This window comes from Mixophyes fleayi, chromosome 12 (assembly GCF_038048845.1).
Source record: "Mixophyes fleayi isolate aMixFle1 chromosome 12, aMixFle1.hap1, whole genome shotgun sequence".
In the NCBI taxonomy this organism is placed as follows: domain Eukaryota; kingdom Metazoa; phylum Chordata; class Amphibia; order Anura; family Limnodynastidae; genus Mixophyes; species Mixophyes fleayi.
The window spans coordinates 62,515,972-62,588,060 of record NC_134413.1 but is presented as its reverse complement, the minus strand read 5'-3'; the positions used below and the strand labels follow the sequence as shown (position 1 = coordinate 62,588,060).

Genomic DNA, 72,089 nt, shown 5'->3' with positions numbered 1-72,089 from the left:
GCTGAAGTCTAACCCAACAGACACCATTCATGCTCTATGAATGTGAAGGTGTTCTGTGATGCAAACATGACAATTATTGTTGTTGCAGGTTATTTTGGCTCTTGCCATGATGCCTATATCCTGCACCAGTCAATCCTCTTGCACATATTTCAGAGTGGTAAGGTGCAGGAGGGATAGCTACTGGGAATATGATATAAAAATCATGCAGTTTCAGGTATTATATATATGTATTTGGTGTGTTTTTTGTTTTGTTTTATGAAATTGTTTGCATTTATGTGTCATTCTTGATAGAGATGAGCGCACTCGGATTTTGTGAATCCGAGCCCACCCGAACCTTTCCGATCCGAGTCGGATCCGAGACAGATCCGGGTATTGGCGCCAAATGAAAACTTGAAACCGAGGCTCTGAGTCATAATCCCGCTGTCGGATCTCGCGATACTCGGTTCCTATAAATTCCCCGCTAGTTGCCGCCATCTTCACTCGGGCATTGAACAGGGTAGAGGGAGGGTGTGTTAGGTGGTCCTCTGTCCTGGTAGATCTCGTGCTGTGCTGTTTAGTTCTGTGCTGTGCTCTTTAGTTCTGTGCTGTGCTGTGTTCTGTCGTATCAGTCCAGTGGTGCTGTGTGCTGTGCTCTGTCAATTTTGAGTTCAATGGTGCTGCTGGGCCTGTGCTGTGTCCTGTTCAGTCCAGTGGTGCTGTGTCCTGTGCTCTGTGCTTCTAAGGGCATAGTTCTTTCCCCATTATTCCCAAGTGTTTTAAAAAATAAAAAAAAGTTATAAAAAAAAATAATTACAAAAAAAATTAATTACAACAAAATTTGCAAAACCAATCCTGCAGTATAAGCCCATTGGTACTGCAATATTACCAAGTTCACACATTCAACAGTAAAAGTCCAGTGGTGCTGTGTGCTGTGCTCTGTCAATTTTGAGTTCAGTGGTGCTGTTGGGTCCTGTGCTGTGTCCTGTTCAGTCCAGTGGTGCTGTGTCCTGTGCTCTGTGCTTCTAAGGGCATAGTTCTTTCCCCATTATTCCCAAGTGTTTTAAAAAATAAAAAAAAGTTATAAAAAAAAATAAAAAAAAATAATTACAAAAAAAATTAATTACAACAAAATTTGCAAAACCAATCCTGCAGTATAAGCCCATTGGTACTGCAATATTACCAAGTTCACACATTCAACAGTAAAAGTCCAGTGGTGCTGTGTGCTGTGCTCTGTCAATTTTGAGTTCAGTGGTGCTGTTGGGTCCTGTGCTGTGTCCTGTTCAGTCCAGTGGTGCTGTGTCCTGTGCTCTGTGCTTCTAAGGGCATAGTTCTTTCCCCATTATTCCCAAGTGTTTTAAAAAATAAAAAAAAGTTATAAAAAAAAAATACAAAAAAATAATTACAAAATAAATTAATTACAACAAAATTTGCAAAACCAATCCTGCAGTATAAGCCCATTGGTACTGCAATATTATATTACCAAGTTCACTGATTCAGCAGTATAAGTCCAGTGGTACTGCTATTAAAAAGTTCACTAATTCAGCAGTATAAGTCCAGTGGTACTGATATTACAAAGTTCACTGATTCAGCAGTATAAGTCCAGTGGTACTGCTATTACAAAGTTTACTGATTCAGCAGTATAAGTCCAGTGGTACTGTTATTACAAAGTTCACTGATTCAGCAGTGTCTAAGTCCAGTGGTACTGCTATTACAAAGTTCACTGATTCAGCAGTATAAGTCCAATGGTACTGCTATTACAAAGTTCAATGATTCAGCAGTATAAGTCCAGTGCTACTCTCCTGTGCCGTATATAATTTTTAAAGGCTTTGCCGAGTGTGTGTGGCTTAGGGGTACGCTCTCTTGTGCTACATGTAATGGAAAACCAAAATTTGGAGGATAAAGTAGGGAAAGATCAAGACCCACTTCCTCCTAATGCTGAAGCTGCTGCCACTAGTCATGTCAACATAGACGATGAAATGCCATCAACGTCGTCTGGCAAGCCCGATGCCCAATCTCCTAGTACAGGGCATGTAAAATCCAAAAAGCCCAAGTTCTCAAAAAATAGCAAAAAGAGAAACTTAAAATCATCTGAGGAGAAACGTAAAGTTGGCAATATGCCATTTACGACACGTAGTGGCAAGGAACGGCTTAGGCCCTGGCCCGTGTTCATGACTAGTGGTCCAGCTTCACCCAAGGATCTAAGCCCTCCTCCTCCCCCCCCTACAAAAAATTTAAGAGAGTTATGCTGTCAGCAACAACAACAAAACAACAAAGAACTCTGCTTTCTAAACAGATGACATCACAAATCCCCAAGGCGAGTCTAAGGGTGTTGTTGGTTGTGAACCCTGACCTTCCCATCACTGTATGGGAAGAGGTGACTCCATCCAGCATTTGCAGCACGCCCTCTGCATATGCTGGAAGGATCACCCACAGTCCAGTTACAGATTTGGCTAATGAAGGTGTGAATGTTGTACACCGGGAGGAGGATATTGATGTAGCTGGCGCTGAGGAGGATGTTGATGATTATGATGCAGACAGATACCAAATTGCCTTTCTCAATTTCTATTTATATTCTAGATTATATAACGGCTGAATAGTTTTCTATTTTACTCCTAGTGGAGAGGGGATCTGATGCAGACAGATACCAAACTGCCTTTGTCCATTTCTTTGTATATTTGAATTTTTAGTTCTACAGTCTATGCAGGCTGCTTTATTTATATTCAACTACAAGTGTAGGGTGGGGGGGGGGGGCATAGATAGCCACCAAAGTAACGTGGTCCATTTAATTTCACTTTCTAGCTCCACAGCCTGTGCAGCCTGCTTTTTTATCTTCAAAGTATTTATATTTACAAGCCTTGCAATCTAAATTAACTAGAGGTAGTGACGTGGTAGAACTCCAAAAGGCAGTTTGTAAGCCCCTGTACAAACTGGCTCTATTTTTTAACTGAGTTGTCCCCCCTCCAGTGTGTATTTGGAAAGAGTTTTTAGTGCAGCGGGGAACCTGGTCAGTGAGCGGCGAAGGAGGTTGCTTCCTCACAACGTTGAAAAAATGATGTTTATAAAAATGAATAATCAATTCCTCAATGAAGTACAGCACTGCCCTCCAGACAGTACAGAGGGACCTGTGGTTGTGGAGTCTAGCGGGGACGAATTGATAATGTGTAAGGAGGAGGAAGTACACACTGTAGGGGGAGAGGAATCAGAGGTTGAGGATGAGGACGACATCTTTCCTCAGTAGAGCCTGTTTAGTTTGTACAGGGAGAGATGAATTGTTTTATTGGTGTGGGGGCCCAAACAAACCAATCATTTCAGCCACAGTTGTTTGGTAGGCCCTGTCGCTGAAATGATTGGTTTGTTAAAGTGTGCATGTCCTATTTCAACAATATAAGGGTGGGTGGGAGGGCCCAAGGACAATTCCATCTTGCAACTATTTTTTGGGCATTATGTGACCATTCAACAGTCGTTTGCCATGTTCAAAAAGTAAAAGAAAATGGCAACAAATTCAATAAATTAAATCAAAAGTTAAATGCCCTGTCATTATTTAAAACAAGAGGTTTTGACGTGCTAGAATTAGTGTAGTGTTAAAATGTTATAAACACTACACTTGGAACTTGGAGGAGGTATTGTGGCCCCAGTATCAAATTGGGTACCGGGGCCACCCCAATACGCAGTCCAGATACTTGTTTGGTGGAATTCTGACCAGTTGAGGGTGTATTTATTTTATTGTGGCCCCGGTATCAAATTGGGTACCGGGGCCACCCCAATACGCAGTCCAGATACTTGTTTGGTGGAATTCTGACCAGTTGAGGGTTTTATTATTATATTGTGGGGACCACTCTATTCCACACTACCACTCTATACCACTCTATTTAATACTTTAATTCTATTACTAATTCCCATAAAGAGGAACTGCCGCTTCTATTTAATACTTTAATTCTATTAGTAGTTACCATAAGGAGGAACAAATTAAACAAATTTTGCCAAAAGTATAATATGACTTACAAACACTACACTTGAAAGATGGTGCCTCTAAATAAAAAAGTCAGTCTTCATTGCACGACTATGTGCAACAGGGACAGTTTTTTGGTTTACAAAGTCAACCAATAACACTTCGACCCTGTCTGTCTTTAACATACTTGATGGGATCTCAATGATGAATGGTCTGTACCATGGTTGAAGGAGGTATTGTGGCCCCGATACCAAATTGGGTACCGGGGCCACTCCACTATGCAGTCCAGATAGAGGTGTATCAGATATTAAACAACGTTGACTGTTGCTGCAAAATTTTTAAATAATATTGTGGGGAACACTACACTACGCAGTCCATAAACTTTTTGGGTGGAATTCAGACCCGTGTAGGGTTTTTAATAATATTGTGGCCCCGGTAAAAAATTGTGTACCGGGGCCACCCCACTACGCAGTCCAGAACCTTTTTTTTGGGAATTCAGACCCGTGGAGGGTTTTTTAATTATATTGTGGTGACCACTCCTCTACACAGTCCAGATACATTTATTGGTGCGAATCATACACGTTCAGGGTTTTTAATTTATATTGTGGTGACCCACTCCTCTACGCAGTCCAGGTACATTATTCGGTGCGATTCATACCAGTTGATGGTTTTCTTATTATATATATTGTGGTGACCCACTCCTCTACGCAGTCCAGGTACATTATTGGTGCGAATCATACAAGTTCAGGGTTTTTAATTTATATTGTGGTGACCCACTCCTCTACGTAGTCCAGGTACATTTTTTGGTGTGATTAAGACCAGTTGATGGTTTTCTTATTATATTGTGGGGACCACTCCACTATGCAGTCCAGAAAGATACCTCGTTGCAACGTTTTGGACTAATAACTATATTGTGAGGTGTTCAGAATACACGGTAAATTCGTGGAAATGCTTGTTATTGAATGTTATTGAGGTTAATAATAGCGTAGGAGTGAAAATAAGCCCAAAAACTTGATTTTTGAACTTTTTATGCTTTTTTCCAAAAAAATCCGAATCCAAAACCTTAAATCCGAACCAAAACCTTTCGGCAGGTGTTTTGCGAAACAAATCCGAACCCAAAACATCGCGGATATCCGAATCCAAAACACAAAACACGAGACACCAAAAGTCGCCGGTGCACATCTCTAATTCTTGATGACTGGGGATATGGGTGTCAATCTTGGTTAATGACACTTCTGTTGAATCCACAGACTCCTGTGCACACAGTCACAAGAGGAGCGATAGGATATACCTTTGGCCCATTGAAGACCAGATTCAAGTTCCTTGATAAATCTGGTGGTGGACTTCTCTATGTCCCAGCTAACGTGGCTGATATTGTGTTGTCATATTGTCTGCTGCATAATTTTGCACTTAACCAAAATATACCTCTACAACTGTCAGTAGACAGTGATGAAGTAGGGGAGATCAGCTGATGTGGAGAATAAAGAGTGGGGAAGGCACGACAGAGAAAGGATACTACAGATTTTTTTTTTCTAGTGAGTATTACTGTTTATCCACTGTAATTGTTTATTATTAACCAATACACAATTTATATATATATATATATATATATATATATATATATATATATATATATATATATATATATATACTTGTAGATTCCTCATCAGAAGCACAGGACTGTGTGCCTTAAACCTCTTCCACCAATTAAAAGGTATGTATATGTGTTTTGAAATAAACCTCATTGCATAATGAAAATACAGATATTTGTTTAAACAATTGTACTATAGTTACTCAAATAAGCACCTTAACGTCAATCACAACTGCTAATACCAGTTTTCATATACGTTTTATTTTAAAGAAAATGTATGACAACAGTAAGAAATCAATGTTTAGATGTGCATATTGACACTTGGTTTTTTTGGAATATAATTAAGAAAAATAGGCACTAAGGCTCTCTATAACAGCAATAATGAATATGTATTATTTTGGGTTTTTTTTATGTGAGCTACAGCTCATTGAAACGGCTTGTGGATTGATAGTCATATTCCGCCCCTGATCCGAGCACTAGTTCTTTGCAGAGTTGGTGCCATTGATGTATTATGCAGTGGCGCACGCAGGGGGGGTTTCTGAGTCTCCAGAAACCCCCCCCCCCTGCGCTAACTAAGTGGCCGCTATAGCTGCACTGTCCTATACAGCAGCCACGGCGCTGTCAAAGAAGTGTCCGCGGCGGTGCTGTAGTGTATACAGCACCGCCGCGGACGCTTCTTAGACAGTGTCGCGGCTGCTGTATAGGACAGCGCTGAAGAAACGGAGCTGCTGCGCATGCGCAGCAGCTCTCGCAGGGGGTGGTTTTTTTTGGGGGGTCGGGGGGGAAACCCCCCGACAACCCTCCGTTCGCCCCTGTTATGTATGGTACTATGGCTGCGGTCACCTGATGATGAGGGCGCAGGTCATTAGGATGATTACATTTCCCCGCATGCAGATATGAGATTTCCAGACAGTACTCTCACTGCCAAGTCAGATTATTTATAGCTGTAATCATTTGGATCAAGCTTGAATTATTTCTTTCAAGACATGTACACATCAAAACATATGTATGCAGTGCAATTATTTATGCCTTTTGTCAACTGCCGTTCTATCCCCCTCATCGAATGTAGTTGAAATTGCAGTAAATTTTGCTGCACTTCCTGAAAATGCTCTGTAGAAGCAGCCAAATTAGGAGCAGCTGATGTTTCTGCTTGGTCTGGTGGAGGAAGACTCTGCGGTGCAGCCTCCACAGACACCACAACTTGCCAAAAATTATCCACACATTCAAGAATTATGTGTTCAGCTCCTAGGTCTGGTGCTATTTGTCACGATTCAATATCGGACTCTGCTGATAGATAGGCTTGGGATGTTCTTTGGTAAATTAAACAAAACAAAAAATGAATACACATTACATGTATCAAACCATTTACAGGTGTTTATGTCTACAGGAAAACGTGTAATGACAGTGACATTAATCATGTTTCATCTTCTTTTCTACCCAGGTGGATTAACCCTCCAAGGAGTCCTCCTCATCCAGGAAAGAGATTGCTGGCATGGCGTGCATTGGAGATGAAGCTCTGTATTTAAAATTTGGAGATGTTTGATATTAATATATTTTGCACCCCAAAATGTTGAAGTTGTGATTTAAAAAGATGACATCCCCAAGTCATTAGTGTATTATCTATATGTGTCAGGTGTCTGTATTCAATGTGCAAAAATGTATAACATCTACATGATGCAGGATTATTGATTTTGCACCAAATTGAAATTTAGTTAGTGCTGAGCATTCCTGTGTATCAGCGACATCCCTCTGCCAGTTACTTGCCGTACATAAGACGACTGGACATATGGTCAGATCAGCCTGTGGAGGGGCATTGACCTTTACCCAGATTGGTTGATCTTGGACCTGTAAAATTGGAATAATATGTGTGCCCCTGATTAACATGTGTTTAGCTAGAAACCTGGACCTTGCAAAGTGTTTAGACTGTGCTACGAGTTCTTGTAGCTATCAGACTTCCTTTTTCCTAAACGCTCAGTTTAATGGAAGACAAATCTATAGCCACAGCGGTAGCTGTCACAAACCTAATCAAATGGTTGCCATAATTCTAAGCTAATTAGAATTGGTTAAAGGTGGGGTGATGCTTGATGGAACAAGGGGTAGCTGAGTGAGGGGCAGATAGCAAAAAAGAACTCAGGGGTGTAGAGACAGTGGACAACAAACCCATTTGTATTTAGGCACACGAGACCCTTGGCAAGGTAGGTTGAAGGGGGGTGTCACACTGGGGGCCTAATGAAAATCAATAGTGGGTGGGAGAGTTTGAGCTGCCTCTGTTGCTGGAAGCAATGTGAGACATCAGCAGCGGCAGGCACTAACTGAAACACCCTGACTAGGGAGAGGGCAGGGCAAACAGTGTGAGGGAATGATAATCCCCCCTCCGAGGCGCACAGACAAGATTAATACAGCCACCAAAGCCTGCTCGCTCCAGGGCACGTGACCGCTGACTGTGTGAGACAGCCGACAGTTGCTTAACAAGCACCATGCAATGTAATGTACGGGCTCTGCAGCTGGTCTGGCGAGGTAGGGGAGGGGAATGAACATCGCCCGTAGACAGTCTGGGTATGGTGGGCAGCTTACCGCTTGCGGAGCCACTTGATGCCTGGGGACAGAGGGGCCATCATTAGGTCACCCCAAAAATACCGGGGAGTCATCCAAAAAGCGGGTAGGGTGGGAGGTGTCTGGGGGATAGAAATGGGGAGAGGAACTGAAGAGAGAGGGGCAAATGTGCTAGGGGCAAAAGGGAGAAAATAAATAGGAATAGAAAGAGGCAAGAGGAGGAAGGAAGAGAAGATAAAGAAGCAAGGAAAGGCTTGAAAGAAAATAGAAAAAGGTAAGTACAAATATGAATACAAAGGAGAAATACAATGTGGTAAGATTAAACTTGCAATACTGAGGCTTTGCTTTACAGGTCTGCAAGATTATTTGCAGCAAAAGAGGCAGAATTTACAAGTGACCTATATAGGGAATCTGAAGAACTTTCCACACGGATCCCACATGCTGCTGGATAATGGCCGGACAAAACTTTAAATCTTAATATGCAAGTGCTTTGTAAACACAAACACAAACATATTGGGCCTGATTCATTAAGGAAAGTAAGGCAAAAAAATGAGTAAGCTTTCTCCTGAATAGCAGAAAATACTTATATGGTATTGAGTCTGTAACTGTGAATCAGTGGGATTTTAAATTTGTATCCACTTATTGATATGGAACCAGATTAGGAGGGGGGTCGCAGGCCCGGCGCTCTCATTAGGCAAAGTTAGGCAGTTGCCTAGGGCGCCGGGCTCTGGTGGGCACCACAGAAGTATAATGCATTTACTATTGTATTTTGAAACTGTGCGGCTACCGCTGAGCATACCTTCCACGGCCGCCGCACAGCTTCAGATAGATCCACAGGGAGGCGGGTGGGGCTATGGATCACCACCGCCGCTCTCCTCTCCAACAGCTCATGGGGCGCACCATCCCTCCGTCTCCTGCCCTCCACTCACTGATTGTCGGGCGTGACATCATCATCACGGCCCGACAGTGTCAGTGAGGGACGGGACCTGGCAGAGAGGAGCAGCTTTATGGAGCCAAAACTAAGGTAAGGAAAGACAGGGGGGGGGGAAGCGGATTTTGAAATAGTGCCTGGGGGGGCGGATTTTGAAATTGTGCCCAAGGCGCCGAGGACCCTAGCATTGGCCCTGATGGGGGGGGGGGCAACTGTGTTGTACAAAAGATAATGTTTGCTTGCACATGTGCTTTACAAGCAGAGACAGCATGTGCAAACAGCGAGGGAGCAGGAGTGAGCATGTGAGCATGAGCAAGAGAGCCCTTGCACAAGCTGCAGTGTGCAGCAAGTGGCCAATATGAGAATCCCTCCGGGATTCGTGTGGCCTAAGCTCCAATCCCCACGATGAGATAAACACACAGAGGTGTGCCTCCGGAATTGGAGCTCCTTCACAGTACCAATTTATTAAATGTTTGGAATGTTAGAAGAAACTATAGTTTGTATCCTTTAGAACAACTGAATTCATTATTAATAAAACAACAACAGTTAGCAGTTACAGTCAAGTCAGTTGAATTTGTCAAAAGCATCAGAAAGTCCCATCGTAAATCAACAACTCCAAAGCCTATCTAACCATGTTGAAAATAAGGCAATGATAGTTTAGGTAAATGTGCATGGCTCCTTTTTAATGAAAAACATTCCAAACAAACAACCCATTTAAAGGGGGTCTGGTGTCTGTGAACACTAACATTAAAGAATCTTCAAAAAGTAGTGTGACTGGGTCACTTATAAATAACTTATGGTATAAATTTATTTAAAGGAGATAGCGCAGGTCGCTTAATTATACAATTGCAAGTGTACTGTTTTTTGATATTGTGTGTGTATTGGTAAAAGGAATAACATTATTTCTCAGACCAGTGGAAGAAATTTGTTTCTTGTTTATCCTTACTAGAGGAAATGCATTATTTCTGGAGGTATATATCTGTTACAATAAGCCTTTGTGGATGGAAGTCTTTTGTGCATTGTGATCTGGGGAAATGGCTTGTTTGGGGTTTGCACCTTTCTTTGGGGAATGTATTCTCTGCGACTGTCTGAAGAAAGGATTCATGTTAATTAGACCCTTTGACGTGCCAGTAGATTTCCTGCCTCTGAAATAAGATGCAGGAAATCCCAGCAAGGCTTTAGGATATCACAGATAAGTGTAAAAATGATTAGCTTTGCATTGTAGGTAAATCCATGTTTTTGCAAACAGGTTACATCCTGATTCTAAAAATAGCTCAGACCTCGAGGGGACTGGCTTACCCAGTAAGGCTGGGTTCAAATGTGTATAAAAACAGCACTGTTCTGTATTAAAAGTTGTTCTTCTGATTTCATCTGACCTTAGCAGTGGTGCCTCCAATCAGTGTGACTGCAAATAAACATCACTTCTTTCAATGACCTGCTTGAAAATATCTTCCATGCTGAAAATCCTGTGACCTACAGATTAGACCCAAAATCTACTCCGTTCCCAACTGTTTCTGAGGTTTAGACCCAGCTATTCCGGTACCACCGCTCTGCCTGCTACCCTGCAGTTCTGGTCAGTGTGATAGGCCAGGGGGGATCCATCCACAACAACCCTGATTCATAGTAAGAGGTCAGGAGTTCCAGCCCAGGTGCACCAGTAACGGGGTACACTCGCAGTGTCAGTTACCCAGAAGAAACCCGATACTGGATGCCAGTATGGAGTTCAGTGGAGGAGGCATTTGTATGCCCCTCCTACTGTGGCAAGAGGGCGAATTTGGAATAACAAAAGGGAACGGTGACAAAGTAAGCCCAGCCAGTTCCCAGCAGCAACAGACAGGGTGGCATAGGCGGTCCATCCCGTCACAGATTTCTGGTGGCAAGTACAGTAAAATGTCCAAGGCGGACCTTGAGATACTGTGCCAAACAAAGAAATTAGAAATTCCTTACACAACGACAAGAAGCGACATGAAAAAGGCGCTGAGAGCCTGGGATGTGCAGTATGGATCAGCAGATGAGGAAGCTGACAGTGACCTGGAGGAGACATTAACTTCAAACCAAGAGGTACCTGCAGTAACACCCAGAACATAGCACCTGTCCACACCCACAGAGTGAACCAGTGATGCAAGTTCCACAGGGGTTGCTTATCATCAAGTTGTGGGGAAATCGGTGGGCACCGCCTCCTGCAGTGGCCCGTGAACAATCATCTGCTGCATCCAGATTGGGATCTCTTCACTTTGCCAAATTTGATGACACTGTTGGAGATATTGATGGATATTTGTAGGTGTTTGACATGTCTTGTAGCCTCAATGACTTGCCCAAACTGGAGTGGGTGAAGTATCTGGTTCCCACGCTACAAGGTCATGCAGTGGAAGCTTTTTGCGGACCTGCCTCAGAGGACTGTGCGGACTACGATGTGGTAAAACGGGCCCTTCTTAAGCGCTATATTATTACCCAAAAGACCTACCGGCAGAAGTTTCGGGACTTGGCTAAAAGCACCCATATCAGCCATGAGGAATTTGCCAACCAGTTGCGGCAGCTGGCAATAAGATGGATTAATAGATCTGACGCCAAGTCCTGGGAAGAATTAGTGGACTTAATTTGCAGAGTGCAGTTTCACCACCAGTGTGCATCGGATGTGAAGGATTGGATATTGGACCGTACCCCAGCAACCCTGGAAAAAGCGGTCCATTTGGCGGATCAGTATGTGGCAGTGAGGCCATACTGGCAGAAGTGCCTGGTTAGCAGCCAACCCCAAAGGACTGCACAAAGAGAGGGACTTCTACTTACCCCCAAAAGCAAGTACCTAACCCTTTGGGTACCAGTTGCCAACCACCGCCCCGCCTTTTTCCTGGGAGTTATCAGAGACCACCGGAGCCCAGGCTGGAGAAGAAGTGCCCAGCACTCCAGACTCGGGCCCCTAATCCAAGTCCTGGGGCCTGGCTGACTTGCTTAACTGACGAAGTTGAGCCATTAGAGACTCTTTCCACCCCTGGAGAGTGGTGTGTCTTAAGGTGACTCAGCGGAGAGAGTCACCTGTGTGCCCAAAAGAGCCCTCAAAAACATGTGGAGGAACCTGCAGCCGGTCCGAGTGGGACTCCTGCGGGATGAAGCACTGAGATACTATGGAGCCTCAATTACTGTTGTGAGTCCCCATCTTATTGATCCTGCTGCAGTATTGCAGGATCGCACTGCCAAAGTTACTGTGGCAGATGTACTGGAGATAGAAGTGCCTGTTGCAAGGGTGTATCTGGACTGGGGAGATGGCCGAGAGTTGTGAGATGTTGTCCTTATTGATGGCCTCCCGACTGACGTGATCTTGGGCAACGATGTTGGGGGTGGAATTGGGACCGCATTACTCAAGTTTATTACCCGGAGCCAAGCTGCTAAACTACAGTCTTCAGGATATACACCGGCACAACCAAGCCCAGAGGAAAAGACCACAGCTGCTAGACAACAGCCATCACCAGCAATCACAGTTTCAGCCAGCCCAGAGGAAAAGACCACATCTGCTATTTCTTCAAGAAACAGCCAGCCCTTTGCCTCTGGAAAGACTATGTCCCCTAGCAATGCAGAGGATGTTGTCTCTTGCCAACCTGATCTTGTGGGGTACCAAGTGATGCTCATGTCCCTAGCAGTATTTCAGCTCCGACGGTGAGTTTTGCTGACCACAGTGACCTCCCCTTTAACTGACCCCAATTTGACTGATCCTAGTCATCCCAACATAAACGCCCCTGCAGCACATCCTGACTTAGACGATAGTGAGGGCCGCAGGGAAGAGTTCAGGGTATTGCAGCTCTCTGATCCCTCACTGAAATGCATGAGGCTCCAGGCTTGCAGCAGCCTTCCAGCGATGGAGGTGGGGACTGTGACCTGCCATAAAGGGTTGTTGTACCAGTCCGGGAACAAGTTCAACTGGTGGTACCACAGGGCTTTCGCGCGCAGTTGATGTCAGTTGCCCACAAAATCCCTACAGAGGGACACCAGGGAAGAGACCGAACACTGTGGCATCTGGCAGAGAACTTTTTCTGGCTTGGAATGTCGGATGACGTTTGGGCCTACTGTAAGTCCTGTGATGTGTGTCAGCGTCTCGGGCGCCCCAGTATTAGTGCTCCCCTCAGGTCCTTGCCAATAATTGGGGAACCTTTTCAGCGAGTGGCTGTGGACATAGTAGGTCCCTAGCCTGTGCACAGTAAATCGGGAAAGAGATACATCCTCACCATGATGGACTATGCTACCCAGTATCCAGAGACTGTAGCTCGTTCCTCCATAACTGCGTAAAAGTAAGAGGAACCGCAAGCGAATCAAAAGACTTGGTATGATCAGAGTGCAGGTGCCAGAGAGTGTTTGAGGTAGGGCAGAAGGTCCATGTTCTGATTCCGACGTGCCAGAACAAGCACCAGGCTGCCTGGGCAGGACCATACACGTCTGAATGACATTACTTATGTGGTGTCATTTGAAAGCGATGTTAGGCGACAGTGAACCTACTACGTAAATACATTGAAGGCATGCCACGAGCATGTGAGGTCGGTAGCAGCGGTTTGCTGCTTACCAACTGAGGAACCAGGAAGCGACCCAGTACCTGACCTCCTCGCAGATGTCAGAGATGAGGGTGGTGTAGAGGAAGGGGGCTGGGATGAGCCTTTGTGACTCTGTTCAGTAGAAAGCCTGGTCGGACTTCCATTGTGATGTACCACGTGGACACTGGTGAGCATCGGCCAGTTAGGCAACCCACGTATCGGGTCTCTCCAGAGGCCAAGGAGAGTCTATACTGGGAGATATGGGGGGCTGCTTGAGCTAGGTGTGATCCAGCCATTGCGCAGTCCATCTGCTTCTTCTGGTGTATTGGTTCCCACGAATTATAAGGAAACGCGGTTTTGCATATACTATCGCCAGTTGAATAATGTGCCCATGTCTGATACCAACTCCTTGCCCTGTATTAACGCTTTTGTAGATAAGTTGGACAGAGTTCAGGGTTATCAAGACATTTCCATTTTCAGTCAGATTTGTGAAGATTGTCTGAAGCAAATAGGGCTAGTGTTAGGGAAGATTGGGGGGGGCATGTCTGACTGTTAGGGCAGAGAAGTGCCAGATGGGGATTTCAGAGGTACAGTACCTGGGTCATCATGTGGGGGAGGTAGGGTTAAGCCAGAACCAGCTAAGGTAGAGGCAATCTGAGACTGGCTCCGGCCCACAACCCAAAGACAAGTACTGGTCTTCTTAGGGATCGCGGGGAACTACTATGTTTCATCCCAGACTTTAGCTCTGCAGTGAAGCCCCTGAGAGATCTCACTAAGAAGAAGCTCCCCAAAGTAGTTGACTGGACCACCGCTTGTGAGCTGGCATTTTATCCATTAAAGGAAGCTCTGGATCGTGCGCCAATACTGTTGGTGCCCAATTATGCCAAGGACTATATTGTGCAGACTGATGCATCACACTGTTTACTGGGAGCAGTACTTAGCCAGGTGGGGCCAGATGGGCAGGAGCACCCCGTGCCCTGTTTGAGCAGAAAACTGCTAACCCGGTTGGTGGGGTATGTTGAGAAGGAATGTTTGGCCATTCTTGGGTAGTGAAAAAACGTCAACCTTATTTGTATGGATGAAATTTTACTGTGGTGACTGATCATAATCCTTTAAAGTGGCTACAACACAACTCAGGGGAAATAGCAGACTGTTGCGCTGGAGCCTTGCATTTCAAGTTTTTGACTTTGACATAATTCACAAGCAAGGAAAGGCTCACATCAATGTGGATGGACTGTCTTAGCAGAACTGCGGACCAGGAGCCAAATCATTGGGACATGACACGTTGGTTTCCGCATGGACAAGGGTGGTAGCAGTGTGACTTGATTACTTATAAATAACTTTTGGTATAAATTTATTTAAAGGAAATAGCGCAGGGCACTTAATAACATAATTGCAAATGTACTTATTTTTGATATTGTGGGCATTTTGGTAAAAGGAATATCTTTATTTCTCAGACCAGGGGAATAATTGTTTTTCTTGTTTAACCTTACTAGAGGAAATGCATTATTTCTGGAGGTATATATCAGATACAATAAGCCTTTGTGGATGGAAGTCTGTTGTGTATTGGGATGTGGGGAAATGGCTTGCTAGGGGTTTGCACCTTTCTTTGGGGAATGTGTTTTCTGCGACTGTCTGAAGGATTCATGTTAATTAGACCCATTGATTTGCTAGTAGAGTTCCTGCCTTTGAAATAAGATGCAGGAAATCACAGCAAGGTTTTAGGATATCACAGATAAGTGTAAATATTGTTAACTTTGCATTGCGGGTAAATCCATGTTTTGGTAAACAGGTTACATCCTGAATCTTAAATAAGCTTAGACCTCTATGGGGCTGACTTACCCAGTGAGGCTGTGTTCAAATGTGTATAAAAACAGCACTGTTTTCTAATAATAGTTGTTCTTCTGATTTAATCTGACCTTAGCACTGGTACCTCCAATCAGTGTGACTGCAAATAAACATCACTTGCTTCAATGACCTGCTTGAAAATATCTTTCATGCTGAAAATCCTGTGACCTACAGATTAGATCCAAAATCTAATCCGTTTCCAGCTGCTTCTGAGATTTGAACACAGCTTTTGCTGTACCACCACTCTGCCTGCTACCCTGCAGCTCTTGCCTGTGTGATAGCCCAGGGGCGATCCATCCACAGCAACCCTGATCCATAGTAAGAGTTCAGGAGTACCAACCCAGGTACACCAGTAACGGGGTACACTCGCAGCACCAGTTACCCAGAAGAAACCCGGTACTGGATACCGGTAAGGAGTCCAGTGGTGAAAGCATTTGTAAGCCCCTCCTACTGTGGCAAGAGGGCGCATTTGGAATGACGAAAGAGAATGGTGGCAAAGTAAGCCCAGCCAGTTCCCAGCAGCAACAGACAGGGTGGCATTGGCGGTCCATCCTGTCACAGGTGGCAATTATACAACCTCTATAAGGCCTCTGTATAATATTGTGCCACAATTAAACAAAGCAGCCAGACCCTTACCAATTTTTTTTTTTACTTTTACCAATATTAATATTATCAGTTATTTTAATAATACATATTCAAGAAAGATATAAGAGATTAGGGGTTACCAAACATGTCTCTAACCGTGCGTTGTTTATAATCTTTTCATATCAAACATGCCTAAGTACAGGGCATTCACAGAGCTTCCACTCCTTTTCTTCATTTCTCTGTGGGGCAGAATTCCTATTTAACATATGAGCTGTCCTTAATCATGCTATTGAGGAATATGTGGCGGATCACTACTTTAATTGATCTTAAGTGGCATATTTTAAAACTGAAATCTTTCTGTCTATACAGTATTACATATAGGCTATGTTATCCCCTGGCCTCATTGAGCCAGACCACCTGCTGAGCGGTACCTACAAGTCTATTCAAGTGTCAAAAGCAAACAGTCCTGGAAGCTGCTAACAGTGGCAGGCTTATCTCCTCACACTGGGATGTAAAAACCTCCAAACACCATTACATCAGACTATGCGTCTTTAACTGTTACACTAGCTTATCAATGGATTCACTTGGTACAACCTATTTACCCTGCAGTTATGAATTATCCCTTGTAAATAACTGCAAGCTCTCTAATTTACACCTAGGGGTAAGTTTGTGTTTATACTACCTATTAAAAGGAAGTGGATTAGCTAGGGAAATACATGATCAAATACAATGGATGTCTGTGATCTGCATATCTAAAGCTGGTCTCTGCACAAAGGGTTTACCTAACTCAATTACCTGTTCTTGGGCTCATTTGGTCACACCTTTATCTGAATTGAACATCAGGTTAATTTAGGTATTCATGCAAAGATTTATTTGGGTCCTGACATCCAATATTCTATTTCAGCATATCAGATCTATGCTTTATCCTGACAAAGACAAAGAGGTGTATCTTGTTAGACAGAAGGAGGCTAAGAAGTAAATCAGATGTGCAAAGGCTGAAAAGAATATGGCCCAGTCAGTAGGTAAAAGGGGCAAAAGTTGTTTTAAAGAAATATAAGTGAAAGGAGAAAAACAAAAAGAGGTATAATAAGACTGAAGACAGAGAATGAGAGTTTTGTTGAGGGAGATAAGGTAATAGCAGATCATCTTAATAATTATTTTTGCTCATAGTTCACTACAGAAAGAGAAAGGAAGGGGCCACAGTTAAGTTGCAAGTACAGTCATGGCTAAAAGATTTGAGAATGAAGCAAATATTATTTTTCACAAAGTCTGCTGCCTCATTCTCTATGATAGCAATGTACATATACTTCAGAATGTCATGAAGAGTGATGAGATGAATAGCAATTAATTTCAAAGCCCCTCTTTGCAATGACAAATAACTTTATCCAAAAAACAACATTTCCACTGCATCTCAGCCCTGTGACAAAAGGACAAACAGACATTAGGTCAGCGATTCTCTCGTTAACACAGGTGAGAGTGTTGACGAGGATAAGGCAGGAGATGACTCTGTCATGCTGATTAAGTTAGAATAATAGACTGGAAGCTTTAAAAAAAGGGTGGTGCTTGAAATCATTGTCCTTCCTCTGTTAACCATGGTTATCTGCAAAGAAACATGTGCAGTCATCATTGCTTTGCACAAAAATGGCTTCACAGCCACGAATATTGCTGCTAGTAAGATTGCACCTAAATTAACCATTTATCGGATCATCAAGAACTTCAAGGAGAGTTTCAATATTTGGGAAGAAGGCTTCAGGGCACCCAAGAACGTCCAGCAAGCGCCAGGACCATCTCCTAAAGTTGATTCAGCTGTGGGATCAGGGCACCAGCAGTGCAGAGCTTGCTCAGGAATGGCAGAAGGCACGTGTGAGAGCATCTGCACGCATAGTGAGGCGAAGACTTTAGGAGGATGGCCTAGTGTCAAGAAGGCCAGCAAGGAAGCCACTTCTCTCCAGGAAAAACATCAAGGAAAGACTGATATTCTGCAAAAGGTACAGGAATTGAACTGCTGATACTGGGGTAAAGTCATTTTCTCTGATGAATCCCCTTTCATATTGTTTGGGACATCAAGAAAAAACTCTTGTATGGAGAAGGAAAGGTGAGCGCTTCCATCAGTCCTATGTCATGCCAACAGTAAAGCATCCTGAGTCCATTCATGTGTGCTTCTAAGCCAAGGGATTGGGCTCACTCACAATTTTGCCTAAGAAAACAGCCATGAATAAAGAATGGTATCAAAACATTCTCCAAGATGTTACGAGTTGCGGCGGTGCTCTCTCTTCCGCGTCCCGGCCTTCGCTAAGATGACCGGGACGTCACTTCCAGGTCTCGGGCCACGTCCCGGCATTAGAGGCAGCCGGGCGCGCGCGATAATATTCAGGTGTGCTATCTGGGCAGCCCATAGGGCTAATTATCTGCACACCCATTGGCCAGTTTTGCTTTATAAGGCAGGGAGGGCTTAGCCTCCCTGCCGGTTATAGCTCAGTGCCCCTGTGCCTAGCCTGCTCCTGTGCCTCAGTGGTGTATTTTCTTTGTAATTCTGAATACCCGTGTATGACCCCTTCCCTGTTTACTGGATTTTTGCCGTCTCGCCTGTGTCCCTGATCTTTGGCCTGTACTCCTGATTCTGCTGACCTGCTCGTGACCCTGACCTTTCGGCGTGTTTTTGACTATCTCTTTCTGCAAGTTACCCCTGACCTCGGCTCATCCTCTGGAAATACGGTCTGCCATAACTCTCTGTTCCTAGGTTCTCCGCAAGCCAGTACCCATCTCACGACCCTCCGTTTGTCTGCAGCCAAGCCTGTCCCCATCACTAGGGGCAACAGTGAACACCAGACTTCCGGAGTGGACTCCGGGTTTTGTGGTACTGGCTGCTGGGGTTCCTAACACAAGAGAAACTTCTTCCAGCTATCCTAGAACAGTTTGGGGACGAACAATGCTTTTTCCAGCATGATGGTGTACCTTGTCATAAGGTAAAAGTGATAACTAAGTGACTCGGGGATCCATGGCCAGGAAATTTCCAGGCCTTAATCCCATGAAGAACTTGTGGTCAATCCTCAAGAGGTGGGTGGAGAAAGAAAAACTCACAAATTCTGACAAACTCTAAGCATTGATTATGCAAGAATGAGCGGCCAACAGTCAGTATGTGGCCCAGTAGCTGATTGACAACATATCAGGGCGAATTGCAGAGGTTTTCAAAAAGAAGGGACTCTTTGCGTAAAATTAATGTAATTGTCATTAGAATCCTCTGACACTTATGAAATGCTTGTAATTTTACTTCAGTATACCATAGTAACATCTGACAAAAAGGTCTAAAAAATTTAAGCAGCAAACTTTGTGAAAACCATTACTTGTGTCTTTCTCAAAACTTATGGCCATTATTGCATACTCATAAAATACATAACTCTCAAAACTAAAAGTGGATAAATGAATTGGACCAGATGCTGGTAACAACATTTACAGAATTATTATACCAGTCACTAGCTACAGGAGTAATTCCAGAGGACTGGAAAAGAGCAAATGTAGTCCTACTGCACAAAAGTGCGATCAAGGAAGAGGCAAGCAGCTACTGACCAGTGAGCCTTACATCAGTAGTATGGGAATTGGAAACATTCTTAAAAGAAAGAGTTGCAAAATATCTCAAATCCAGTAACTTACAAGTTCCCAAACAGCAAATAAACAAGCAAATAAACTTGAAATCTTGGCATTGGATTCTAAGATGGTTGAATGGCTAAAATCTTGGTTGCAAGATAGAAAACAAAGAGTTATAGTAAATGGAGTGCATTTACAGGAAGGAAATGTTACCAGTGCAGTCTCCCAAGGATCTATACTTGGACAAGTGCTTTTTAATATCTTTATTGGTGACATTGAAAATGGTATTGAAGGGAAAGTATGCTTTTTTGAACATAACTCAAAGATAGGCAACAGGTTAGACACTCCAGATGGGGTAAAACAAATGACTGATGATCTAGTTAGACTAGAGAAATGGTCAAGAGAGTGGCATCTACAGTGGCTCTACCAATTCCTCTCTGCTTATTTACTCACTTTAACTCTCCGTCACTTCAAAAAAATTTCCAACACACTCATCTTTACTGCTGCTTCAAAACTCCTCACACTCACCTCCTTCTAGATGGATGATCAAGACCTGTGGTATTATTGCAAGAACCTTGTGCCTCATCATCGGTCTCGTTCTCAAAGTATTCGCTTTCCAAGGATCTCAGTGCATCAGTTCACCACCTCTCAGTTGGTATTCTGTGTTACCTGTTCCTCAATCAAGACCTATGTTATTGTTGCAGGAACCTCATGCCTCATAATTAGTCCTGCTCTCAGCTATTCGCTTTCTAAAGATCTCAACGCTTCGGTTCACTGCCGTTCACCTGACCCTTTGCATTTATCGTCCAGCAGTCCTGCTCCACTTCACGATTCCATCTGACCCTGCTCTAATCCCCCTTGTAGGACCGCGACCTGTGGCTAGAGAGCAGCTAAGTCCATATACCCTTGCAGAAAAACACTGGTGAATATCTATCTACTGTTAGACTCCCCACTTCACTGGGGGCAAATCTCTTTTCAGCATGGTTTCGAGTTCTACTGCAAACTCAGGCTCCGTGACATAACTGTATAGGTCACTGGTACAGCCACATCTAGAATACTGTGTTCAATTTTGGAGGCCATATCTCCAGAAGGATATAAATACATTAGATACTGTACAAAGAAGGACAACTAAAATGGTGCATGGCCTACAGCACAAAACATACCTGGAAAAGCTAAAAGATCTTAATACAGTATATATAGTTTGGGGAAGATAAGGGAAAGCGGGAACATGATGGAAACTTTAAATATATCAAGTGTTTTAACAAGGTACAAGAGGGAAACATTCTTCAAAGGAAGAAAAATATTAGAACACAAGGACATGCACTGAAACTGGAGGGATGCAGGTTCAGAGGGAATTTGAGGAAAAACTGCTTCACAGAAAAGGTAGTGGATAAATGAAATAGCCTCTAATCAGTGGTGGTTGAAACTAATACAGTAGAACAATTTAAACATGCTTGGGATAGGCGTAAGGATAACCTTACAAAGAGAAAAGGATCAAACAAGGATTGAGGTTACCATAGGTTAAAAATTGGGCAAACTAGATTGGCCAAATGGTTCTCACCTGCCGTCAAATTCTATGTTTCCATATTTCCTATGATCTCTTGCAATGGTCCTTGTCTCTCATCCAATGCAATAGTCATTATCTTGACCTCATGTACTCCCTCTTTTGCAACATCTTCAACATCCCCAACTCAGTCTTCCATCTCTCTGGCCACAACCTTCTTTTCTTTGTTTTTGCTCTACCCTCTGCCTCTCCACCCTCCCAGAAAGTCACATAAACACAGTGACAACTGAATGGTCTCAACCCTCTTCATTTCTTGACCTTTCTACAATCCCTCTTCACTCCCATTTCCTCCCAGTCCTGTTCCAATGCTGCCTTGTCCTTCTATAGCTCTATACTTTCTGATGGCCTGATGCTGCCACCCCTGCCAGCCCACTTCATCTCCACTAACTCAAAAGCCATCACTCTCCTCTGGCTCACCACATCCAAAAATTCACCCACTAAATGACGAAAGTCCACAAAATATCCACTTTAAATTACATCCTTTTCTCTTACAGCACTGCACTCTCTCTTGCCAAACAATCTACTACAAATCACTCATCTCCACCCTGCCTGTCCAACAGCCACCAGTCCATCGGTTTGCAACTGTACATTAGCTTCTCTATCTTGTCCCTCATATCACGCCGCCTTCCCCCTTAATTCACTGCTGTAGAGACACAGTTTAAATCTCCACAACAAAATCTCCTTTCCCAAGAACCACCTCTCAACCTCATCCACCTTCTCTGCCGATAACCTTGACGCCCTCAGCTCATTCCTGCCTTCAGCTGAGTCCAAGATCTTTCTTCTCCCCCTCTTCAACTTCCACCTCGTCCTTTGACCCTGCTTCTCCACTTTCTCTCCCCAATGATTGTTGACACCTTGCTCACCTCATTACACTTTCTCTCCCCACCAGTGTCTTCTCCTCCATCATCAAACATTCGCTTATTTCACCTGTTTTTAAGAATCTGTGTCTTGACCCTTCCTCTGTCTCCAACTAGTTCCTTATTTCTCTGCTATCATTTGCTTCCAAAATTTTTAAACAGCTTGTCTCCAACTGATTAACCCACTTTTTCTACTCCCACTCTCTTCTCCACCCTCTTTAATATGGCTTCCATCCTCTTCAATTCACCAAAAATGCCCTCACCAAAGTGACCAATGACCTACTCTTGGATCAGCCTAAGGGCTAATTTTTTTATTTTCATACTCCATGATCTCACTGCTCCTTTCAGCACTGTCGATCATCCTCTTCTCCTTCATACCCTTAAGTCTCTTGATCTTCGCTTAGGGACACTGTCCTTCCCTGATTTGCCAACTACCTCTCAGGATGCTCCTTCAGTGTCCATTCTTCTGATTCAACTGCCCTACTCTTTCTTTTTCTATCAGATTTAGCCTTTGTCTTTGATTTTCTCTCTCCTTACTTCCTTTCTCAGCAAACTTATATACTCTTTGGGCCTCCACTGTCACTTTTACCTATCCAGTGCATCCATCTGCCTCTGACATCTCCATCTGAATGTCCAAATGCTTCCTTTAACTTAACGGGCCTGATTCATTACGGAAAGCAAAAAAAGAGTACATTTGCTCCTGGACAAACCATGTTACAATGCAAAGGGTGCAAATTAGTTTATTATTATGCAAGTAAGGAAAATATTGACTGCTTTTGCATGTAGCACACAAATACTTGATAGCTTTATTTTTATACAGAAATGTAAAGTTGATCTAGGACATGCCCTACCCCAAATATAAATCTGTCTTCATATTTTACATTTTGTACATGGTAGTGGCTTTGTGCTCAATTGACTTTTTAAAGCATTATTTCGGTTAATAATGATTAACTAGGCTATTGCATATTTTCTCTTTAAGACGTATGAGTATTATTTTACTGCTGAATGGCTCTATAATTCGGATGTCAGATATTAATGGCTCACCTTGATTTTATAATGTAATTGCAAGAGTCACAACTCAACCTTATCCTGACTCTTTCCTATATATGTTATCCAAGTACAAACCAAATGTGTGTATTCATAATATAACATTTTAATATACATTATCAATCAAAATTCGATAAAATTAGATAAAACATACAATAAAAAATGCAAATCCCCTAAAATGACTATATCATTAATATGCTAAACCATTGTTGAACCTAAACCATAGGTCAAAATTTGAATAAAAACTTGTCAGATTCTAACACAGTTTAAATATTAAATAAATATATTATAAAACCATCACTTAATCATGCTAACACAACAGAACACTATAAGAATATGAAACCATGATAAGAATCATAAAGGATATAAATTTAGTGGACAAAAAACATTAATTATTGAGAGATGGAATTAGTCTATTGTGACCAGATAGCAATAAAACTTGCAGCAGCCAATAATCATAAATGACTAGGTGAAAATCTGTAACCTCTTATGTCCAAAAGTCACCAGATTAGAGTTTCTCCTAATGTCAATCCGATTAATCCTGGAAGTAAGTTTCCAATATCTTATCCCAGTATAATAATTATTCCAATAGATATAATACTTGTTTTAAGTCCTGGTCAACCACGGTCTGGGTACCCAGTAAAGCACATTCCTGCATGCACACTCCGGTGTTTGTGAGGGGATCTAAGATATCGCATGCGCTCCACTATTCTGAGTTTCCTGTGTAGGACGCCAGCATGACTAACACATTTCGTCTGATTCAAACTTTTCCATGGCAATGTGTTGTAAAATCCCGATGATTTGCTTCTACTTATATTTCACTCTTTTCTCAAAGTTTTCCTGATTGGATCTCCTTTGTTTGCAATTCAATCAAGAGTTGGGCAGTCAGTGTTAATATGGATGACTTCGAATGGCAATTGTTTCATTGTCAAAATCACATTAACAACTTATTGTTTACAGATTACACATTGCAGGTAAATAAATATTTGAATCAGTTGATATTCTTTAAGATGCACATTCACAGCGTTAATACTAGTGTGACAATAAGTGCCACGTATTGTTTTAAATTTCTCAGGTGCATGGATTAATCTCCCAAAGAGGTTAAATATGTAGACATGAGATTAAATGTATAAGTCTATGATCATAACCAAATATAAAATATACAGGAAAGTATAGAGGAATGTTACTTAGATCTATAAATCATTCAGAAGCCTAACTCCAAAAGGAATTAAGGGTGTATATGACGGAATAATTTTCATGGTATTCGTAACTTCAAATAAAATAGGAGTATATGTGAGAGATTACATCTAAGTATATATAAGGGATTACATCTCAGTGGTAGATGGTTTGTTTATCTTGTGGCTGAGAGTAAGGCTCCATTAAATGTATAAATATAATTGTACAATCCAAAGCCAATATCAGGTGTTACTTTTAAAGGTACAAATAACTATATTGGAATTGAACTCAGAAACGTAAATCATTTGGAGGCGTAACTTCAAATGGATTTGAGACTGTTTTTAAGAGAGAACATCTTAGTGGTATTTATAAATGATTAATTTATCTTGTGGTATAATGTGCCCCACATTATTAACTAATAAACTATATAAAATGGAATATAGTGACACATCATTAGCTGTTTCGTGAATATTATTCTGGCATTTTTAATAAATACATGTATTATACAATGACAACTAAGAGACCCACATACTGGGCTACAAGTGAAAACATTTCTCATAGTTCTTTCATTCTCATTATTATAATTCATAATTTCCTTACTCACCCGATTCACTGAATCCCTAGGTCTTGGGAACTTTGATCTTATCCCACATTGAACCTGTAGCAAAATACACAGGGATCACTGTACCTACCGTACCAGGTGTTCCCAGGTAGTCTCCCATCCTGCTACTTACCTGACTCCACCCTGCTTGGCTTTCAAGATCGAACGTTATTGGGCATTTCCAGGGTTGTATGAATGTAGTGTGCATTCCCATATTCATGCCCTAAAACAAGGCTAGTATGGATAAGGGATCTTACTGTTCCCACAGTCCACAGAAAGTGTTGGTGAGGTGAATGGTTATAGTTGCACCCCGAGGATTTTGAGGTATTAGGATCTAAAGTGGTAGGTCAAAATATCCACTTTAAATTAATCCCTTTCTCTTACAGCACTGCCCTCTCTCTTGTCTCCCCACTGCCCTCTCTCTTGTCTCCCCATGAAGAGATAGTCATCCAGAAATGGATCTCCTTCACAGCACCAATTTTATTAAATGTTTGGAATGTTAGGAGAAACTATAGTTTGTATCTTTTAGGGAAACTGAATTCTGTATTAATAAAATAACAGTTAGCAGTTACAGTCAAACCAGTTGAACTTGTCAAAATCATCCTAAATTAACAACGCCAAGGTCTATCTAACCATGTGGAAATATCATGCAATGATAGTTTAGGCAAATGGGCTTTGATCCTTTTTAATGATAAACATTCTGGTGTCTGTTTCGACACGAATATTAAAGACTCTTCAAAAGGTGGCAATTTTACAACCTCCATAAGGCCTCTGTATAACACTGGGCCACAATTAAACAAAGCAGCCAAACCATAACCAATTTTTTTTTTAACTTTTACCAATATTAATATTATCAGATATTTTAATCATACATATTCAAGACAGATATAGGAGATTAAGGGTTACCAAACATGTCACTAACCCATGCGTTATTTAAAACAATAAGTGTTTGTGTAGCCTGGTTTATATTGAGAAAACTAGTCAAAAAGGAAAGGGTCTCTTTGGTCAACATAAATTTTCTATGAGTGAAAAACAGAAGGTTAGATACATTGAAGTCTATATAGTAGCTAGATACTATGTGTAAGAACATTAAGTTGCACGTTTAAAGCATATGGTCATTGCCCATTGTGGAAGGAGATGGGTAGCAGGTACTCAATATAGTGGAAAGCTGCTCTGTATTGGTTAGGCGTGGAGAGACCCCACATGAGGTCCCATACCTAACTGTAATGAGCTGCATTATTTCATTGAAAACTCAGGACTATAACAGTATTTTACAGTGTAAAACATTATAATCAGACCAATACTAAAACATTGTTCATTATAGAAAGATGTTAACAATAGAAAAGTCAACCAATGTTGTTACTAGGATCACTTTCAATTAGGGATGAGCGCACTCGGATTTATGAAATCCGAGCCCACCCGAACGTTGCGGATCCGAGTCGGATCCGAGACAGATCCGGGTATTGGCGCCAAATTCAAAAGTGAAACTGAGGCTCTGACTCATAATCCCGTTGTCGGATCTCGCGATACTCGGATCCTATAAATTCCCCGCTAGTCGCCGCCATCTTCACTCGGGCATTGATCAGGGTAGAGGGAGCGTGTGTTAGGTGGTCCTCTGTGCTGTTTAGTTCTGTGCTGTGCTGTGCTGTGCTGTGCTGTGCTGTGTTCTGCAGTATCAGTCCAGTGGTGCTGTGTGCTGTGCTCTGTCCTTCTGAGGTCAGTGGTGCTGCTGGGTCCTGTGCTGTGTCCTGTTCAGTCCAGTGGTGCTGTGTCCTGTGCTCTGTGCTTCTAAGGGCATAGTTATTTCCCCAATATTCCCCTGTGTTTAAAAAAATAAAAAAAAGTTTTTTTAAAAAATACCAAAAACTACTTTAATTTTTTTTAATTACCACAAAATTTGCACAACCAATCCTGCAGTATAAGCCCATTGGTACTGCAATATTACCAAGTTCACACATTCAGCAGTAAAAGTCCAGTGGTACTGCAATATTACAAAGTTTACACATTCTGCAGTATCAGTCCAGTGGTGCTGTGTCCTGTGCTCTGTCCTGCTGAGTTCCGTAGTGCTGCTGGGTCCTGTGCCGTGTCCTGTTCAGTCCAGTGGTGCTGTGTCCTGTGCTCTGTGCTTCTAAGGGCATAGTTATTTCCCCATTATTCCCAAGTTTTTAAAAAATAAAAAAAAAGTAAAAAAAAATAAAAAATTTAAAAAAAAATATATAATAATTATAACCAAATTTGCAAAACCAATCCAGCAGTATAAGTCCATTGGTACTGCAATATTACCAAGTTCACACATTCTGCAGTATCAGTCCAGTGGTGCTGTGTCCTGTGCTCTGTCCTGCTGAGTTCCGTAGTGCTGCTGGGTCCTGTGCCGTGTCCTGTTCAGTCCAGTGGTGCTGTGTCCTGTGCTCTGTGCTTCTAAGGGCATAGTTATTTACCCACTATTCCCAAGTTTTTTAAAAATAAAAAAAAAGTAAAAAAAAATAAAAAATTTAAAAAAAAAAAAATATATAATAATTATAACCAAATTTGCAAAACCAATCCAGCAGTATAAGTCCATTGGTACTGCAATATTACCAAGTTCACACATTCTGCAGTATCTTGTGCTACAAATAATGGAGACCAAAAATTTGGAGGATAAAGTAGGGAAAGATCAAGACCCACTTCCTCCTAATGCTGAAGCTGCTGCCACTAGTCATGACATAGACGATGAAATGCCATCAACGTCGTCTTCCAAGCCCGATGCCCAATCTCGTAGTACCGGGCATGTAAAATCCAAAAAGCCCAAGTTAAGAAAAAGTAGCAAAAAGAGAAACTTTAAATCATCTGAGGAGAAACGTAAAGTTGCCAATATGCCATTTACGACACGGAGTGGCAAGGAACGGCTTAGGCCCTGGCCCGTGTTCATGACTAGTGGTTCAGCTTCACCCACGGATCTTAGCCCTCCTCCTCCTCCCCCGCCCTACAAAAAATTTAAGAGAGTTATGCTGTCAGCAACAAAACAGCAAACAACTCTGCCTTCTAAAGAGAAATTATCACAAATCCACAAGGCGAGTCCAAGGATGTTGGTGGTTGTCAAGCCTGACCTTCCCATCACTGTACGGGAAGAGGTGGCTCGGGAGGAGGCTATTGATGATGTAGCTGGCGCTGTGGAGGAACTTGATGATGAGGATGGTGATGTGGTTATTGTAAATGAGGCACCAGGGGGGGAAACAGCTGATGTCCATGGGATGAAAAAGCCCATCGTCATGCCTGGTCAGAAGACCAAAAAATGCACCTCTTCGGTCTGGAGTTATTTTTATCCAAATCCAGACAACCAATGTATGGCCATATGTAGCTTATGTAAAGCTCAAATAAGCAGGGGTAAGGATCTTGCCCACCTAGGAACATCCTCCCTTATACGTCACCTGAATAACCTTCATAGTTCAGTGGTTAGTTCAGGAACTGGGGCTAGGACCCTCATCGGTACAGGGACACCTAAATCCCGTGGTCCAGTTGGATACACACCAGCAACACCCTCCTCGTCAACTTCCTCCACAATCTCCATCAGATTCAGTCCTGCAGCCCAAGTCAGCAGCCAGACTGAGTCCTCCTCAATACGGGATTCATCCGAGGAATCCTGCAGCGGTACGCCTACTACTGCCACTGCTGCTGTTGCTGCTGTTAGTCGGTCATCTTCCCAGAGGGGAAGTCGTAAGACCGCTAAGTCTTTCACAAAACAATTGACCGTCCAACAGTCGTTTGCCATGACCACAAAATACGATAGTAGTCACCCTATTGCAAAGCGTATAACTGAGGCTGTAACTGCAATGTTGGTGTTAGACGTGCGCCCGGTGTCCGCCATCAGTGGAGTGGGATTTAGAGGGTTGATGGAGGTATTGTGGCCCCGGCACCAAATTTACTACCGGGGCCACTCCACTGTGCAGTCCATATTTAGGTGTATCAGATATTAAACAACGGTGACAGTTGATGCCCAATATTTTAATTATATTGTGGCCTCGGTACCAAATTGTGTACCGGGGCCACCACACTACGCAGTCAAGATAGATAGATGCGTATCATAGATAAAGTACATTCAGTGGTGTGGGGCAAATTGAAAAATATTCAAAATGCACTGACATTATCAAAAACAAGAGGTTGTCACATGCTAAAACTCCAACATGTATATGATGGAGAGGATGGAGGAGCAGCCGTATGTGTAGTGTAATGCAGACCTGTTGAAGGTTTTTTATATATTTTATTGTGGTGCCCAGTGCCCACTCCTCTACGCAGTCCAGGTACATTTATTGGTGCGATTCATAAAAGTTCAGGGTTTTTAAGATATTGTGGTGACCCACTCCTCTACGCAGTCCAGGTACATTTATTGGTGCGATTCATAAAAGTTCAGGGTTTTTAAGATATTGTGGTGACCCACTCCTCTACGCAGTCCAGGTACATTTATTGGTGCGATTCATAAAAGTTCAGGGTTTTTAATATATATTGTGGTGACCCACTCCTCTACGCAGTCCAGGTACATTTATTGGTGCGATTCATAAAAGTTCAGGGTTTTTAATATATATTGTGGTGACCCACTCCTCTACGCAGTCCAGGTACATTTATTGGTGCGATTCATAAAAGTTCTGGGTTTTTAAGATATTGTGGTGACCCACTCCTATACGCAGTCCAGGTACATTTATTGGTGCGAATCATAAAAGTTCAGGGTTTTTAATATATATTGTGGTGACCCACTCCTCTACGCAGTCCAGGTACATTTATTGGTGCGATTCATAAAAGTTCAGGGTTTTTAATATATATTGTGGTGACCCACTCCTCTACGCAGTCCAGGTACATTTATTGGTGCGATTCATAAAAGTTCTGGGTTTTTAAGATATTGTGGTGACCCACTCCTCTACGCAGTCCAGGTACATTTATTGGTGCGAATCATAAAAGTTCAGGGTTTTTAATATATATTGTGGTGACCCACTCCTCTACGCAGTCCAGGTACATTTATTGGTGCGAATCATAAAAGTTCAGGGTTTTTAATATATATTGTGGTGACCCACTCCTCTACGCAGTCCAGGTACATTTATTGGTGCGATTCATAAAAGTTCAGGGTTTTTAATATATATTGTGGTGACCCACTCCTCTACGCAGTCCAGGTACATTTATTGGTGCGATTCATAAAAGTTCAGCATTTTTAATATATATTGTGGTGACCCACTCCTCTACGCAGTCCAGAAAGATACCTTGTTGCAACGTTTTGGACTAATAACTATATTGTGAGGTGTTCAGAATACACTGTAAATTAGTGGAAATGCTTGTTATTGAATGTTATTGAGGTTAATAATAGCCTAGGAGTGAAAATAAGCCCAAAAACTTGATTTTTAAACTTTTTATGTTTTTTTGCAAAAAAATCCGAATCCAAAACCTTAAATCCGAACCGAGACCTTTCGTCAAGTGTTTTGCGAGACAAATCCAAACCTCAAAAATAACGAAAATCCGGATCCAAAACACAAAACACGAGACCTCAAAAGTCGCCAGTGCACATCCCTACTTTCAATGGGTTTTATAAAGCATTATATTTTTCCTGCTTCACCTACGTGCTCGTATGTCCATGTGGTCACTGAGTATCACTGTCGGTGTCTAAATTATCAGTACAAGTCTAGGACAGGTATTGTGTTAACCGTGACAGGTTATCTTTGCACACACCTCTATATGGATTTCTGTGATTAACCAAACTTGGTTTTGGATTCTGCCTGTTTACTATCAGCCCTTTGGCTTTGAATTTTGATTATCTTTTTGGAAGCCTTAGAGACAACTAAGTACCCATAATGGAGGCGGGGGCATCTATTGGTAAACAACATGTTAGCCTGGTCACTGAAGTTCACATACGGTTAGTCATCCCTGAACTGAATGTTTTCAGATTAATATTTTTTCTAAACCCAGTCATAAGATACAAATATTAATATCAAGACAATGAAGTCTATAAATCACTTACATATCTATTAATACCACCATACAGGGTACATGAAATACTGCACTCAGAAAACGTACATAAAAAAACAGAGGTGCGTACATGCATGACATACCAGTCTTAATACAAGCTAATAGACTTAAAAAAAAAACACTTGATTCCTTAATGTGTTTCATATTTTAATGTATAGCATTAAAATTGTTGCACTAATTTCTTTGCACAATTGTAATACCTTTAATAGTTAGCTCAGGTCTAAAAAGTACAAAATAGCACTTGGGAATAAATATACAGACGACAAGCCCACAGCTTGAAGTCAATATAGCAAATATCTCCACAGCCACAACATATTTCCCTCTAGTGCTCAAATAAGCTGGAATAAAAGATATCCAGACACTGCAGAACACCAGCATACTGAAAGTGATAAACTTGGCTTCATTAAAAATATCCGGCAAATTCCTGGATAAGAAAGCAACAATAAAACAGACAAAGGACAGAAAGCCAATAAACCCAAGAACACAATAAAATCCAATCAATGAACCCTCATTGCACACTGCTAATATTTTCCCAATTTCATCTTCCATGTTATAGTACGGGAATGGAGGAGCAGTTACCAGCCATATAGCACATATTATTAATTGACACAAAGAACAGAAAATAACTATAGAAATAGACAATCTGTTCCCCAAGAACTTCCTCAACTTGCTTCCTGGCCGTGTGGCATTGAAAGCAATAATTACAGTCACTGTCTTGGCCAAAACGGAGGAGACTGCAAACGTAAAGGTGATTCCAAATATTGTTTGCCGTAAAAGACATGTTGCCTTGATGGGATGACCAATGAATATCAAAGAACAAAGGAAACACATCTTGAGAGATATTAGGAGAAAATAACTGATTGTTTGGTTGTTTGCTTTCATAACACGGGTATTTCTGTGTTTTGTAAAAAATGCTGTGATTACACAAGTCAAAGAAAAGAGCACAATGGATACAGCTGTAATGAATTCCCCCAGAGGTTCACTGTATGATAGGTAAGAAATGTCTTTAAAGATGCATGCGTCTCTGTTTAAATTAGGCCATTGGTCTTCTGGACAACTGCGACATATTTCCATATCTACATAGAAAAAACAATGATGTTAAGTCACAGAACAAACATATTTATAAACATGGCAAATGCAGCAAACAGTATAGAAAACATTATTATCTGTTTAAATTAAGGTCTTTTGTTACTCCATAAAACACACTGTAAACTAGTTTTACTTACTCATTTCATTTCTCATTTATATTTGCATATGGAAGTATCACCCACAATTATGTCAAAGAGCCTCAAATTGATTATTGGATTGGTTTGTTTGTGATCCTTTGATGGTCAAACAAAAATAATAAAAACTGGTAACCTTAGTGAGCCTCTGTGTTTTTACTATACCTCTTTTTATGGAAACATATATATATATATATATATATATGTGACAAGATGTCATCAGCTGCGATAAGGACAAATCTGTTGAGCTTACCGTACATTGAATGATCAGGAAAATCAATGCAAAATGCTATATAGCCATTCTATTGGACTGTATTCTGCTTTTGAATGCAAACATGAGTAATTGAAAATAAGTAATGAAATTATCGTTTTACAACGCTAGATATTCTAATGATCTTCAAGGGTTGGAGACACATTGGAGACACATTACATATTTGGAGTTCTTCAGCTTGCGTGTCTTATTAGCCACGCCAAATGGGCAGAATTATACACTGCCTCAAAGATGTAGCAATTGGGTCTTGGCCATCACATTGAGGGCCTGATTCAATTCACAACTCAACCTGCATGTAATTTGCGCATTAAAAAAGTGTACAGAACTTGTTTCTGGTTCTGACTTTTTTCAAATCCAAGCGTATCTCAATATATGATTCAATGTGAATCTGGGTGGATGTAAACTCTACCACAACAGTACTTGCCATATGTAGACAATCAGAACGTAATGCAGTGTACACACATAGCGTTCACATCAGATTGCACAAAACTATTATTGGATTTTAAAATAAGAGAACTGTTACCAGTATAATAATTTATATAAGTCTAACTTTTCATAGATAACAAAAAACATTTGTTTGTTCTCTTTCTCTCTGTGTCTCTTCATTTGTCTCTGTCTCTCTCTGTCTCTGTCTCTCTCTCTCTCTCTCTCTCTATATATATATATATATATATATATATATATATATATATATGTGTGTGCTTTCAATTCGTACTGTACATGCAATGTATTTTAATTTTATAACTTAGTAGCATACAGTTGTTCTGTGATAGCTACTGACACACATGTGTGTAACTTTTAAATCGAAGCCTATGTCAAGTCATCACTTTTAGTTAACATTAAAACCTGCCCTGTGCCAGGTGCCAAGTATACGGCCAATAACAAGCATACAAAACATAGGAATTGAATCATCCACATCTGCTTAGGACACCCTTACAGTACATGGCCTATCCGAGTCCACTCTTTTCCTCCCCCATTCAGCCTTACAATTGGATTATTTGGCATAATGTCTGTTTCTGGGCATGCACAGAGTTTTTTCACACAAGATATGCTATGTAAATGGACGACGTCTGAACCTAATTCAGGCCATAAGTGTTGTACCCTTAGGAACATGGACAAAGGAAGCTAATTTCTTCTGGAAAAATGGCACAATTGAGAATCTGTCACATATACTCCAATCGCACCATTCTCCTCTAAAAAAGCAGAGTTAGCATAATGCATATAGGTATGTTCATGGGTTGGGTAAGTATAACCGATGCTGACATTGCTGACAGAGTAAACCCCTATAAAATAATGGTGATTGAAAAAAAGCAGATAAAAAGGAAATGCAGACTTAACTTTAAAAAGACACAGTAGATCCCCATCATGTTTGATTTACGACTGGTATATTTGCGATTGAAGAAAGTGACAGCACTTGCTATTTACGTCACTGATCAGGGCAACAGTAAAATTTCCGGATATAAAGTGGCAATGCAGAAAGGAAATATAGTCTCGCCGTCCTGGGTTATAAATACAAAGGCGTTCAAACTGCCTTGGTGGATGAAGCTTAGATGATTGTGCCTAGGCTTGTATGAAGCTTTTCAGTTGGATATAGTAGGAGTTGAGGTGGTTGGGAAGGTCATGATTCTCACGAAGATCCGCAAAGGAATATGGTGCGTGCTCACCCATCAGATGAAGAAACTGGTCCAGACCCGCCCTCTGCCAAAGGTGAGCAAAAGCCCTGATGCAACCCAGTGGAAACCAAGGGTGTTACCAGAGTGGAGTAAGTGGGGAGGGATAAGGGGCCAGTTCACTTTGTTTATTCATTTTGACCCACATCTCCTAGGTTAAGTGGATGGAGGGGGTAATGTGTGTTGCGGCTGGTCTGATACTTCTAGGAATCCAAGGTAAAAATCTTACCCACAGGTCTGGGGACATCGCTACTTCAATATCTACCCATTGAAGAGATAAGGTGGCTCAGTTGTGTGTCATTGTAGTATTTGTCAAATAAAGGAAGACCTAAGCCCCCTTTGTGTTTAGATTTGGCCAAACAGAGCATGCTACGTCTAGGTTTTTTATCATTCTATACAAATTTGCCACAAAGAGACTGGAGAGAGCACAGAAAGGAGTCTGAGACTTTAACAGTTGGAGTTGCACCCCACTGTATGCCTTACAATGCAGTCTGGGAGGGTTAGCGAGCACAGCAAAATATCTGCACTCGTTTACCAACTGGCCTGCGACTTCAAACTGTGAACCCTCGAAATCTTACCTGTCACCTGGTTCTCCCTGATATTCTGGGCAACTAATCCGGAAGGCAAGTTCCTCTATCTCAACCTGCCGAAAATCCACTGGTCGCCATTGCTGCCTCACTTATGGTATACCCTGTTAACAGAGCACACAAAATTGGCGGACAGGCAGTAGGGGGCACCACAGGCATCTCCAAGCATTGGGCTCCCCCCAAGTGGCCAGAGTTCAGTTGGGTCCCGCTGGTAATTTCACACGTGGTCAGGCCCCAAGTTGGTGACAGCTGCACAGATCAGCTGCAGGGGCAGCTCTGTCACTCCCTGGTGTACAGGGGAGGATTGTCCCCATATTCACAAAGGGTAAGGACTTTCTGGAGGGCCAGGAAATTCCAATGACAAGGGATTTTGCTAGTCCAAATGAGGAAATGATGAGATGTGCGTCTGTCTAGAATGGCTGCTATACGACGCCCCCATTCATCTTTTTTTATTGCTATGTGTTGCTCTATTTGTTTTACTTAATTGGTGGGTACACAGGTACGGTTGGACTCTATGCTATTTTTTTACACATCCTTTTGCCATTAGTGGAGAGGTTCATGTCTACTTTTTTATTCTCATATTTTTTTTTAATGCATATTAATTCTTTTTTTTTCCTGTTGCTACTGTAACATCCTTATTTAATTCTGCTCAGCAGGTTTTCCAGGGTTTCCTGGAATATGGCAGGTTTGAACACGCCAACAAAATGGAATAAAGTGGCATCTCATTTGAAATCTTTATCTCCTGATATTCTCAAGAAAGCCGACTGTAACCATGCTCAGGTGGTGTTATTCAAGGCCCCGTGGATAATTGAATGTTATTCGGCACCTTATTTTACTAAAAGAGAGAGGTAGTGTGATATTCCATACGTGGCTGGATTATGCAATTGAGAGCTCAGTTTTGAACTTCTAGGGTTATTGACACATATTGATGCTTCTAATTTGATTCTTGGTGGGGATTTCAATATGATAGATAACCTGACAGTGGGTGAATCTAATCCTTTATCTGTTCTCTCTAGTTGCCAATGGAACAGCTTTGATCTATTCAAATCACATCATGCTTCTTCGGATCTGTGGAGAATACATAACCCATTGGATAAATTGCATTCTTTTCACTCCTAAGTGCACAACACTATTAGTTTACAATCAATTTTTTTCCCATGTCACATCTTCACAAATCCATAGCATTTAAACTCAGATCACCCAACTGTTTCTGTTCACATCACCTTTCATGCCCCACATGTCTTACACAAGATGTGGAGATTCCCCTTCTATCTTAGTAAATCAGAACATTTCACAGAGTATCTTAATAGTAAATGGTTAAACTTTACTGATGATAACATAGAGCATCGGTAGAACTTGATCCTGTTCTGGGAAACCTCAAAAGCAATTATGTGAGGTCACGTATTCAATTATTTGGCAAAAAAAAAGGAAGGATATACAATCCAAATAACATTCTTTACATGCTGCCATGAATCTTGCATTTGACACTTATAACTCTAGCTCCTCTCTGATTAATTTAGATCTTTGCGATTCGGCCAAACAAGTCCTAGAAAGTTTTCTTTTATCTTATGCGCAAACTAGTGTAGATTGGAAAACAAAGCAAGCAAATTGTTTGCCATTATGACTAAAATGCAGAGTAGACATAACCATGTTCTTTTTATTAAAAATCTGAATACTGGCACCCACTTTTCTGCTACTTCAGATATATTGCCCAATTTCAAGGCTATTATTATGAGCTTAATACAGCTCATCCTGATAATTCAGCATTGCATTATAAAGTCCTCCATGAGGTGAACCTTCCTAAACTTTCTTGTGTTCAGCTTGCTATGCTGAATTCTGATATTACAAAATAAGAAGTGGATGGGGTAATAAAGCCTTTAGACTCTAGCAAATCTCCTGGCCCTGATTGCTATAGTGGTGACTATTATAAATTATTAGGACACAGTCTGGTTCCCTTCTTGACCTCTTTGTATCAGAAATTGCATAAGGGTTTTTTCCCCCTAAAGTTCAACAAAGCTCATAACATTTTTATCCCTAGACTGGGAAAGAGTCTGGATTTAGTTTCAAAAACGTAACAGAGCATCCATTATAGACACTTATGCTATTTACTATGCACTTATAGTTGGGTAGAGTATACATCGAGAGCCTTTCAAACACCTTGTTTTACTATAAGTGCCTATTATTATAAGAGTAAGGTAGATCTGGCTGAATAGATATTAGTTTGTGCCATAATGCTGCCCTTGTGAATCAAACCAGGGGACTTGTGACTTGTATATATATATATATATATATATATATATATATATATATATTTGCAGGTATTTAAATATATAATTATGGTTGCCAAAGCAAAAGATAACTCTGACAAAGGAATGCATATATCCAAATATCAGCTTTGCTTAATCAAAGTTGTATGAAGTATATTGCTTCCCCAGTGAAGAAAGTGCATTTATTGTATAACAAGGTGACTTGTGGAATGATAGCTTAAATTCTCACAGCAAGTGTTCTTCATTGACAACATCATAGACCAAACTCGGTCTGCAAAACCTGATCTATAGAAATAGATAATTCAGAACTGCAAGCAGCAATTGGAGTCCCAGATGAAGTCATAATCAGAGAAATTTATGTTTTAGAAGTCACTCACTATACTTTTAAAAGACTGAAGCTGTTGAAGCATACATCAAATTAGTAATAACATATGAAACACTGCATTTTTTCAGTTGTACAATTACTTCACAGAGAAGCAAAGAAAGAACAAAGGGATTACTTTTATGATAGCTCTTTTCTCTCTGATCTACTTCATAATCAAGAAGGAACGTAACAGAGCATCCATCATAGACAGTCATGCTCCAGAAACAGGCAGCGTTTATTGGATGGATAGTGGTACAAATAATACATTGACACTGATAAAACTAAATAGACAAAGGTGGCCTGCACCTTTATCTATTTATGTACTATGCACTTATCGTTGGGTACAGTATTCACCGTGAGCCAAGAGTAGAGCTTTTAAACACTTTGTTTTACCATAACTGCTTTTTATGGTTTGGGTAATGCTGCCCTTGTGAATTAAGCAAGGGGATTTGTCACTCATATATATTTGCAAGTATATAAATATATCATGTATAATATATGCCACGTATATCAATATGGAATGTATATAAAAATATTTTTCTATATTTGTATGCCTTTAATAGGATGAAAGTGCTAGGCTAGGTAATATATAAACCAGACAGTTCAGGTTCGGCAAAAGTTGGCCTTCTCACACAAGTAAGTACGTATAACTCACATTGATGCAGATTTGGTTGCTAAAAATTTGTCTTGACAAAATAATGCAAGTAAATTTGAAAGTCCACATTCTGAGAAATTACGAAACAGAATTTGGCATATTTGGAACCCAACCAGCAGTCAGTTGACAGTCAGCAGATGGCAGCACTAGTAACATTTATGGATTTATGGCATACTTGCCAACTCTCCCGGAACGTCCGGGAGACTCCCACATTTTGCGAGAGTCTCCCGGGCGAGTGTGGCAATCTCCTGCATCTGGATAATTCTGCCCACTTCCTAGTGAAGTGGGCAGAATTAAGTCCCAAACGCCGCGATTCCCGGTGAATCGCGGCGTTTGGCCCTGACCCCGCTGCCAAATGACGCGTTTTGCGTCATCACGTCATGGGGCGGGTCCAAAATGACTTGCATTTTGGAGCCCCGCCCCCCGCCACGCCCACCTCATACGCAGGCTCCCGGATTTGAAGTTCAGAATGTTGGTAAGTATGATTTATGGATTATACACTGTGATATTTGCATGAATATACGAGAAGATTTGCAGGATCAGTTTGGTTTATAGATCTGCACTATTATCTCCTTTTGTTTTTCTTCTATATTCGGCAGAGTGTGAAGATGTTCCGTCTTATAGAGTGAAAGTTGAGTATTACAATTTTTCTGTTCCTATTTGAGCACCAATAAGCTCTGGAATTATACCCATTTTTTCTGTTTGCAATTATTTAACAGATAATGAGACAACACCCAGGTGTGATACAAACATGTCTTCAACAGCTACAGGATTTATATAATATAATTGGTGGGCAGCAAAATAGACAGGGTTATAAAGTTGACAAGATAAAGAAATAACAGCATTATTAGGACAACAATTGAAATGCAGACAGTATTTATTAGGTTGACAATTCATATGTAGACAGTATTATACCTAACTCTATAACTGTCTCTAACCCTAAACCTGCCCATTTCCCTTTCCCTATCCCTAACCCTGTCCCTAACCATATATCTAGCCCTATCCCTAACCCTATAATAATACTGTCGACATTTGTCTACCTAATCATAATGTTCACTATTTGAATTGGCGATCTAATAATGCTGCTGACACTTGAATTGTCGACTGTTTCACAAGACCAAGGCCAAAATGTAAAACAGTGCAAGATGGAATTGTCCTTGGGCCCAACAATCCACCCATATGTTAAGGACTGATGTGAATGAGTTCTCTGTACAGCGCTGCCGAATCAGTGGCGCTATATAAATAAATGATGATGATGACATGCACATAGTTTAACAAACCAAGCACTTCAGTGACAGGGGCTGCCACTTTTGCGGCTGAAGTGCTTGATTTGTTTGGGCCCACACAAAAGAAAACATTCTGTTTGTTGGTCAATGAACTAGACAGAATAGTGAGCAGTTTAATTATTTTTTTTTACAAATTAGTAATGGTCATTTGGCTAACAGTGGTCATCTTTCTCCTTCCTTCCACTAATGTCATGAGCATCATCATCACCACCAATATTAATGCATACCCACTGGAATCTAAACATTCTGTTGGTAATTGGCAGTAAGAACAGCATTCTTCATACAGGATGCTGACTGTCATACTTGTTTCCTTTACAAATGCTTGCTTCACAGATAATTGTGTAAAATTATGCTTAGTCGTCTTGCTTCCCTTCTGTGTCGATGTATCACCCCCAGCAGCAGCAGTTGTAGTGTCCAAGGATGTTTCTTCAGAATCATATATTGTATCAGAAGAGTTGTTATGACTCGCTGGGCTCTCTGTCAGAGTAACTAGATGAATAGATAGATAGATATATAGATAGATAGATAGATAGATAGATAGATAGATAGATAGATAGTTTGTTAGGGATAGGTAGGTAGTTAGGAGTGTTTAGTTAGGTAGTTAGTTTAGAGGTCATTCCATGTCAGTTCAACCAGGGTTGTCCACCACCCATCTCAGATTTCTACGAAAAATTTTTAGGAGAGGAATATCAAAACAACTATTTCTGCCAAATATCTCGACTGTCTGACAAAGAGTTGATTAAATATTGATTTTTCAAATTATTAAATAATTTGCTAATCACGGCTTCTTTATCCAGTTTATTTGAAGTACTACGGGTGTTTATTAACGAATCACCACAAAATTTGGACCCCTAAGGTAACTCTTCCTCCCAAATCCAATCCAAATTACTTTATCTGCCTCATATTTTGCGTTACGGCAAAAACGCATGTTTTTCAAATATAATTAAAAACGCTAGATTCAATTGACATTAGGGATCCCATTTTTTGGGGGCTGTTTAAAAAAGGTATAAATTACTACCAGCAAAAAATCTGCCAAGTACTCTCTTTCATAGTGGAGAAAAAAAAAAATGAAGTTGATGCTCGATTACTGCTGTACAGCATACATAATTTACACATTGTTAAAAACCATACCAAAAAAGTGAACTAAACTGAGATAATTGGATAAAACTCCCGTTCAGGACATGAAACAAATAGAAACTGATGGGAAGGGATTTCCCTTTAGAGAGACCAAAACTGAAAATTTCCATAGAAAGAGAGAGGGAGACACAGAAAGAGTCAATCATGGCAGCTGCTCATTTGGTAGTCTTTTAAATACGGACTGCCATATTACTATTTACTCAAAAACTATTGGATTACAAAGCTGGGACCACTTTACAGATGGAGAAAAATAACTTTTAATTCTGAGAACTGAAGTTTCAAATGCAGTAACCAATGATCCTGAAACCTCAGTCTTCTACCATCATGAAAAGCTTCTGCTGCTAAGATATGAAGAATTTCAGAAAACATGCTGTAATCCTTTCTTGTCTCACAAAAAAAGAGCCAGAAAAAGCTTAAAAGTTATGTCACTGAAGGGGACCAAAGAACATGGTGACTGTCTGCTTGTTGTATATTTTAGGCAAGATGATTGTGACACTTCAAACTATATAAGCCTGTGCGTTATTAGCGATACCCGTGACCATGAAGCCTTAACTGTGCATGCCTTCAATACGGTAGTTATGAAACAATTAGCAATACTATTGTAAAATTTGGAGTATGTTTACTACTTTAGTGATGGTGCTAGTGCACAATACAAGAACTGCAAAAACTTTTAAATTTATGCTTCAATAAGGATGACTTCAACATTCAAGCAGAATTAATTTTTTTGCCATATCTCATGGTAAGAGTCCATGTGATGGCATTGGAGGCACAGTTACACGCACCAGTCTGCAAGCAGTGGAAACCCATCACATCTTGACGCCTTTGGACCTGGGCAAATGAAAATGTACATGGCATAATGTTTTTTTACCTGTCACAAAACAAAATACAAGACTGCAAAACCAAGCTGCTTGGCCGTCTAGAAATGGCAAACACTGTGGCAGGAACACGTTCTCATCACAGATTTCCTAGTAGTAATGATAAGCTACACATATATCAATTGTCATCAGACGACATAAAGACAGGAGGAACCAAAGTTAATGTCACTATGACGACAGTCACAAAAAATGTGGATTAAAGTGATCTGCAACCTGGAACATACATCCCAGCAGTGTATGATAACATCTGGTACATTGGGTATATCATTCAATGTAATGAGGAGGAACAAGATGTGCTGATACACTTAATGAAATGAAACCAATCAACAAATGTGCTGTCCTGGCCTTCAAGAGATAAGTGTTTTGTTCCTTTTATTCATGTCCTCTGTGTAACGGAAGTGCCTACTATCCAAGGAAGTACTGGAAGGCAGTATACACTTTCTGCTGACACTTTAAGGAAAATTACAGACCGTTACCAGAAGTTCCAAACAAGAGAAAAATAATGAGATTGTTGACTCAACTTTAGTTAAGGACTTAAGTTATGTTAAAGGTTTTAAATGTCATAGTTTCTTGTGTTAATTATGGTGTACAGCAGTAATCGAGCATCAACTTCATTATTTATTTTCCCATTATGAAACAGAGTACCCTGCTGATTTTTTTGTGGTAGTAATATATACCTTTTTTAAACACTCCAAAAAAAATGGGATCCCTAATGTGAAATGTACAGTGGTCCCAGCTATGTAATCCAATTGTTTTTGAGTAGACAGTAATATGGCAGTCCGTATTTAAAAGACTACTAAATGAGCAGCTGCCATGATTGATTCTTTCTGTGTCTCCCTCTCTCTTTCTCTAGAAAGTTTCAGTTTTGGTGTTTCTAAAGGGAATCCCCTTCCCATCAGCTTCTGTTTGTTTCATTTCCTGTATGGGAGTTTTATCCCATTGCCTCAGTTTAGTTGACTTTTTTGGTATGGTTTTTAACAATGTGTAAATTATGTATGCTGTACAGCAGTAATCAAGCATCAACTTCATTTTTTTTCCCACTATGAAAGAGAGCACCTGGCTGTTTTTTTTGTGGTAGTAACATATACCTTTTTTAAACACCCCCCAAAAAATGGGATCAATAATGTCAATTGAATCTAGCGTTTTTAATTATATTCGAAAAACTTGCGTTTTTGCCGTACCGCAAAATTGAGGCAGATAAAGTAATTTGGTTTGGATTTTTGGATTTGGGAGGAAGAGTTACCTTAGGGGGTCCAAATTTTGTGTTGATTCCTTAATAAGCACCCGTGATACTTCAAATAAACTGGATAAAGAAGCCGCGATTAGTAAATTATTTAATAAATTGAAAAATCAATATTTAATCAACTAATTGTCAGACAGTCGAGATATTTGGCAGAAATAGTTGTTTTGACATCCGCTCTTAACTAAAAGAAACTTTCAAAAGAATCTGAGGTGGGTGGTGGACATTACATGTTTTTTTGGGTGATCTGATGTGGAATGACCCTTAGTTCTTAGAGAGATTAGATTGATTAGTTTAGGTAGATTAGATAGGTAGATAGATTAGCTAGATAGATTAGATAGGTATTAGATAGGGTCAGTTAGGTCTGTTCTCTGTCAGAATATGCGCTCATTCGTGCTGTTATTTCTATGTAATACCTCACCTGGCCAGCCTGTTTCTCTTAGTTCACTCACCTGGCTTCCTCATTATCTCCTGCAGCCTATTGGTTCTGCTCTCCTTAAGTAGCCGGCTAATCCTCTGCAGGATTGCTGTTAATACGTTTACCATAGGGTTCCTGCTCCCTTGTGTTTGCCCTGTTACTTGTTCCTGTTGTCTCTTGCCGGCTTGTTGTATCCCCGTGTACCAGACCGGTTCTGTTCTTGTATGCTTTATTGGATTTCCTTGTGTACTGACTCAGCTTTGCTTTGACTCTTCTCCTGTATTAATATTCCGTGTACCAGACCTGATTTAGTATCCCCTGCAGCATCACTGCGCTCAGATGTGAAAAATTCCTCTCTGGCTCTAGGGGCTTAACTTGGCCTCAGGTACTTTGACTGTTTTCATATATTACCATATTCCGGTAATTCTAGTTACCTCTGGTAACCGTCTAGAAACTGTTGTCCTCATATCTCCGGACTCTCACCGGTACTTTGGGTTGTAGTTACCCCTGGCAACCGCCTTGGAACTGTTTCCCTCTAAATCTCCGGACACTCACCGGTACTATGGATTCTAGTTACCCTTGGCAAGTGCCTAGAAACCGTTTCCCTCAAATATCTGGACTCCCACAGGTATTGTGGGTTGCAGTAACCCCTGGCAACTGCCTACGTTTTGTTTTCGTCATCTTTGTATATCTCTGCAAGTTCCGTTCCTTTCCGGACTATCACCGGTGCTGCAGCTGCTGTGTATCAGGGCACCTCACCATTAACTGTTCCTTATTTATTCCTGTGGCCACAAGTGATATATCAGTCTTAACACATCCACTCGGTGTCTCCCCTGTCTCTCTCCTGCACTTCCTACTCTTCGGCCTTGGTATCTCTATTCCTGGGTTCTCCCCAGCCAGTGCAAATCTCACGACCCTCTGTTTGTCTGCAGCCAAGCCTGTCCCCACCACTAGGGGTAACAGTGAACACCAGGGGGTAAATGTATGAATCTCCGGATTCTTCATCTCCGGCGTGTTCAGCCTCTTCAGCGCTTAAATTTAATGCAGCACCGCTTTAAATTTAAGCGCTGAAGAGGCTGAACACGCCGGAGATGAAGAATCCGGAGATTCATATATTTACCCCCAGGCGTTCGGAGTAGATTTCGGGTTTTGCTGTTCTGGCTGGAGGGGTTCCTAACAGGAGTCATTTGGAATTTAAAATTGATGCAGGACTACATACTAATAATGAGGAGGCAATGTTGAAGGTGTTGACGCCAGTGAGGATTGCAACTGTCTATCCGATCGGCTGCTATCTGATGTTGGGCTGCTTGCTACTATACACAATTTGCCACTTTTGGAAACACAAACAGCCTTTTTTAATTGTAGATTGCACTGAATGACCCTTCCGAAATAGACGTATTGAAAACTAGAAAATATTAGAATATATAGCATTTGTTTGAGGGTCCAGTTGCGTGCTGACCCTCACTAAAAGCCTTCTTTAAATAAAGATTTTACTGAATAACTCTTGCAAAATAGACAAGTATTGAAAAATAGAAAAGATTAGAATATAATAATATATAGTATATAATATATATTTTTTGGGGTGTGCAATTGCTGCCTAATCTCACCTGCACACCCAGTTTATTTTAAATTGTTTCAGTTGTCACTGCCCCACACAAGATTACTTTTGCTAAAAAAACTTTCAAGTTTAAAAGAAAGAAATCTGTTTTTATTTTGGATTCTGCTGCTAATAGTCTGAAAACAAAAGCACACTGCTTTTCTCCATGAAATACATATACTAGTTAGTTCAGAATATCTATCTAACTCAGTCAGTATATACTGTCTAGTACTATTATACATATGTAATGCAATGCATCAGCAACAACCAGTAGTCACTAGTCTGTGTAAAGTGTATTTAAGATTGAAATTAAAAGCAATTGATCAGCAAACTATTGTAGCTGACTATTCTCTACAGAACTGCTTTACAATAATGACAGGATTCTATTGCTTTCCTATGTCCCTGGGTCACTCTTAATGCTATTTTATGAGCAGAGCACCGCAGTTAACCTCCTTACTACACGCTGTCTGTTCTAAAATGGCACTGAAGAAAACAAGGGAGAACTTAAATATATATAGCGCACGTTGAGCAAAAAAAAATTGCCGGATATGACGTTTCGCCTGAAATGAATTTGACGGGAGAAACCGAGTCGGTTTCACTTGGCTCCCCAACATTAGAGTTCAAGGAATCCGAACCACTCATCACTAGTTTAGATATGCAGTTTCAAGAGTTTTATCTAGATTCTTATAATTAGGTTTGAATATTTTGGGAAACTATGTTCGGGTTAAAAGTTCTTCACTGGGATTCCAGTGTGAAAAATCAGTTTCATAAAACAATGGAATATGAAGATCAGGAGCTTTTATAAAATGGTTAAACACTGGTGAAATGAATATACAAACTGTTAATATAGCTTACATACATGAGCTACTGCTGCATAAGAAGGTATTTTATCAGGATACTCACAAGTGTATTTTAAATACCATATACATTATAGTCATACCAAAATCTGAGCTCAGTCTCAAGAATTGTGAGAATTCCACTGTTGATGTCATAAAACTAGCCAAGTGGCTTCTGAAAAACATCCTTTACAGGAATAAGGTATGGGTTATATACATGAGGGAAAGAGCATACAATTTTAGAAGACTCTATGAATTAGTGCCTAATAATTAACACATAATTAAATGAACACAAACATGTAACCTTCAAGACAGGAACATATTTAACATGATGTGGTGGTTCTTTAAGATCCTAATGATTCTTTTTATAAATTTGTTTGAATAGCATATTACCATTTTTAATCCATTCATATTAACCCCACTGAAGGACATCGGCAAGCACAATTATTGTGGAAAAGGCAAACTGGTGCAAGGCTGAGCCTGTGACCTGTTTCTTATACATTAGTTACTATGCTCTTCCCTGCTAGCTATGTGGGATATGTCTGTATGGGCAGCATGCAATAATGTGGTAATAAAGTCCAATTTGTTCATCATATTATACAACCCTCCAATAGTCTAGAATATAATAGACTATTAAACTACAATTTACTGGGTATAAATTACAGGCCCTAATTAGCCAGCACCTTGGTAGAGGCTAGAGGTCTGGATAGATCTAGAATGGCCCTTTCTCCCTCGATGGTGCTACCAATTATTAACATTATGGATTTAACCTCTGAATCCTTAGTAGTTGGTACTAGTAGACTTCACTATGATTACATAATAAATCCATATTACTGTTGTTACTCATGGAACAGGAGCTCTGTAAGAAGAAAACCAGTACTACTTTCATATATAATAATGAAGAAGGCTTAATGTACCTGTCCAATCCATGATGGTAATAAGCATTTAAACAACAATGGTACTGTGGTACCCTCTTTATTATGGAGGTTGAGGCATTCCTAATATGTTATAGCTGCCAAACTATGCCAATGGCTTGCACCAGCCTCTTCTTTAACTTAATACCCTAAAACCTTACTGCACATTGACCTGCCTAGTGCACTAACATTTCTCCAGTGATGCCATTTTTTTATATATAAGCAAAATCTCCATTGTGTGCGCCATGTGTCTTCATATATCTAAAACATATATCTTATTTGTGAGCCCCCTTTCTCCTGTCTTATTTGTGTCCTATTGGCTTTCTATGTCTCTTTTACTTAGCGCTTGTTCTATCCCTAGGATATAGCCTATAAAATGGTCATATGCATAGAAAACTGGGCAGGCAAATTTTCAGCAGGCTCAGAACGTAAAGGTGTCTGGGTGAAGGAATATTACGATTTAGTGATTGTATATGTGGATTATTAAGTTACAGAATATAATTTCCATATTTAGTCTGCATATTTTTCAAATGTGGGCATTAATTTCAAACATAAACCAGAAACAATGAATAAAAGCTTCTTTCATGAAACTAAATTAGTGATATTATTTCCTATAATTTTGCATAATATAAAGGTGGTATTATGTTTTATAGACTTATGCTGCTCGACCCTTTAAACTTTTATAAGGTTTTTCTTTAATTAGTTTCTATTTATTATATTTCATTATTACACATGGTTTCCTTTTCTTTAATTATTGTTTTTATGTATGTGTTTACATTTTAATTGCATTGACATCTTACCAGGAGTATTTTGTTACTGAAATTATAATGTGATCAGTCACATGATTAAAGTCCAATGAATTTTCAAAATTAAAGTACAATTTATTGTCAGCATGAAATCATATAACTGTATATAATTAATCATGGCTTTAAAATATATCTAAGGTTTGGATATCCTATATTTGATACATTTAATTTCTTCTGATTAATGGGAGCTGAACCTTTGAAACATGTTAAGGTCTTTGTCTTTTGATGATTATAATTATCATTTATACAAAATATACAGTATAGTATATTATGGTCACTTATGTATAGACAGGGAACTATTACATAGAGAAATATAGCTGCTCCAGAGTGAAACAATAACCATTATAATCATAAAATTTGTTTCTGAATGGGTGTGTTTTTGACAGGTGTAAACATGTTTTCAGTCACATGTATGTATGGTTTTGGGGACCTTCTGCATGTGACTATTAGCAGCGTGAAGAAAAGGGGCCTAGATTGTCAAAAGAGCATCAGCTGATCTGGCTTCATGTAGATCTGATGTTTGAAACCTTTGCTAATGCTCATGATTCATGTATTAGAGTTTAAACAGAGATTGGTCAGTGACATTAGAAAGAAGCAGGTGAGGGCTGGGCCGGGGGGTAGGGGGGCATATGCCCCACGGGTCGGAGAGAAGTCGTCTATTTTGGGCCTGTTCAATGACTGGCCCAAGTCTCTATTGCTTGGTGGCTGGCCCCTCCTCCAGGACCAGCCACGAACTATCATTGGCTGAGGAACCTTTCGATCCGTCATCCCTTCCCCCTCTCTCCCGTCTCTCTCAGAGCCCCGGTGTCACATGGGATGCGCACCACGTGACAGGTGCCGTCCCATGTGTGAGGAGCGGCGCGCGGATGGATAAAATAAGTGATGGGCAGCATGTCAGTAAAATGTGTATGTGTGATGGGCAGCATTTCAGTAAAATGTGTGTGTGTGTGATGGGCAGCATGTCAGTAAAACATGTGTGTGTGTGTGATGGGCAGCATGTCAGTAAAATGTGTGTGTGTGTGTGTGATGGGCAGCATGTCAGTAAAGTGTGTGTGATGGGCAGCATGTCAGTATAATGTATTTGTGTGTGATGGGCAGCATGTCAGTGAAATGTGTTTATGTGATGGGCAGCATGTTAGTATAATATGAGTGTGTGATGGGCAGCATGTCAGTATAATGTGTGTGTGTGTGTGTGTGTGTGTGTGTGTGTGATGGGCAGCATGTCAATAAAATGTGTATTTGTGATGGGCAGCATGTCAGTAAAGTGTGTGTATGTGATGGGCAACATGTCAGTAAAACATGTGTTTATGATGGGCAGCATGTCAGTAAAGTGTGTGTGTGATGGGCAGCATGTCAGTAAAATGTGTGCGATGGGCAGCATGTCAGTAAAATGTGTGTGTGTGATGGGCAGCATGTCATTATAATGTGTGTGTGTGTGATGATTAACATGTCAGTAAAATGTGTGTGTGTGATGGGCAGCATGTCAGTAAAATGTGTGCGATGGCCAGCATGTCAGTAAAATGTGTGTGTGTGATGGGCAGCCTGTCAGTATAATGTGTGTGATGGGCTGCATGTCAGTAAAGTGTGTGTGTGTGTGTGTGTGATGGGCAGCATGTCAGTAAAATGTGTGTGTTTGATGGGCAGCTTGTCAGTATAATGTGTGTGTGTGTGTGTGTGTGTGTGTGTGATCAGCAACATGTCAGTATAATGTGTATGTGTGATGGGCAGCCTGTCAGTATAATATGTGTGATGGACTGCATGTCAGTACAGTGCTTGTGTGTGTGATGGGCAGCATGTCAGTATAGTGTGTGTGTGTGATGGACAGCATGTCAGTATAGTGTGTGTGTGTGATGGGCAGCATGTCAGTATAGTGTTAGTGTGTTTGTGATGGGCAGCATGTCAGTACAGTGTTTGTGTGTGTGATGGACAGCATGTCAGTATAGTGTGTGTGTGTGATGGGCAGCATGTCAGTATAGTGTTAGTGTGTTTGTGATGGGCAGCATGTCAGTATAGTGTTTGTGTGTGTGATGGGCAGCATGTCAGTATATTGTGTGTGTGATGGGCAGCATGTCAGTATAGTGTGTGTGATGGGCAGCATGTCAATATAGCGTTAGTGTGTGTGATGGGCAGCATTACAGTATAGTGTGTGTGTGATGGGCAGCATGTCAGTATAGTGTGTGTGTGATGGGCAGCATGTCAGTATAGTGTGTGTGTGATGGGCAGCATGTCAGTATAATGAGTGTGATGGGCAGCATATCAGTATAGTGTGTGTGTGAAGGGCAGCATGTCAGTATATTGTGTGTGTGATGGGAAGCATGTTAGTATAGTGTGTGTGTGTGTGTGTGATGGGCAGTATGTCAGTAAAATGTGTGTGTGTAATGGGCAGCATGTCAGTAAAATGTGTGTGTGATGGGCAGCATATTTGTAAAATGTGTGTGTGATGGCATCATGTCAGTATAATGTGTGTGTGTGTGTGAGATGTCAGTATAGTGTGTGTGTGTGTGTGTGTGTGTGTGTGTGTGTGTGTGTGTGTGTGTGTGTGTGTGTGTGTGTGGAGCATGTCAATATAATGTGTGAGTGAAGGGGGGTCTTAACTTAGTGTGGGAGTTAGGCTATTTAATGGTGGAGTGCAGGAGGGGTTTAGTTATTTAATGCGTGCTATTTTGCTTTTGGGGTGGTGGGGGCAATTTAATTTATTGCTGAGTCTGTTTAGAGAGAGAAAAATAAATTTAGATATTAAATATGTTTGCTATCTAATGTCAGAGTTGGTTGGAGGGAAATAGATGTATTAATCAAATGTGAATATTATTATTTTAATGTTGGGAATGGAGGGGGGCCTAATTATAAAATGGCAGTGCTATTAATTTAACACCGGGACTGTTTGGAGTTTTCTACATTTTATGCACCCCTTTTTATTTCCAAATAGGACCCCCAACATTCCAGGATCCAGACAAGCAGCAACTGATCTAAAGACACCAGCAGCCACAAGTGGTGAAAGTGACAAGAACAGATAAGAGAGAGCAGGATAGTCTGCCAACTGTCCTGAATCTGGTGGGGCAATCCCGAATTTGGGTGACTGTCTCGCTTAGGACAGTTGGGAGATATGTCCCGCTTCACAGTGCACTGCTTGTGAAGGCAGAACTGCTTACACCTAACAGTAGTGCACACAGTATTGCCTGTGTATTTGTCTAAAATGATAACCATTTTACATCATAGAGGCCCCCTGTCTAAAGTACTACGGGCCCCCCAGCACCTAAATCCAGCTCTGGGCCAGGGTGTCCGATTGACACCTAGTGCTCTACTCCTCCTTCCAGTACCACCCCATATATTTGGTTTAGGTTAACCCTAAAACCAATAACCCAATTAGTATATAGGGCGAAGCACAACATCAAGTTTTTAAAGCAAACAGTTGTTATGCATTTTGATAAATAATATAATCAGCCAGGTATGTTTAAAAAAAAAAAAAGTGGTCTAGGGAGAAGGAATATATAAAATAAAATGCAATATAAAGTGAGGTCTTTTTTTTGTTGCATTATTCATTTTTATTATTTAAGATTTATTCTTTATAACGATAAAGCATGGTGGCTAAGTGTGTAGCACTTCTGCCTCAGCACTGGGGTCATGAGTTCAATTACCATGGCCTTATCTTGGTGGAGTTTGTATGTTCATGGGTTTCCTCCAGGTGCTCCGGTTTCCTCCCACACTCCAAAAACATACTAGTAGGTTAATTGGCTGCTATTAAATTGACCCTAGTCTCTCTGTCTGTCTGTCTGTATGTATGTATGTTAGGGAATTTAGACTGTAAGCTCCAATGGGGCAGGGACTGATGTGAATGAGTTCTCTGTACAGCGTTGCGGAATCAGTGGCGCTATATGAATAAATGGTGGTGATAATGAAGATGATAAAGTATCGCTGGATTAGACAACACTAAAATAGTCTCTTTTGATATTGATAAATATATATTGTACCGAAAACCACCCTTTAAGGATGGGCCGCTAGCTATGGGCCAGAGCTGGGTGCTCCCCCCCCGGCTTAAAGTCTGCCAGCCAGCCCCTGGAAGGAAGTAAATAATAAATCAAAACACTGTGGCAGGGAAAAGCTTTTTCATTTTAATAATTAACTTAAGGGCAGTTAGCTAAATTTAGGCTGCATTTGAGATGGCATGTCAACATAACTACTGGGATTCTAATTAAGAAATCTACATATGCCTCTAAGCACTTGCCTTTTTAAGAGCTGGATTAATTGTGTTCTCCATTACCAATGAAAACTAATTGGAAGTGGACTATCTTTAACACAGATAAAAACACAACGGTCCTAATTCATTAAGGAAAGTGAGGCAAAAAAATTAGAACATTTTCTCCTGGACAAAACCATGTTACAATGCAAGGGGTGCAAATTATTTTTATATATTGCACATAAGTTAAATACTGTCTGTTTTTTTCATGTAGCACACAAATAATTGATAGCTTATCTGTGCACTGAAATTTAAAGTTGATCTAGGACATGCCCTACCCCCAATATAAATATGCCATCACATTTTAAATTTACATCCTCCTCCAATGTAACATGGTATTGCCAAGGTGCAAAGTTACTCCTTTTTTTGCTTTACGTTCCTTAATGAATCAGGCCCAACATGACTGGGTAAAGAGTGAATCCAGTGATTCATCTTAAAGTCCTGACCAGGTGAACAGACATTTTAAATATCCTCTCTCAGTGACCTATCCAATCAAACTGATCTTACAAAAAGAAGATGAAAAAGGGTAGAAGAGCAAAAAGAGAACTAGTATTCAAATATCTATGTCATAAAACTGTATTCCAGAATATGTTCGTGAGACATTAATGTATTAAAAATCACTGTAGTGGAGCATATGTTACTAGCGACATATAGTACATTTTTTTGTATTGAAGATTTTGGAAGTAATGCTAAGTTGTATGCATATTGAAGATAATGTATTATTAAAAAGTAACCCATAAAAATAGTGTATCTATGCCAAAATGAGGAGAATCTTAAGAACCCTACAAATCAGCATATCATCGTAAATGCACGTGTATGTAAAAGCATAATGATACACTATTAAGCATATTATCATGCTGTTGATACGTCTGTAATCATCATCAGCTTTATGAGGAAAACTGGCTTTAAATTTAGCTATTACAAAAAGAAAAAAAAGAAAAAGTTGTGCTACCCCCAAAAGTAAAATTTATGGGTCACTCTTTTTTGCTAGTATACTACTGATTCCTGCAAGCCCAGACATGCCAACATTATTAGGCTTTGCTGGCATTCATAGAACTACAATTCCCAGTATACCCTTGGCTATCACAACTAGGGATGTGCACTGGCCACTTTTGGTGTCTCGTGTTTTGTGTTTTGGATTCGGATTTGCTTGAGGTTTTGGGTTCGGATTTGTTTCGCAAAACACTTGACGAAAGGTTTTGGTTCGGATTTAAGGTTTTGGATTCGGATTTTTTTTGAAAAAAACATAAAAAGTGTTAAAAACAAGTTTTTGGGTTTATTTTCACTCCTACGCTATTATTAACCTCAATAACATTCAATAATAATCATTTCCACTAATTCCCAGTCTATTCTGAACACCTCACACCTCACAATATTGTTTTTAGTCCAAAACATTTCACCGAGGTAGCTTTCTGGACTGCATAGTGCAGTGCAGATACACAGATGCAGATGCAGGTACACAATTTGGTACCGGGGCCACAATACCTGCTCCAACTTTCAAGTGTAGTGTTTATAATTTATAAAAACTACAGTAGTTATAGCACGTCAATAACTCTTGTTTTAGACGACCATGGTACAGACCATTCATCATTGAGATCCCATCAAGTATGTGAAAGACAGACAGGGTCGAAGTGTTATTTGTTGACTTTGTTAACCCCAAAATTGTCGCTGTTGCAAATTATCGTGCAATGAAGAGTGACTTTTTCTATTAAAGGCTCAAGCTTTCAAGTGTAGTGTTTCTAACTTATAAACACTACAGTAGTTCAAGCACGTCAATACCTCTTGTTTTTGATTATGACAGGGCATTTTACTTTTGGTTTAATTTGTTGAATTTGTTTTAATTTTGTTTTACTTTGTGCTCATGGCAAACGACTGTTGAATGGTCACATAATGGCAATAAAAGAGTTGCAAGATGGAATTGTCCTTGGGCCCTCCCACCCACCCTTATGTTGTTGAAAAAGGACATGCACACTTTAACAAACCAATCATTTCAGCGACAGGGCCTACCAAACAACTGTGCCTGAAATGATTGGTTTGTTTGGGCCCCCAAAACAAAAAAAGCTATTCATCTCTCCCTGTACAAAATAAACAGGCTCTACTGAGGCAAGATGTTGTCCTCATCCTCAACCTCTGATTCCTCTCCCCCTACAGTGTTTACTTCCTCCTCCTCACACATTATCAAATCATCCCCGCTGGACTCCACAACCACAGGTCACTCTGTACTATCTGGAGGGCAGTGCTGTACTTGATTGAGGAATTGATAATTCATTTTTATGAACATAATTTTTTCAACGTTTTGAGGAAGCAACCTCCTTCGCTGCTCACTGACCAGGTTCCCCGCTGCACTAAAAAACTCTTTCCGAGTACACTCTGGAGGGGGGACAACTCAGGTAAAATAGAGCCAGTTTGTACAGGGGCTTCCAAACTGCCTTTTTTTCCTGCCAGTAACAATATGGACTGTCTGACATGTCTACTTGGATGGTGTCAGCAAAGTAATCATCCACAATTTTTTCTATTGTGACAGCATCCAATGCAGCGACAGTAGACATGTCTGCAATGGTTGGCAGGTCCTTCAGTCCGGACCAGATGTTATCAGCATCCCCGCCAGCGGCTCTTTTAGGAAAACTGAGCTTTTTCCTCGCAGCCACAGATGTGGAAGAAAATGAGGGTGGAGCTGTTGGCATGTCACGGTCCTCTTCAGAGGACAATCTCCTGACCAGCAGGTCTTTGTTTCCTGCGGACACAAGTCTGCAGCGGTGCAGAGACAAAACATACGCTTTAAACCGAGGATCGAGAACGGTGGCCAGAATGTATTCCTCTGCCTTTAAAATAGTGACCACCCGCGGATCCTGGCAAAGCGTACTAAGGGCTTCATCCACAAGAACTACATGCTTGGAGGAATCGCAATGGTTTACCAGCTCCTCCCTCACTTTCTCCAGCTGTTTCTGCAACAGCCTGATCAGGGGAATCACCTGACTTAAGCTGGCAGTGTCGGAACTGACTTCTCGTGTGGCAAGTTCAAACGGCTGGAGAACCTTGCACAACACGGAAATCAGTCTCCACTGCGCTTGACTCAGGCGCATCCCCACTCCTTTGCCTATGTCGTAGGTGGCGGTGTAGGCCTGAATGGCCTTTTGCTGCTCCTCCATCCTCTGCAGCATAGAGAGGGTGGAGTTCCTGCTCGTCACAACCTCTTGTTTGAGGTGATGGCAGGGCAGGTTCATGCTTTTTTGATGTGCCTCGAGCCTGCGGTAGGCACTGGCAGAATGCCGAAAGTGTCCAGCAATTTTGCGGGCCACCGAATGCATCTCCTGCACACCCCTGTCACTCTTCAGGTAATGCTGCACCACCAAATTAACGGTGTGGGCAAAACATGGGACGTGCTGGAAATTGCCCATATGCAATACCCGCACAATGTTACTGGCGTTGTCTGACACCACAAATCCCCAGGAAAGTCTAAGTGGGGTAAGCCACTGCGAAATAATTTCCCTCATTTTCTCTAATAGGTTGTCAGCGTTGTGCCTCTTATTAAAGCCTGTAATACACAATGTTGCCTGCCTTGGCATATGCAGACGTTGTGTAGATGCTGCTACTGATGCAGCTGCTGCTGTTGCTGCGGAACGGGATGCATCTACCCAGTGGGCTGTCACAGTCATATAGTCCTTCGTTTGCCCAGAACCACTTGTCCACCTGTCCGTGGTTAAGTGGACAGTGGGTACAACCGCATTTTTAAGAGGACTGAGGACACTTGCTCATACTTCTCTGTACATCTTTGGTATAGCCTGCCTAGTGAAGTGGAATCTCGACGGGATTTGGTACCGGGGACACAATACCTCCATCAACCCTCTAAATCCCACTCCACTGATGGCGGACACCGGGCGCACGTCTAACACCAACATAGCAGTTACAGCCGCAGTTATACGCTTTGCAATAGGGTGACTACTATCGTATTTTGTGGTCATGGAAAATGACTGTTGGACGGTCAATTGTTTTGTGAAAGAAGTAGCGGTCTTACGACTTCCCCTCTGGGAAGATGACCGAGTAACAGCAGCAACAGCAGCAGTGGCAGTAGTAGGCGTACCGCTGCAGGATTCCTCGGATGAATCCCGTATAGAAGAGGACTCAGTCCGGCTGGTGACATGGCCTGCATTTCTAAATCTGATGGAGATTGTGGAGGAAGTTGACGAGGAGGGTGTTTGTGGTGTGTATCCAACAGGACCAAGGGATTTAGGTGTCCCTGTACTGATGACGGTCCTAGGCCCAGTTCCTGAACTAACCACTGAACTATGAAGGTTATTCAGGTGACGTATAAGGGAGGATGTCCCTAGGTGGGCAAGATCCTTACCCCTGCTTATTTGAGCTTTACATAAGCTACATATGGCCATACATTGGTTGTCCGGATTTGGATAAAAATAACTCCAGACCGAAGAGGTGCATTTTTTGGTCTTCTGACCAGACATGACAATGGGCTTTCTCATCCCATGGACATCAGCTGTTTCCCCCCCTGGTGCCTCATTTACAATAACCACATCACCATCCTCATCATCAAGTTCCTCCACAGCGCCAGCTACATCAATAGCCTCCTCCCGGTGTACAACATTGACACCTTGATTATCCAAATCTGGATCTACACTGTGGGTGATCCTTCCAACATATGCAGAGGGTGTGCTGCAAATGCTGGATGGAGTCACATCTTCCCTTACAGTGATGGGAAGGTCAGGCTTCACAACCACCAACACCCTTGGACTCGCCTTGGGGATTTGTGATGTCATCTGTTTAGAAGGCAGAGTTCTTTGCTGTTTTGTTGTTGTTGCTGACAGCACAACTCTCTTAAATTTTTTGTAGGGGGGGGAGGAGGAGGGCTTAGATCCTTGGGTGAAGCTGGACCACTAGTCATGAACACGGGCCAGGGCCTAAGCCGTTCCTTGCCACTACGTGTCGTAAATGGCATATTGCCAACTTTACGTTTCTCCTCAGATGATTTTAAGTTTCTCTTTTTGCTACTTTTTGAGAACTTGGGCTTTTTGGATTTTACATGCCCTGTGCTAGGAGATTGGGCATCAGGCTTGCCAGACGACGTTGATGGTATTTCATCGTCTATGTCATGACAAGTGGCAGCAGCTTCAGCATTAGGAGGAAGTGGGTCTTGATCTTTCCCTACTTTATCCTCCAAATTTTTGTTTTCCATTATATGTAGCACAAGAGAGCGTACCCCTAAGCCACACACACTCGGCAAAGCCTTTAAAAATTATATGTGGCACAGGAGAGTACCACAGGACTTATACTGCAGAATCAGTGAACTTTGTAATATAGCAGTACCACTGGACTTATACAGCTGAATCAGTGAACTTTGTAATATAGCAGTCCCACTGGACTTATACTGCTGATTCAGTGAACTTTGTAATATAGCAGTACCACTGGACTTATACTGCTGATTCAGTGAACTTTGTAATATAGCAGTCCCAATGGACTTATACTGCAGAATCAGTGAACTTTGTAATATATCAGTACCACTTGACTTATACTGCTGAATCAGGGAACTTTGTAATATAGCAGTACCACTTGACTTATACTGCAGAATCAGTGAACTTTGTAATATAGCAGTACCACTGGACTTATACAGCTGAATCAGTGAACTTTGTAATATAGCAGTCCCACTGGACTTATACTGCTGATTCAGTGAACTTTGTAATATAGCAGTACCACTGGACTTATACTGCAGAATCAGTGAACTTTGTAATATATCAGTACCACTTGACTTATACTGCTGAATCAGGGAACTTTGTAATATAGCAGTACCACTTGACTTATACTGCAGAATCAGTGAACTTTGTAATATAGCAGTACCACTGGACTTATACAGCTGAATCAGTGAACTTTGTAATATAGCAGTCCCACTGGACTTATACTGCTGATTCAGTGAACTTTGTAATATAGCAGTACCACTGGACTTATACTGCTGATTCAGTGAACTTTGTAATATAGCAGTCCCAATGGACTTATACTGCAGAATCAGTGAACTTTGTAATATATCAGTACCACTTGACTTATACTGCTGAATCAGGGAACTTTGTAATATAGCAGTACCACTGGACTTATACAGCTGAATCAGTGAACTTTGTAATATAGCAGTCCCACTGGACTTATACTGCTGATTCAGTGAACTTTGTAATATAGCAGTACCACTGGACTTATACTGCTGATTCAGTGAACTTTGTAATATAGCAGTCCCAATGGACTTATACTGCAGAATCAGTGAACTTTGTAATATATCAGTACCACTTGACTTATACTGCTGAATCAGTGAACTTTGTAATATAGCAGTACCACTTGACTTATACTGCTGAATCAGTGAACTTTGTAATAGCAGTACCACTGGACTTATACTGCTGATTCAGTGAACTTTGTAATATAGCAGTACCACTTGACTTATACTGCTGATTCAGTGAACTTTGTAATATAGCAGTCCCAATGGACTTATACTGCCGAATCAGTGAACTTTGTTTGTAATATAGCAGTCCCACTGGACTTATACTGCAGAATCAGTGAACTTTGTAATAGCAGTACCACTGGACTTATACTGCAGAATCAGTGAACTTTGTAATATAGCAGTACCACTTGACTTATACTGCTGAATCAATGAACTTTGTAATATAGCAGTCCCACTGGACTTATACTGCAGGATTGTTTTGGGATATTTTTTTTTTTTTTTTATAATTACTTTTTTGTAATTTTTTTTATAACTTTTTTTGAAATTTTTTATAATTTGGGAATAATGGGGAAATAACAATGCCCTTAGAAGGACAGAGCACAGGACACAGCACCACTGGACTGAACAGGACACAGCACAGGACCCAGCAGCACCACTGAACTCAGAAGGACAGAGCACAGGACACAGCACCACTGGACTGAACAGGACACAGCACAGCACAGCACAGAACTGAACAGCACAGCACAGCACAGCAGGACAGAGGACCACCTAACACAACCTCCCTCTACCCTGATCAATGCCCGAGTAAAGATGGCGGCGACTAGCGGGGAATTTATAGGATCCGAGTATCGCGAGATCCGACAGCGGGATTATGACTCAGAGCCTCGGTTTCAGTTTTGCAATTGGCGGGAATAGCCGGATCTGTCTCGGATCCGGCTCGGATTGGCAACGTTCGGGTGGGCTCGGATTTCAGATATCCGAGCCCGCTCATCTCTAATCACAACATACTGGCACTTGTAAGACAAGTAAAAATACAGTGATATAAGCACAAACACTGTGGAAAAAAAAAAAACCTTCATTAGAAATAAAAAACTCTCCCACACAAACATGTTTTGTTCACCTAATCCTTGACAGGAACCAATTCTTTCTTCCTGCTTGCATTCCATAGGGAAAAATAAAACACACTGTTGATCATGAAGGACAAGTTCCTAGTGGAACTGTTACACAAACTAGTCAACAAAGAGTGGCTTCACTCTGATTGGTCAGAGCATTGGAAAGCTACTCTGTATTGGTTAACCGTGGTGAGACTCTTTGTGGGATCTCACCTCTAACCTCAATGGATTATACATTGAGACGTTTTATTTATTTCCTTTAATACAATGTAGTTCATTGTGGTTAATGGTGAGATCCCACGTGAGGTTTCAACACCTACTGACTGTGAAGTTTATGGGTTTATGTATTGTTCTTTTGCCCACTCAGTGCTAGCTGGTTAATCTGAATGAGCCTAATGTGCTGGATGAGCCTAATCCCTGGCAGGGTGGTTTGAGCATAGGCCGCCTTTTGTATAATTTTTTTCATTTTTCTTTTTCTCACTGCCACGGGCCTCAGAGGGAGGGGTATTGATGCAGGGGGGCTTTGAGGGGTGGAGTTGGCGGGGGTTGGAGTTCATAGGCATTGGTGGCCAGTGGACAGCAACAGGCAGCTACTTGTGAGGCTGCCCATTGATTAATGACCTCAGACATGAAGTGCCTACTTCGCTTCCTGTCTGAGCAGTGAGAAGCGATGCTTGAGTAGAGCATCTAAAGGTAAGTGAGGAGGCTGTATATATAACGCTATAGGGAAGGCGGAGGCTGCTTACCGAACACTATAGGAAGGGGGGCTGCATATAGAACACTATAGGGGGGGGGGAGGAATGGCTGCATATAGAACACTATAGGCAGGAAGGAGCTGCTTATAGAACACTATAGGATGGGGAACGCTGCACATAGAAAACTATAGGGGAGCTGCACATAGAAAACTAAGGAGGGGGGCTGCACATAGAAAACTATGGAGAGGGGGGGCTGCATAAAGAATACCATAGGGTGGGGAGAGGAATGGCTGCTTATAGAACACTATAGGCAGGAAGGAGCTGCTTATAGAACACTATAGGATGGGGAACGCTGCACATAGAAAACTATAGGGGAGCTGCACATAGAAAACTAAAGAGGGGGGCTGCACATAGAAAACTATGGAGAGGGGGGGCTGCATAAAGAATACCATAGGGTGGGGAGAGGAATGGCTGCATATAGAACACTATAGGCAGGAAGGAGCTGCTTATAGAACACTATAGGACGGGGAACGCTGCACATAGAAAACTATAGGGGAGCTGCACATAGAAAACTAAGGAGGGGGCTGCACATAGAAAACTATAGGGAGGGGGGCTACACAAAGATAACTATAGGGAGGGGGGCAGCACAGAAAAAAAACTGTAATGAGGGAAGAAGGGGGCTGCACAGAGATAACTATAAGGAGGGGGAGGCTGCTGCTGTGGTCAATTGCTATTATCAACTGACTACAACCTCAAGAGTTAAAAGCAGTTCAACATTTCATTGGCATCGACAATTTTTACCTGCAATTTATTCAAGACTTTTCCACTCTCATTGTACCCATTTCCAACCTCACTCGCAAGGCTGCCAATCCCAGATATAGCCACCCGAGGCTGTAGCAGCATTTGCGTTCCTGAAAAAAGCATTCTCTTCAGCTCCAGTCCTTAGACAACCCGATCAACATAAAGCTTTTCCCCTGGAGGCAGACTAATCCTCTGTTGGAGTTGGGGCTATTCTCTCCCAAGAGACCTATCAAGGAACGTCGCATACCTATGGTTTCTTTTCCAGGAAATTTTTAACCAACGAGAAAAACTACGGGATTGGTGACAAATAGTTACTTGTTATTTAGTCTGCTTTGGAGTAATGGTGACATCTTCTGGAGGGTGCAAAACATCCAGTTGCGATCTACACAGACCACAAGAATCTCACCTGTGTATGTACAGATCAGTGCCTCAACCCTCGTCAGGCCCAGTGGTCATCTTTCTTTTCCCTGTTGGAATATATTCTTACCTTTCACCATCCGTACCAAAAACTCTTGGGCTGATGCCCTTTCTCGCTCTTTTGACAAATCTGATCTCTTAATGACCCCGGAATCATGGCTTATTTTTGACCCCACTAACATACTGGCTTTGACCCAAACGACACCCAAGACTCCTCCTGTTGGCTGCTCCTTCTTGGAACTACATCTATGTGTGAAGGTCTTATGATGGATGCACACTTCTAAGTTTTCAGGCCATTCTGGAGTTAAGAAGACCCTTGTCTCTTGCCACTATTGGTGGCCAACTGTTCGGCATGATATCCACAACTTTGTATCAGCCTGTGACATTTGTGCCCAGCACAAGATTCCAAGATGTCCACCCTTGGGATTACTTCCTTATCTGCCCATTCCAGACAGTCCCTGGTCTAGTATTACCATGAATTTTATTACTGACCTACCGATGAGCCATGACTATATCACCATCTGGGTAGTGGTGGACTGTTTTTCCAAAATGCCCCATTTTGTTCCATTGAAAGGTCTGCCCTCCATTTCTGAATTGGCCTCTTTCTTTATCAAAGAGATCTTTCAACTACATGGTTTCCTACGAGAGAGTAGTTCAGATCAAGGTGTTCAGTTCGTACCTTACTTCTAGAGGTCATTTTGCAAGAACTTAGCGGTCGACTTGAAATATTCCTCTGGATACCATCCCCAAACTAATGGTCAAAAAGAACGTGTCATCCAGGATTTGGAGCTCTTCTGCGATGTTATTCTTCTGAGAACCAAACTGACTAGAGCAATCTTCTCCCTTGAGTCAAATTTTCTTACAATAACCATCTCCATGAATCCACTGGCTCTTCCCCCTTCTTCATTATGTATGGCAAACAGCCCGCTCTTCCTGTTTTATTCTTCCAGTTATGGCTTCTCTGTTCCTGCTGCTGATGCGCTAGTATGTGATTTTTCTCGCATCTGGACCAAAACCAAGACCAAGCTCATGGAATCATCTTTACGTTACAAACAGGCTGCAGATCGTAGCCAGAAAATCTTCCCTGTTCTTCACATCAGAGATAAGGTCTGGCTCTCTACTCACAACCTGAAGCTTCGGGTCCCTTCTATGAAGCTAGCTCCTTGATTTATTGGTCCATTCAGAATTATTCAGGTATTCAATCCTGTGACCAACAACTTCCATTTACCTCTCTCCCTCGGAATCAACAATTCCTTTCATATTTTTCCTTTCGGTGCTCAATGAATTCTTCCAGAAACCCTTCCCACCTGCACCCATTTTTACTACCTCTGGTGACGAGTATATGGTCAGTCACATCCTTGATTATCGCCTCTTCCACTTCATCCTCATTTTCTCCTCTATTGGAAAGGTTTTGGTACAGAATAAAATAAAAAAAGGTCTCAATGCTCCTCTCCTATCGGAGAGCTTTTATAAACAATTCCCAGATGTCTCTCGAGTTGCGGAAAGTGAGGGGGTACTGTCAGGCACTGTCCCTCTCTGCTCTCTATGGAACTGCTGCATGCTTCCTGTCACAATCTGGCGCCTGGTTGACAGGTCGGCTTGTGACAACACCGCCGCCAGTAACTAACCGCTCTCTCTCCTTCAGTATAAGACAGACTCTGGCACCATTAGGGTGCCAGAGTGTTAGCTCTCCCATACTCCAGTGTTCCTGTCTCCCAGTGTACTGGTTCCTTATTATTTGATCCTTTTTTCTGAGCTTTCTTTTTATTGAGAGAATATCCTTTTGCCTGAGCAGTCTTTTCACCTACTACTTCACTGATAGCTGTTCTGGAGAACCAAGACCCTTCCAACAAAATCCATACCTCCTTGTGGAGGTCCATAGCGAAGACCAAGGGCGCATTAGGCTACATCCAATTTGCTATTGTGTGACAGAAGAATTCAACACTGGGTGTATTAATTTATTAATATCGTGTGATACAGGTTAATTTGCTTCTGACAAAAATTAAATTTAGTGTGTGCATAGTAGGAAATTTAGATAAAAGCTCCAATGGTGCAGGGACTGAAGTAATTGATTCAATAATCACTGGAAATCCCTTTGTAATATGTTGGCACCAAAGAAATAAATAAAAATAACTTTGTAATTAAATAAATAAATATTAAGAGTAACTGTCCTGGATAATGTTCTACAAATAATCGCACAAGAGAATATGTCACTAGAGATGGTAAAATATTGGGATTAAATGTACTGAAGACTATGGGCCAGAGTCATTAAGGCAAAAAAGGAGTAAATGTTCTCTGGGACAAACCATGTTACAATGCAAGGGGTGCAAATTAGTTTATTATTTTGCACAGAAGTTAAATACTGGCTGTTTTTTCATCTAACACACAAAAACTTAAAAGCTTTATTATTACACTGAAATTTAAAGTTGATCTAGGACATGCCCTGCCACAACTATAAATCTGTCCCCCATTTGAAATTTACCTCCCCCTCCAATGCAACATGATTTTGCCCAGGTGCAAATGTTACCCCTTTTTTATGCTTTGCTCTCCTTAATGACTCAGGCCCTATGTTACTAGAGATATTACTATTGTAAAATTAACTGTACTATTAAGAACACTACTAAAATAATAATATGCAGGGTAATTGATATGAAGTGAAACCTGTACAGTATATTCTTAAATTTAAATCAATTACGATAATAAAAGTAAAATAAAACATGCGTATGGAATACTGTCAATGGCTATTGTTTCTGTTGTGGTCTAATCTCTTCTCCTCTGTGTGGGTCTTTCTACGGGTTGGGTACTATTTTACAATGCTAGTAAACCCAACACTACTTACCCGGGCAGGATAACAGCGAAGACCGCATCGCCGACTTACTTGAAAGACAGGCAGCTTCAAACGTAGACTTTACTAAATTGCGGCAACTGAAGAACCCGACAGCGTCCGATGACATCAGATTGAAGAGACAGACCTGTTAAGGTACTAATTTAATGAGGCACCGCCTGTACAATGTACATGGCTTAGTACAGAACCTTGTACAGGCAGCGTCTCTTTAAATTAGTACCTTAACAGGTCAGACGACAGTCTCTCTCTTCAATCTGACATCATCGGTGGCTGCCGGGTTCTTCAGCTGCCGTAATTTAGTAAAGTCTGCGTTTGAAGCATCCTGTCGGGTTTTCCAGCATTGTTGGCTGCAATATAAAACAATTTCTTTGTTAAACAAACAATCTAATACTAAAGAACAAAATAAAAAAGTGTATGTAACATGCAGCTCGAGAAATCAGGAGGCAATCAGTATTTTATATAGAAGCAGGCACTTTCTTGTGACCTATTACTCAAAATTTGATCTAGTTAGATAAGGTCTCTCCTTTCAGCAATAATTCTAACTCTCTTAAACCTTAGCTCAACTACCAGCAGATCTTTGTCGAAGAGTGTCTCCTCAATTACCCCAAACTAGCTCGCTATGAAACTATCTTGCTTTCAGAAAGTTAAACAAATTGTCAAAGGAAAAAAATCTCTGTCATACACAAGTAAATATGTCAAATACTATGTAATGGGTTTAGAGGGTCTATGTCCTCTTAAATATATTATATTTATGTTTCACTTTAGTCTTGTTCTTGCAGGTTTGAGTATTAAAATTTGTCCCAAATATTCATTTGTTGTCGTCATCATCATCATTATCATTTATTTAAATATAGCCACCAAATATGTAGGGCTTTACGGAGAATATTTGCCTTTCACATCGAACCCTTTCCCATTGAAGCCTGCAGTCTAAATTCCATATCACACATACAGACACTAACTAAGGTTACGTTTTGTCAGCAGTTAATTAGCCTATCAGTATGTTTTTGGAATCTGGGAGGAAACCAGCGCACCTGAAGGAAACTTGCGCTAACAACGGGAGAACATACAAATGCCACACAGATAAGGCTCTAGTCAGTAATTAAAATATTTAAAATCTTTTTAAAATTTGAAAATCATTCTAAAATTTGTAATTAGATAGTGAAATCACTTTTAATCACCTGTTTGATTGGAAATCTCCCCTTCTCGGCAGGGTACACATTCATAGCAGCAGGTAGCCATTCCCATTCCTGTAGATTTTCTATATCCAGGGAGACAAGGTTTACTGCAAACAGACTCTGGAGTCTATACGGAGAAATTAGAAAAATGGGAACAATAAGCACTAATCAGCAATGTGATATAATTGTTGTAATGTATATATATATATACATATATATATATATATATATATATATATATATATATACACACAAGTTAACCAGTGCATGATATTCATGCATTCTAGTCAAATCAAGCTATTTAAGGTGTTAAAAAGGTTCTTGTCATGCATTTGGGCCTAGCCCAGGCCTCCTCAGGGGAAGAGCGTTACTTCCTGACGCAAGCGCCCTTTTTTAACGGGGTTTTGTCCACATGTCCCCACCTCATCATTTTTCTCCATCACCTCATCCTTCATCTTCATCGCCAGATCCTTCATCAAGCTACTTAGGGTGTTAAAAACTCCCCACTGTCAACCCCGGCAACCAACAACCACTCCCAACTGTCACTTCTCCTTCAAGAAATATATAGGTCAGTGTATAACTCTGCACAGCTGAATAAGCAACACTTGACAATACTTACAACGGGAGCACATCCACGTCCATTACAGAAATTCAGACATAATTCAGGATGTAGAAACAAGGACTTTATATATTATACAGACGCGCAACATTTATACTCCTAGACCTTGTTCAAGCATTTATATAATAATGCCCCCAAGATAATCATCTATCTATCTACAGAATTCTCTATCTCCTTCCTTCCACTTGAGAGACCTACCATTAACGCATTCTTATGGTCATCTCTGTTATGACCCAGCCTCCTTAAACATCTCCAGCCTTTTGTCTGCCATAAGTTCTGCATGGCCATGTGTCTACCATGGCCTTGCAGTGCACAAGGCAACCTGGTTAGATAAACAATAATTAACAATGGCCCTTCAGTCATCCATACACCAGGTTAACCAGTTCTACTTTGGGAAGAATGTCAAACTCAAATAGGCAGTTCCTGCTTGGTCACCTTAATTTCACTTATAGGGTCATGCCAATGGTGATAATTTTCAGTAGAAATAATCCTTGCTATCACAAGGATTAATAAGATTTGCCATAGCTAAAAATTCACTATATCCTTCCACTTGAGCGGCCTACTTGTCAGCATAGTATAGATGGCAGATGCACAGGGAAACAGGATCAGGGTAGTGTAAGTGCCAAATAAATTCCCTTCCAAGCCTGTTTACACAAATGCAGGTTGTTTCAAGATCGCCACAATACCTTAAGGACAGGTATTTAATTATTCACCAAGTTATTAGGGGAGGAGAGTGACAGAGGGTTGGGCCAGAGGGAACCTGCCCACTTATGACATCATTTAAATTACTGCCAAGGTGCTCATTCAGGAAAACAAGTTAAGCAGTCCATAATAAATATGTCAACAATGGAAGTCACTCATTGGCATTTGATTCTCAAGTTTTTAAAAAAGAACAACTCTCTGAGAAAGGAGAAGTTCTTTCCGAAACATCACCTACTGATATCCAACTAAAAGCTAAGTTGTTTTTTTTTTTAAACTTGACATGTAAATACCAATGAGTGATTTCCTTTGTTGGCATAATTCTTATGGATTGCAATAATAATTGTTTTCCTGAATGAGTACCATGGCAGTAATTTGAATGATAGAGCTTATTATTATTATTATTATTATTATTATTCTTATTATTCTTCTTATTATTATTATTATTATTATTATTATTATTATTATTCCAGAGACAGCATTTGTTTAACACGTCCAATTAAGGTTTCTTATACTGATACACAATTTAAAATTTAAGAAAACTATTAAAATTTTTCGACTCAAACTCCAAAAAGCAATGAAATTACATGATTAAGGCAGAAAACTACCGTATAACTCAAGTTTGAGCATCAGTACTTTCCTGTGACTGCTGAGGATTTAGTAAACCAGCTGGTTACTTCTGCAATAAGACCTTATCCTGTGAAGGACCTTTCACTTTTACCAGAGCTGGACTAATTTTAGTTCCTTAATTTTCTATAAGAATTTTTAACATCTGTGTCTATCTGTATATGCTGATTTCTTAATTTGAGCACCCATTTTACTTAATGTTAACATATTTTGTATTACTGATGGCATCCATTGCATTAAGTTTTTACTTTTCATAATAAATAAATCTAATATGCTTTCCTTTTATATTTATATTCCTTTTATATTAAAATAAACTATATTTTATTTTTTATGGAAACACATTTTAATTTTATATATATATAACGCATGATGCTTTGTTTTAGCGATCTCTGTACGTTCAGTTTACACTACCACTAAAGTCTTGTTGGCTTCATATATCCTTGAATTTTTATTAAAAGGCAGCTTTGTAAGAGAATGTAATGGTAAAACATTGAATCATCATCATCAGTTATTTATATATCACCACTAATTCTGCAACGCTGTACAGAGAACTCATTGACATTAGTCCCTGCCCCATTGGAGCTTACAGTCTAAATTCCCTATCATACACACACACACACACACACACACACACACACACACACACACACACACACACACACACAGACTAGGGTCAATTCTGATAGCAGCCAATCAACCTACTAGTATGTTTCTAGAGTGTGGGAGGAAACCCACGCAAGCACAGTGAAAACATACAAACTCCACACATATAAGGCCATGATTGGAAATTGAACTCATGACCCCAGTGCTATAAGGCAGAAGTGCTAACCACTAATCAATTGTGCTGCCCCGCGTAGGTAGGTCTATGGTTATAGAGAAAATTCTAAATAAAACACTAGGCGTTCAAACAGTTGCCCAACAGAACTTTAATGTTGGGAATTTAACTCATGACCCCAGTGCTGTGAGGCAGAAGTGCTAACCACTGGGCCACTGTGCTGCCCCTATAAATAAAACTTAGCAGAGGCTTCTACACCACTTAAATATATTTAAATAGATTGTAATTTTGTAGTTCTACATTTTTTTATGACTATGCTCTACTGTCTCTTCCTTAGACACTGAACTAACTATGGTAAAGGTAAACTAAAAATGTAAGAGCATTGCATGTGTGTATTACAATGAACACATACATCTGTTAGTAGCAGCTCCACCATTTTGTGATAGCGCTGAATTTGCAGCTAATGATAAGATATGATGGCATACCATATGTGTACTGCGCAAGGATCATGTCCAGCAAGGCTTCTGTCTTAATCGTCACAATTGAATTCCTTTTGGAATTTGAGAGCAAGATTTTGAATAGTTTTCTTACATTTTAATTTGTGTATAAGCATAAGAAACCTTAATAAGACATGTTAAATCGTAAAGTTTTTTGCCTATGAAATTGTATAGCTTTTTGTAAAGTGAAAATATTTAACATTTCAAATCTAGAAACATAGAATTTGACAATCATCAAGCTATCCATTAGCTTTACATCCATCACATGCCATCACCTGTCCACCAACATTTCTCTCACTAGCTACCCAGTGCCCACAAGCCTCTCTCATATCCCCTGTGCACCGGCTTTTTTATCACATGCCATCCTACCCCCTAGCTTCTTACAAGCCCCTCTCAATGCCCATGAGGATCTTTTACATGAAACCCATTGATAATCAGTTTTTCACACATGCCAACTCCTGCCTATCAGCTGCCCTCAGATGTCACCCACTGCCCATCAGCTTTTCTCACACATGCCTTATGCTGACCAGCTTCTTTTTATATGCCATCAACTACCCACCAGCTTTTGTCTCACATGCCACCCCCTACCCATCAGCTTTTCTTTCAAATGTCAACCCCTGTCCGGCCAGTGACCCCTACATATTGCAGAGGGTCTTCTATTTACCTCTGCACCATACATAGAGCCTTGTATTGATCATTGCACATTACAGACAATTTTTCTATGAGCCCTTCACAATACAGAGAGCTATTCTACTAGCCCTGCACAATGCAGAGTGTTTCTATGAGCATTGCACAATGCAGAGAGTGTTTCTATGAATCCTGCACAATGCAGAGAGCTTTTCTATAATCAATGCACAATACAGAGAGCTTTTCTATGAACCCTTCACAATACAGAGAGCTATTCTACTAGCCTTGCACAATGCAAAGAGCTTTTCTATAATCCCCGCACAATACAGAGAGCTTTTCCATGAGCCCTGTACAATAAAGAGAGACTTTCTAGGACCACTGCATAACAAAAAGAGCCTTTTTGTGATCCAAGCATAATACAGAAAGCTTTACAGTCACCTCTTCGCTGTATAAAGAGCTTTACAGTGATCTGTACACAGTGCAGAGAGCATTCCAGTGACTTTTCTACAATACAGAGTCTTTCAGTGACCACTGCACAATGCATAGAGCATGTTAGTGACCACTGCACAGTACAAAGAGCATTATAGTGAACATTGCACAATACACAGTCTTAAACTTACGTCTGTGCAATACAAAGCTTTCCAGTGACCCCTGCACAATACAGAGAGCGTTGTAGTCACCCATGCACTTTACAGAGTGCTGTGTTGTTACTCATGCACAATGCAGAGTGCCTTCTAGTGACCCCTGCACATTACAGACAGGCTTTCAGTGACCCGTGCACAATACAGAGTCTTGTCAGTGATCCCTGCACAACAAAGAGCCTTTCAGTGGCCCCTTCACAATCTAGAGAGCCTTGTAGTGACCAACGCACAACACAGAGAATATTTATTTAACTCCTGCAAATATCAAACATTCAGTTTACCACTTCAGAATATAAATAATCTTCTAGTGACCTCTGCGCAGAACAGAGGTCATTGTAGTGACCCGTGCAAAAAATTGAGAGACTTGAAGTGAATCCATGCAAAATACAGAGTGCCTGCTACTGATCCCTTCACAATACAGAAAACCTTCCACTGCACAATACAGAGAGCCAGTCAGTGACCACTGCACAATGTACAAAGCCTTGTATTGACCATTGCACGATAAAGATGTTTCAGTGACTCCAGCACAATTCAGAGAGTTTTGTAGTGACACTTGCACAAAACTGATAATCTTGTAATGTTCCCTGCAATAGAGCTCAGCAGTGACCCTTGCACAATACCAAGAGCCTTCTCGTGACCCTTGCACAATACAGAGAGTATTCTGATGGCACCTGCACATTGCACAAAGCCTTGTAGTGACACCAGCACAATTCAGATAGCCATGTAGTGATTCGAGCACAATACAGAGAGCCATCAGAACACATCATATATTACCTCATACAGTAACACTGCCTGTCATGATCCAGCACTCACTTGAGCCTGCATAACGTGTGTGGCAAAGGGTTAATCAAAAACAATTTGCTCTGTTTAAAACTGATTAAAATGCTAAGATAGGAACATTTGCAACGGGTTGCCTAAATTGTATTCCAGGGAAAGATATCGCTACACCTATGAACAGTCACAAAACAGAAAATTCATATTATGCAGAGCCTGTACTAAACCCATAACCATATTCTTCACCACTCTCTGCACCCCTATTAAGGACAAGACCCAATCTACCCTTCATCAGACCACCAAACTATATTACCACCCACACACATTAAATGTATGCAAACATTGCAAAAAAATTCAGGGTTATCACCAAACCTAATTGTTAAAGAACTGGAGAGATAGCCAAGAATCGATATATAGCCAGATTTTAGCTTCCACCTAGGGAGGTTTCACCCCTGTCAGTCTTCCCCAGCTCACAGTATCCATCCCCTCTGCATTTCCCTTATTTTCCAAACCTTGTTCAGAATACATTCCACCACCTCACTACAGGGAAGGATTTTGCCTCTAATGGATACTAAGTACAGTGTATTCCACATGTAACACCTAACAACTGTACTAAAAACTAAAAACAGATGCTTAAATAAAAATCCCCACAACTTTTGAGCGCTCCATACATCCACACAAGTAACTAAGTTCCAAAAGGCACAGAAGGTCTAAGGTGTAGGGCACTCCCTTTTAAACGTCCATATAAAATATACACTGAAGCAAGAGGTGTCTCCACCTCACCCTGACATTCCTCCCATGGGCAAACACAGTCCTGGACACCTGTATGTTTCAGGTTCCCTGTAACATAAAGCCTCTCATAAAATACCAGCCAAGGGATATCTGTAAAAATTTTGAAGGAATCCTCTTGAAACTCACCAAAGACAGACCCTTCGAGCATATATCACCTAGGCAATCCTTTAGTAACAGCGGTACTTCATAGTGGGTACGTAATATCCTCTTCTCCAACATGCTCCTAGAGGAGTTTTATGCCTCAGCCACCCCGAACTTGCATTTTCTGGTCACTGCCAAACCCTGAATCACATAAACTGGAATAATTCCATGCTTAACTCAAAACTTTTTACAAGACCCCTATCCAACAATGCATTGAGAAAATGCTGTAGTACCCAGACCCAAAAGCCACTCTACCCACCGAGGGGAAGATTCCATAAAGATGCTCCTAAGATGAAGCTTCAAGAAGTCCGTACAAAAGAACAGCACTGGTTGTACCATTTTCTGACCACCTTCACTCTTCGATTTATATGTCACACTCCTCTTGATGTCTAGCTTCTGGATAGAACTAGACTGATTGCATTCCACAAAGACACAGAATTTAAGCATGAAAACCCACTCCTCTAACAAATGTCATTATCCATATCACATACTTTGAAATAATACACAACAGATGTCAAGAAATCAAACATAAATACTTTTGACAGACATTTCATCAAAAAGAAAACCTATATGTATTCCTAAGGTTTATGTCCACTTAAAGCATCTGGCATCAATTTGAACATCCTGTAGAGCATGAGACCTCTATTCAGACCAAGACACAAAGAAAGTTTTTAACCCTATACACAAAATAAAAGAGATACGGACTTCTGATATATTCTATCTAAACACATATGATACATTTATAATATTCATCCAACTTATATAGTTGTACCAAAATTGTAATCTATAGCAGATTCTGGCAGCTGACAAATGTTACTGACGTTCAAAAAAACTGGTAAAAAGTAAGTCCTGATCAAATCAGGACAGTTTTCACTTCTTCCAATTCTTCACCTTAGAGGTGACATCTGTCAGTTTCAGTTCCCAATTTCGCTGTACATAATCACCCGAACCAAATGAAATGCCCAAGATTTTAATCTCTTGAGTGGCCTGAGGGAGCTTATCTGGAAGGACAACCTGCCTCACTTCCTCCCCTACTCAGAGAACGTCACTCTTTTCCTTATTTATCTTAGAGCCAGAACCCACAAAACATTCACAGATTCAAGTTTCAATGCCACTGTCTAACCTCCTCCTCCCCCAGAAGGATGGATTTCAGATGCCACAGGTCCCTGCCAATCTGAAGGTATCTAATACATTCAAAGATATGCAAAGACAAAGTGATGCAAGAAATCTACCACTACCAATTTTGGAGTTGATGTGTAAGAGCTCCCTTTATCAAGAAACCTATCTATTCTTGACCTACTTCTACCTTTAAAAAGGGGAACCGTGAGGTTTGTAGGGTGACATATATGCACATCTACCAGCCCAGCCTGACTTACCACACTAACTAAAAAACCTGCATCATAGGCCAGTGCTGTCTACAAACCTTTCCTTATCCAGATAGAGGTGTTAAATTCACCCCCACAAAATAGCATTGCTGCCACCTTTTGGTTTGT

The 72,089-nt window shown here is 40.9% G+C and overlaps 1 protein-coding gene across 1 annotated transcript; it reads right to left on the bottom strand.

Moving 5' to 3' along the window:
• Positions 1-30,942: 30,942 nt before the first annotated feature.
• On the bottom strand, positions 30,943-65,311 carry LOC142108295 (vomeronasal type-2 receptor 26-like). The gene is made up of 3 exons (XM_075191932.1): positions 65,222-65,311; positions 64,408-64,531; positions 30,943-31,844 (listed from the first exon to the last, which is right to left on the bottom strand). The coding sequence occupies exons 1-3, from the start codon at positions 65,309-65,311 to the stop codon at positions 30,943-30,945; spliced, it is 1,116 nt and encodes a 371-aa protein (XP_075048033.1).
• Positions 65,312-72,089: the final 6,778 nt, after the last annotated feature.

Bases quoted from the DNA above. Each gene is read 5' to 3' on its own strand.
- LOC142108295 (XM_075191932.1), bottom strand. From the start codon at position 65,311: ATGGCCATGCAGAACTTATGGCAGACAAAAGGCTGGAGATGTTTAAGG. The intron at 64,532-65,221 runs GTAGGTCTCTCA...TTCTCCGTATAG, and splicing joins ACCATAAGAATGCGTTAATG to ACTCCAGAGTCTGTTTGCAG. The intron at 31,845-64,407 runs GTGATTAAAAGT...TTTTCTATGTAG, and splicing joins GGAGATTTCCAATCAAACAG to ATATGGAAATATGTCGCAGT.